The sequence below is a fragment of the Oncorhynchus masou genome, unplaced genomic scaffold (genome assembly GCF_036934945.1).
Source record: "Oncorhynchus masou masou isolate Uvic2021 unplaced genomic scaffold, UVic_Omas_1.1 unplaced_scaffold_1852, whole genome shotgun sequence".
NCBI lineage: Eukaryota > Metazoa > Chordata > Actinopteri > Salmoniformes > Salmonidae > Oncorhynchus > Oncorhynchus masou.
In genome coordinates this window covers 1-72089 of record NW_027008361.1, presented here as the reverse complement: position 1 = coordinate 72089, position 72089 = coordinate 1, and the positions used below count along the sequence as shown (strand labels likewise).

The 72089-nt window shown below is 44.7% G+C and overlaps 3 protein-coding genes across 5 annotated transcripts in view; all 3 read left to right on the top strand.

Moving 5' to 3' along the window:
• The window catches only part of LOC135532446 (protein transport protein Sec31A-like), a 31825-nt gene extending 7443 nt beyond the window's left edge, over positions 1-24382 (top strand). For 2 of the 3 annotated variants that reach the window (XM_064959953.1, XM_064959955.1), the window contains 19 exons: positions 391-533; positions 932-1031; positions 1542-1703; positions 2102-2254; positions 3322-3555; positions 4143-4310; positions 4528-4663; positions 4906-5084; positions 6370-6496; positions 6899-7044; positions 7224-7397; positions 9750-9926; positions 10244-10520; positions 10983-11402; positions 15445-15500; positions 16049-16207; positions 17938-18057; positions 18214-18285; positions 22486-24382. In XM_064959953.1, coding sequence (XP_064816025.1) covers positions 391-533; positions 932-1031; positions 1542-1703; positions 2102-2254; positions 3322-3555; positions 4143-4310; positions 4528-4663; positions 4906-5084; positions 6370-6496; positions 6899-7044; positions 7224-7397; positions 9750-9926; positions 10244-10520; positions 10983-11402; positions 15445-15500; positions 16049-16207; positions 17938-18057; positions 18214-18285; positions 22486-22665 — 3183 coding nt within the window. In that variant the 3' untranslated portion in view covers positions 22666-24382. The remainder of the gene's footprint in view (positions 1-390; positions 534-931; positions 1032-1541; positions 1704-2101; positions 2255-3321; positions 3556-4142; positions 4311-4527; positions 4664-4905; positions 5085-6369; positions 6497-6898; positions 7045-7223; positions 7398-9749; positions 9927-10243; positions 10521-10982; positions 11403-15444; positions 15501-16048; positions 16208-17937; positions 18058-18213; positions 18286-22485) is intronic. The other variant, XM_064959954.1, reaches the window with a different exon arrangement.
• A 9675-nt stretch (positions 24383-34057) lies between these two features.
• LOC135532445 (acyl-CoA desaturase-like) lies at positions 34058-55320 on the top strand. The gene is made up of 6 exons (XM_064959952.1): positions 34058-34216; positions 34494-34754; positions 35398-35528; positions 39420-39625; positions 51962-52194; positions 53668-55320. Exons 2-6 carry the CDS (start codon positions 34523-34525, stop codon positions 53871-53873), a joined length of 1008 nt encoding a protein of 335 aa, XP_064816024.1. The 5' UTR covers positions 34058-34216; positions 34494-34522; the 3' UTR covers positions 53874-55320.
• Positions 55321-60193: 4873 nt separating this feature from the next.
• Positions 60194-69117, top strand: LOC135532451 (dnaJ homolog subfamily B member 12-like; the record flags this gene model as incomplete). Its single annotated transcript, XM_064959960.1, has 6 exons — positions 60194-60229; positions 61310-61316; positions 65920-66091; positions 68378-68523; positions 68744-68917; positions 69045-69117. Coding segments are annotated over exons 1-6 (608 nt in total), but the record flags the coding sequence as incomplete, so codon positions are not given.
• Positions 69118-72089: the final 2972 nt, after the last annotated feature.

The following is a 72089-nucleotide window of genomic DNA, read 5'->3' as shown; positions in this document are numbered from 1 at the left end:
GTGGTGTTGTAGATGCTCTGGTGTGGTGTTGTAGATGCACTGTTCAGGGATGCCCTGGTCTGGTGTTGTGTTGTAGATGCACTGTTCAGGGATGCTCTGTTCTGATGTTGTGTTGTAGATGCACTGTTCAGGGATGCTCTGGTCTGATGTGGGGTTGTGTTATATATGCACTGTTCAGGGATGCCCTGGTCTGATGTTGTGTTGTAGATGCACTGTTCAGGGATGCCCTGGTCTGATGTAGTGTTGTGTTATATATGCACTGTTCAGGGATCCTCTGGTCTGATGTAGTGTTGTAGATGCACTGTTCAGGGATGCTCTGGTCTGATGTAGTGTTGTGTTATAGATGCACTGTTCAGGGATGCTCTGGTCTGATGTAGTGTTGTGTTGTAGATGCACTGTTCAGGGATGCTCTGGCACCCTGAGGTGGCCACCCAGTTGGTCCTGGCCTCAGAAGATGACCGCATGCCAGTCATTCAGATGTGGGACCTGCGCTTTGCCACGTCCCCTCTCAAAGTCCTGGAGAACCACACAAGGTGAGCCTCTGGGACGTTGTGCCACTCATCACTTTAACTGGAAATGTTATGTGTGATGACGGTGATGATATGGTCTCTGTACTGGCAGGTGGAGGTAAATCCTTCATGTTTCTCGCTCCAACAGTGCAGTAACATGTAACCATAGTAATTCGCATAATAAAACATGATTTTATTTTTTATACGTTGGTGTTGTGCTACTTTAATTGTCTGTATGTCGTTGGTTGTGTTTTTATTGGTGTTGTATGTGTTACGTGGTTCAATCACATTTTCCTTTTTGTTGTGGACTAATAAAGTCCAGCGAGTTCTTCCAGCTCGGCGGCTGTTGTTGTTTCACAGTTGAAGTTAAAAGAGAAAGCCTCGCCCGTCGGTGATGAAGGCTTGGTGTTTTTCCTCCTCAGGGGACTTCTGTCCATAGCGTGGAGCCAAGCAGACCCAGAGCTGTTGCTCAGTAGTGCGAAAGACAACAGGATCCTCTGCTGGAACCCAACCACTGGAGAGGTACCTGCTTTTCTGCTCTGTTCTAAAGGCCTCGTGGTGTCATGTGGTGTATGTGGCCTCCCATCACAAAGCCGCCGCCATCTTTCCCTGCGCAGGGCATCTTCAGATGCCTCTGTTGTCTAGGTGATCTGTTTCTACAATGTCGTAGCGATCCAATCTCTCTCTCTCTCCAATCACAAAGCCCCCGCCATCTTTCCCTGCCCAGGGCATCTTCAGATGCCTCTGTTGTCTAGGTGATCTGTTTCTACAATGTCATGGTGATCCAATCTCTCTCTCTCTCCCATCACAAAGCCCCCGCCATCTTTCCCTGCCCAGGGCTTCTTCAGATGCCTCTGTTGTCTAGGTGATCTGTTTCTACAATGTCGTGGCGATCCAATCTCTCTCTCTCCCATCACATAGCCCCCGCCATCTTTCCCTGCCCAGGGCTTCTTCAGATGCCTCTGTTGTCTAGGTGATCTGTTTCTACAATGTCGTGGCGATCCAATCTCTCTCTCTCTCCCGTCTCTCTAGGTGATCTATGAATTACCAACGACCAATCAGTGGTGCTTTGACATCCAGTGGTGTCCCAGGAACCCGGCGCTGCTGTCGGCGGCCTCGTTTGACGGCTGGATCAGTGTTTACAGCGTGATGGGAGGAAGCCTGGAGGCCCAGCAGCAGAGCAGGGCTGATCAGGTAGAGAGCCTCCATCTGTCTTACAGCTCTATCTGTGACCCATGTCTGTTTACTGTCTAAAGGAAACCACCCACAATCCAGTGTTGCCGCTGGGAGTCACTCTGGATAAGAATGTCTGCTAAATGCTAAAACGTCAAAGGCTCCCTGTTTCCTATGTAGTGTGCACTACTTTTTTTGTAGTGCACTACTTAATACACTTTATGGAATAGATATGATTTGATTGTTGTAACATTTTGCCGTAGTCAGGTGTCTAGCCTGGTGTTGAGTGTGGTTGCTACTGCTGCTATAATGGTAGGGTATGGTTGTAGACCTTCTCATTTAAAGACCTCCGCTCATTTATCTTACCTTTATATAATATTTAGATGGGAATGCAGTCTTTGTGTGGTGCTTTCCCACAGATCTCCTCGTCCTTTGACACCATGGATCCGTTTGGGACAGGCCAGGTGCTGCCCCCTCTGCAAGTTCCCCAACCCAGCCCTCAGACCACCCTCGTCGCTCCGCTGAAGAAGCCCCCCAAGTGGGTTCGTAGGCCCGTAGGAGCCTCATTCGCTGTAAGTGCAATGTACCTGACCTTTTATTTATATATGTATGTATGTATGTATGTACTGTATGTGTGTGTGTGTACTGTATGTATGTATGCACTGTATGTGTGTGTGTGTACTGTATGTATGTACTGTGTGTGTATGTATGTACTGTATGTGTGTGTGTGTGTACTGTATGTATGTATGTATGCACTGTATGTGTGTGTGTGTACTGTATGTATGTACTGTGTGTGTATGTATGTACTGTATGTGTGTGTGTGTGTACTGTATGTATGTATGTACTGTATGTGTGTGTGTACTGTATGTATGTATGTATGTATGTACTGTATGTATACATTTTTTTTGTATTTCAGAAGGTAAATAACATCAGTAAATGCGTATTGTGAGGAACCCCAATATGTTTAATATAATATAATATAATATATCCCATTTAGCAGACGCTTTTGTCCAAAGCGACTTACAAGTCGGCTGGGGCCACTACTTTTACATATGGGTGGCCCCAGCGGGAATCGAACCCACGACGCTTGGCGTTGCAAGCGCCATGCTCTACCGACTGAGCCACACAGGACCCAGTAAGGCATGACTACCCGCGGATTATGGTAGAAACACACGGTTAAAGTCTATTCTTAGGCATGACAACCTGCGGATTATAGTAGAAACACACGGTTAAAGTCTATTCTTAGGCATGACTACCCGCGGATTATGGTAGAAACACACGGTTAAAGTCTATTCTTAGGCATGACTACCCGCGGATTATAGTAGAAACACACGGTTAAAGTCTATTCTTAGGCATGACAACCTGCGGATTATGGTGGAAACACACGGTTAAAGTCTATTCTTAGGCATGACAACCTGCGGATTATGGTGGAAACACACGGTTAAAGTCTATTCTTAGGCATGACAACCTGCGGATTATGGTAGAAACACACGGTTAAAGTCTATTCTTAGGCATGACATAGTGCTACTCTTTGGTCACGCTCTACACTTAAAGGGACAATACGTGCTTATGACAAGTCTTACAATGTATTATAACTGCATCATAGTAATAGTACCCTCCCATCCTCTTCTCCTTGTAGTTTGGTGGGAAGCTGATCACCTTCGAGAGTCCTAAGGCTCCAGTCCAGAGCCCACAGCCCGTCCCTGTCCCCAGGCAGGTGTTTGTGAGCCAGGTCACCACGGAAACAGAGCTCCTCCAACGTTCCAGAGAGCTGCAGGCTGCTCTGCAATCTGGATCTTTGTCAGACTACTGCCAGGCCAAGATCCACAAGGCCCCCACAGACTCTGAACAGGACATATGGAGGTTTCTCCTGGTAGGTGTGATGACACTGCACAGTGGCACCAAAGGTTCATTTTAAAGGAATAATGGACGATTTTGGCAATTAAGCAACTCTTCTACATACCCCAGGGTCATACAATGTAACATTATAAAGACCGTGTGACATTTTGGGCATTTAATCCCTTTTTCTCCTCACCCAGGGTCATATGATCTCATGGATACCATTTTTTTGCCTCTGCATGCAGTTTTGAAGGTAGTTTTGGGAGCCATTGCTAACTAGCGTTAGCACAATGACTGGAAGTCTCCTGGAACTGTTAGCATGCTAAAATGGTATCCATGAAATCATCTGACCCTCGTTAAGTAGAAAAGTTGCTTAATTGCCAAAATGTTTTTGTTTTTTTAAAGTCCAGTTATCTGTGTCCCTGTCTGTCCTTCTGACTGGACAGTAGTAGGACTCACAGAACACCTATGGAGATGACGCATTTCCATGAACACTAGGCTTCTCTGTACAATGTATTTGGATAAAAAGGCACTCGGGGAGCCAAGACCAACATATGATGAACACCACTTCTGCAAGGGTTGTTTCGGTTTCTAATGTTGTCCGCCTCCTGATGTTTACAGGTCAACTTTGAAGATGAAGCCCGAGTCAAATTCCTGAGACTTTTGGGTTTCAGCAAAGAGGATTTAGAGAGAAAGATATCCACCTGCTTAGGGAAGAACCTGCAGCCTAACGGACATGGAGTGGATGCCAACGATCTGGCTGAGAAGATACAGCTTCTCTCTACTCAGGTCAGTCCAGGAACAAACCCTCTTCATTAGCCCATTCTCTTTCATAGTCGTCCTACTTCTCGTCTAGACTGCAGTTCTTCCTCCGTCCACTAGAGGGCAGTGACGAGTTTCAGAAGTGATATGTGGTCTCTGTTCATAACAACATGAATCCTGTCACCTTTTTATATTATCACCACCAACCTTCCATAAAAGTACATTGTCCTCGTTTCGTTTCCAGAGGTCAGAAGAATCCGGGGATGAGGTTGACTCCACCAAGACTCCGGGTTCATCCTCGCCCTCTGACTTTTTCAGTCAGATCCCACCACAACCACAAGACAAGGAGAAGATCAGCTTCCCGATCCCTGTCTCAGCAGGTACTGCTCGTCTTCCGTTCAGTATCCCAGCAGTTGGACGTGACTTCAGCTCTCTCTTCCTGTGAAATCTAAACAGTACGGACTGGTTTCCCGGACACATAACAAATAGAATGTTCAACGTAAAACCTTTTTTTTTATTTTTTTTGTCTTTAATATGAATCTGTTGTCCTGGTAACTGGCCCTGTGTATGACTGTAACTCTCCCGCATCTCATTCAGTTGCTTTATGCTCCTGTTGTATTAGATGCAGATGGTCTGATCAGCATGGCTCTGCTGGTGGGAAACTTTGAGGGAGCGGTGGACCTGTGTCTGAATGAGGGGCGCTACGCTGAGGCCATCCTGCTGGCGATCAGTGGAGGACAGGAGCTACTGCAGAGGACCCAGCAGACATACCTGGACGAGCAGAGGAACAGCATCTCTGTGGTAAGACAGGGGACATACCTGGACGAGCAGAGGAACAGCATCTCTATGGTAAGACAGGGGACATACCTGGACGAGCAGAGGAACAGCATCTCTGTGGTAAGACGGGGGGGACATACCTGGACGAGCAGAGGAACAGCATCTCTATGGTAAGACAGGGGACATACCTGGACGAGCAGAGGAACAGCATCTCTGTGGTAAGACAGGGGACATACCTGGACGAGCAGAGGAACAGCATCTCTATGGTAAGACAGGGGACATACCTGGACGAGCAGAGGAACAGCATCTCTGTGGTAAGACAGGGGGGGACATACCTGGACGAGCAGAGGAACAGCATCTCTATGGTAAGACGGGGGGACATACCTGGACGAGCAGAGGAACAGCATCTCTGTGGTAAGACAGGGGGGACATACCTGGACGAGCAGAGGAACAGCATCTCTATGGTAAGACGGGGGACATACCTGGACGAGCAGAGGAACAGCATCTCTGTGGTAAGACAGGGGGGACATACCTGGACGAGCAGAGGAACAGCATCTCTGTGGTAAGACAGGGGGGACATACCTGGACGAGCAGAGGAACAGCATCTCTGTGGTAAGACAGGGGGGACATACCTGGACGAGCAGAGGAACAGCATCTCTGTGGTAAGACGGGGGGGACATACCTGGACGAGCAGAGGAACAGCATCTCTGTGGTAAGACAGGGGGACATACCTGGACGAGCAGAGGAACAGCATCTCTGTGGTAAGACGGGGGGACATACCTGGACGAGCAGAGGAACAGCATCTCTGTGGTAAGACAGGGGGACATACCTGGACGAGCAGAGGAACAGCATCTCTGTGGTAAGACGGGGGGGGGACATACCTGGACGAGCAGAGGAACAGCATCTCTATGGTAAGACAGGGGGGGGGACATACCTGGACGAGCAGAGGAACAGCATCTCTATGGTAAGACAGGGGGGACATACCTGGACGAGCAGAGGAACAGCATCTCTGTGGTAAGACAGGGGGGGACATACCTGGACGAGCAGAGGAACAGCATCTCTGTGGTAAGACAGGGGGGGACATACCTGGACGAGCAGAGGAACAGCATCTCTGTGGTAAGACGGGGGACATTTGGGACTTACCTTCAAGGCTATTTGATTTATATCATATTTGTATGACTTGATTACTAGCTAGCAAAGTTTAGTTCAGAATATAGTTATTTTGTATCAACAGTGCAAAATAATCTGATTTTACTGAGTCAACATGAATACATACAACATGGTTAAGTTTACTATCGACCGTCCTCAGCTGATCTCATCCGTGGTGACCCAGAACTGGGGAGACATCGTGCAGAGCTGTGCCTTGGATAACTGGAAGGAGGCTCTCGCTGCTCTCCTAACCTACGCTCACCCCAAAGAGTTTGCTCATCTGTGTGGTAAGAACGAGCTGTTGAGGATCGTAACAAAGGCATCAGTCAACCCCGGCTTGCTTTTACCTTGAGTTCAGCGCTTATTTCTGCAAGTCACTAGAAATCTATTTCAGAAGAGAGACCTGATTGTACCTGATTGTCTCTTCTGCTTCCTGTTCCTAACCCCTCCCTCCCTTTCTCCTGGTAGGACTATAACTGATCTCTGTGCTGTGTAGCTCTTCTGCTTCCTGTTCCTAACCCCTCCCTCCCTTTCTCCTGGTAGGACTATAACTGATCTCTGTGCTGTGTAGCTCTTCTGCTTCCTGTTCCTAACCCCTCCCTCCCTTTCTCCTGGTAGGACTATAACTGATCTCTGTTACATCTTCTATCTAACCTCTCCTCCTCTCCCACCCTCTCCTGGTACTGTAGAGACCCTGGGGTCGCGTCTGGAGGGGGAGAGGACAGAGAAACGCTGTCTGCAGGCATGTCTCTGTTACATTTGCTCTGGGAACATTGAGAAACTAGTGGAATGCTGGGCCCTGCAGAGGGACTGCTCATCTCCCCTGGTTTTAGAGGTAAGAAATCATTTTTTTTTTATATATATATCTATCTATATATTTATCCTTAATTTAACCATGGAAGTCACTTTTCCAAGTGAACCCAAGCGTTATGATGATGGCCACAGATACCATCTCTATTGACGTGGTAGTAACCAGGTGGTAACATTATGTGGTCTGTGTGATTTGACCGCCAGGACTTGGTAGAGAAGATGATGGTTCTGCGTAAGTCTGTGGAGCGTCTGAGGAACAGCGAGGTGGCTGTACAGAGTCCTGTCCTGGCTGACAAGCTGACTCACTACGCTGGTCTCCTCGCTTCACAAGGCAGCCTGGCTACAGCCCTGTCCTACCTGCCAGACACCTCAGACCAGGTAAACGCAACCTCCACTCCTCTTCAGATACCTCATCAACCGGGAAATGTTTTAAACGTGTCATCGTGCTTCGAAGACGCCGTGTTTTCTCTCTCCTGGATCGTGTTCAGACTTGCATTTTAATATGAAAGTTGTGCTTTGTTGATCTTGCCTGGTGAAAGAGGACTAAATCAAATCAAATTTATTTATATAGCCCTTCGTACATCAGCTGATATCTCAAAGTGCTGTACAGAAACCCAGCCTAAAACCCTAAACAGCAAGCAATGCAGGTGTAGAAGCACGGTGGCTAGGAAAAACTCCCTAGAAAGGCCAAAACCTAGGTAGAAACCTAGAGAGGAACCAGGCTATGAGGGTTGGCCAGTCCTCTTCTGGTTGTGCCGGGTGGAGATTATAACAGAACATGGCCAAGATGTTCAAATGTTCATAAATGACCAGCATGGTCCAATAATAATAAGGCAGAACGGTTGAAACTGGAGCAGCAGCACGGCCAGGTGGACTGGGGACATCAAGGAGTCGTCATGTCACGCAGTCCTGAGGCATGGTCCTAGGGCTCAGGTCCTCCGAGAGAGAGAAGGAGAGAATTAGAGAACGCACACTTAGATTCACACAGGACACCGAATTGGACAGGAGAAGTACTCCAGATATAACAAACTGACCCTAGCCCCCCGACACAAACTACTGCAGCATAAATACTGGAGGCTGAGACAGGAGGGGTCAGGAGACACTGTGCGCCATCCGAGGACACCCCCGGACAGGGCCAAACAGGAAGGATATAACCCCACCCACTTTGCCCAAGCACAACCCCCACACCACTCGAGGGATATCTTCAACCACCAACTTACCATCCTGAGACAAGGCTGAGTATAGCCCACAAAGATCCTCGCCACGGCACAACCCAAGGGGGGACGCCAACCCAGACAGGATGATCACATCAGTGACTCCACCCACTCAGGTGACGCACCCCTCCCAGGGACGGTATGAGAGAGCCCCAGTAAGCCAGTGACTCAGCCCCTGTAATAGGGTTAGAGGCAGAGAATCCCAGTGGAAAGAGGGGAACCGGCCAGGCAGAGACGGCAAGGGTGGTTCGTTGCTCCAGAGCCTTTCCGTTCACCTTCCCACTCCTGGGCCAGACTACACTCAATCATATGACCCACTGAAGAGATGAGTCTTCAGTAAAGACTTAAAGGTTCAGACCATTCCATAAAAATGGAGCTCTATAGGAGAAAGCCCTGCCTCCAGCTGTTTGCTTAGAAATTCTAGGGACAATTAGGAGGCCTGCATCTTGTGACCGTAGCGTACGTGTAGGTATGTACGGCAGGACCAAATCAGAGAGATAGGTAGGAGCAAGCCCATGTAATGCTTTGTAGGTTAGCAGTAAAACCTTGAAATCAGCCCTTGCTTTGACAGGAAGCCAGTGTAGGGAGGCTAGCACTGGAGTAATATGATCACATTTTTTTGGTTCAGTCAGGATTCTAGCAGCTGTATTTAGCACTAACTGAAGTTTATTTTGTGCTTTATCCAGGTAGCCGGAAAGTAGAGCGTTGCAGTAGTCTAACCTAGATGTGACAAAAACATGGATTAATTTTTCTGCATCATTTTTGGACAGAAAGTTTCTGATTTTTGCAATGTTACGTAGATGGAAAAAAGCTGTCCTTGAAATGGTCTTGATATGTTCTTCAAAAGAGAGATCAGGGTCCAGAGTAACGCCGAGGTCCTTCACAGTTTCATTTGAGACGACTGTACAACCATTAAGATTAATTGTCAGATTCAACAGAAGATCTCTTTGTTTCTTGGGACTAATGTTGTTGTCGTCCAGAAAGAGGCCTAGTGGTTAGAGCGTTGGACTAGTAACCGGAAGGTTGCAAGTTTGAATCCCCGAGCTGACAAGGTACAAATCTGTTGTTCTGCCCCTGAACAGGCAGTTAACCCACTGTTCCTAGGCCGTCATTGAAAATAAGAATTTGTTCTTAACTGACTTGCCTAGTTAAATAAAGGTAAAAATAAATTAAAAAGGGTTTGTCCTACCATCTGTTACTCCAGAGGGCTGTACTGCAGAGCAGGATCAATGAGTGAGCCAGCTAAATTTGATTAACAACCAGAAATTACTACACATTTTCTGGTTCATTAACAAAGCTAAACATCCATGTGTTCTTGGCTGTTGAGTCAATAAAACCATGCCTAAATATTATGATTTATTGTTATTATTGTGTTTTTTTGATAAGCTTGAAATGGGCAAGTTAGCCTGCTAACTCCTTGGTTTATAGTTTACCCCTCAGGCAGGCTGACGCATCAAACTGTTTGAAATGTTTCAAGTACTATTATAACTGTGTTGTGGTGTTTGTCTTCCTGCAGGCTTGCATCATGATGATGAGAGACCGGCTGTTCCACGCCCAGGGAGAGGGAGGATCTGCAGGGGGGCAACAGCCCCCACCGTTCCCTTACAACAGAGTCAGGGTGACTGGGGGCCAACCTGCCCCCGCTCTGGCCCCTGCTGTCCCCGTCCAAGCACAACCACCAGCACAGACACCGGTATTTAGGAATGAATGCTTTTTATTTGACACTTTTGCCTCAGCCTTGAGAATGCAACAATAAACACACACAAAAATGACTGAGGAAAAACCCCAAAGTAAACAGATGTATTTACATGGATGAGTCTAATCTCCACTTGAAGATATCATAGCAGTTGCTAGAGTTCATGTTGTGAAACATCAGCTTGGTATGTTGTTATTCTCTCATGTGTGTTTCTCTGTGGCTGCGTTCCAGTCTACTTTTTGAAGTAGTTCACTATAAAGGGAATAAGGTGCCGTTTGGGACGCTGGCTGTGTGTAAATGATGTTCCTCTCCAGGGGCCCTACCAGCCTCCTCTTCCTGTGATGTCAGTGGGTGGCCAGCCTCCTCTTCCTGTGATGTCAGTGGTTGGCCAGCCTCCTCTTCCTGTGATGTCAGTGGTTGGCCAGCCTCCTATGACGACAGTCTTCACTCCTCAAGCTGCTGCTCTCTCCAGAGGGCCGCCTCCTCCTTCGTATGGCGGTCTGCCTCCCTCCTCCCCTGCTCCTCCACCGAGTGGGCTGCCACGTACAGGACTACGGCCAGCCTACCCTCAACATCCTGCCACTGCCCCAGGTAGGCACTCGTCCTCCGTCCAGGGCCGTGTTCAGCAGGTGTTACATCTGGAACTGACCCTGTGTGTAGTATGCCTACTGACTTCATCTTGTTGTTTTTTTTGTTCTACAGTGTTATTTTTAGTGCTACATTTATTGATTGCTGCATTGTTGGGTTTGGAGCTTGTAAGAAAGGCATTTCACTGTATCAAATCAAATGTATTTATATAGCCCTTCGTACATCAGCTGATATCTCAAAGTGCTGTACAGAAACCCAGCCTCAAACCCCAAACGGCAAGCAATGCAGGAGTAGAAGCACTGTACTTGTGTATGTGACATTGAAACGTGTTTGTTCTACATAATATATTTCTATCTGAACGTAATATACAAGCTGTGCCCTGCTGAACCAGGTACTACTCTGTCACCTGCCAGACACTACTCCAGACTGGTCTTGATGTAACATGTCTGTCTCCTGTCTGCTCAGGGTTCTCTCCACTCCAGCCATTCCAGCCACAACAGCAGCCCATGTCTGCAGGACTAGGTGGCCCCGGCCTCTCTGCCTTCCCTCCAGGACCTGCTATGCCAGGCTCCAACCTATCTGGACCCCCCCTGCCTCCGTTCTCTGCCCCTGGCGGCCTCCCCACCATGCCCAGCCCAGGGCCACCTCCGTCAGGCTTCACCCCCACCTCGCTACCTGCAGGCCCCATGCCACCCAGCTACCAGCAGCCTGGGGCCCCCGTCGGCATGTACCCACCAGGGGGGTCTCACCTTCACAGCCAGGGCCCACCTGCAGGTCCCCCCTCTGGTCCGTACCCACCCCTGGGACCTGGGTACCCACAAGGAGGTCCTGGAGCCCCGGCCGTCAAGTCCTTCTCTGCTCCGTCGGTTGCTGCTCCTCCTACAGGTACTGACTAAGATGCAATTCATGTGTTGCTTCCCAAATGCCATCCTATGCCTGGTAGAGTGCACTACTGTTGACCGGGGATCGTACGGTCGGTAGGACCCTACCGTTGACCGGGGATCGTACGGTCGTCGGTGGGACCCTACCGTTGACCGGGGATCGTACGGTCGTCGGTGGGACCCTGCCGTTGACCGGGGATCGTATGGTCGTCGGGTGGGACCCTACCGTTGACCGGGGATCGTACGGTCGTCGGGTGGGACCCTACCGTTGACCGGGGATCGTACGGTCGTCGGGTGGGACCCTACCGTTGACCGGGGATCGTACGGTCGTCGGGTGGGACCCTACCGGGGATCGTACGGTCGGTAGGACCCTACCGTTGACCGGGGACCGTACTATAAAGGGAGTGGGGTGTAATTTGGGACACAGGCCTGTAACACCACTGTGTATCTGTTATGATAGTCATCTTTAAAAATATCTTTATTCATTTATGCTTCAAGAAGAAATGGTGGATTCTTGTTTAACACTTGTCTCTTTTATAAATACTAAATCATGTGTAGTGAGATTTGAGACGTGAATAACGTAATGTTAATTCATAAATGCTTCTGATTGAGCTGTCCTCCTTGTTTAACTTTCAGGGTACTTCCCTTGGCTGAGTACTCCCCTTGTTGACGATGATGAAGGTGACAGTGAGAGTGACAGACAGGGATAGGTTTGGATGTGGTGGGATAGGACTGTTAATGCAGACAGGGATAGGTTTAGATGTGGTGGGATAGGACTGTTAATGCAGACAGGGCTAGGTTTAGATAAGACTGTTAATGCAGACAGGGCTAGGTTTGGATAGGACTGTTAATGCAGACAGGGATAGGTTTAGATGTGGTGGGATAGGACTGTTAATGCAGACAGGGCTAGGTTTAGATGTGGTGGGATAGGACTGTTAATGCAGACAGGGCTAGGTTTAGATGTGGTGGGATAAGACTGTTAATGCAGACAGGGATAGGTTTAGTTGTGGTGGGATAGGACTGTTAATGCAGACAGGGATAGGTTTGGATAAGACTGTTAATGCAGACAGGGATAGGTTTAGATGTGGTGGGATAGGACTGTTAATGCAGACAGGGATAGGTTTAGATGTGGTGGGATAGGACTGTTAATGCAGACAGGGATAGGTTTAGATGTGGTGGGATAGGACTGTTAATGCAGACAGGAATAGGTTTAGATGTGGTGGGATAGGACTGTTAATGCAGACAGGGATAGGTTTAGATGTGGTGGGATAGGACTGTTAATGCAGACAGGGATAGGTTTAGATGTGGTGGGATAGGACTGTTAATGCAGACAGGGCTAGGTTTAGATGTGGTGGGATAGGACTGTTAATGCAGACAGGGATAGGTTTAGATGTGGTGGGATAGGACTGTTAATGCAGACAGGGCTAGGTTTAGATGTGGTGGGATAGGACTGTTAATGCAGACAGGGATAGGTTTAGATGTGGTGGAATAGGACTGTTAATGCAGACAGGGCTAGGTTTAGATGTGGTGGGATAGGACTGTTAATGCAGACAGGGATAGGTTTAGATGTGGTGGGATAGGACTGTTAATGCAGACAGGGCTAGGTTTAGATGTGGTGGGATAGGACTGTTAATGCAGACAGGGTTAGGTTTGGATAGGACTGTTAATGCAGACAGGGATAGGTTTGGATGTGGTGGGATAGGACTGTTAATGCAGACAGGGATAGGTTTGGATAAGACTGTTAATGCAGACAGGGATAGGTTTAGATGTGGTGGGATAGGACTGTTAATGCAGACAGGGATAGGTTTAGATGTGGTGGGATAGGACTGTTAATGCAGACAGGGCTAGGTTTAGATGTGGTGGGATAGGACTGTTAATGCAGACAGGGATAGGTTTGGATGTGGTGGGATAGGACTGTTAATGCAGACAGGGATAGGTTTAGATGTGGTGGGATAGGACTGTTAATGCAGACAGGGATAGGTTTGGATGTGGTGGGATAGGACTGTTAATGCAGACAGGGATAGGTTTAGATGTGGTGGGATAGGACTGTTAATGCAGACAGGGCTAGGTTTAGATGTGGTGGGATAGGACTGTTAATGCAGACAGGGATAGGTTTAGATGTGGTGGGATAGGACTGTTAATGCAGACAGGGATAGGTTTAGATGTGGTGGGATAGGACTGTTAATGCAGACAGGGATAGGTTTAGATGTGGTGGGATAGGACTGTTAATGCAGACAGGGCTAGGTTTAGATGTGGTGGGATAGGACTGTTAATGCAGACAGGGCTAGGTTTAGATGTGGTGGGATAGGACTGTTAATGCAGACAGGGATAGGTTTAGATGTGGTGGGATAGGACTGTTAATGCAGACAGGGATAGGGTGGGATAAGACTGTTAATGCAGACAGGGATAGGGTGGGATAAGACTGTTAATGCAGACAGGGATAGGGTGGGATAAGACTGTTAATGCAGACAGGGATAGGTTTGGATAAGACTGTTAATGCAGACAGGGATAGGGTGGGATAAGACTGTTAATGCAGACAGGGATAGGTTTGGATGTGGTGGGATAGGACTGTTAATGCAGACAGGGATAGGGTGGGATAAGACTGTTAATGCAGACAGGGATAGGTTTGGATGTGGTGGGATAGGACTGTTAATGCAGACAGGGATAGGTTTAGATGTGGTGGGATAGGACTGTTAATGCAGACAGGGCTAGGTTTGGATAGGGTGGGATAAGACTACTAATGCAGACAGGGATAGGGTGGGATAAGACTGTTAATGCAGACAGGGATAGGGTGGGATAAGACTGTTAATGCAGACAGGGTTATGTTGGGATAAGATTGTTAATGCAGACAGGGATATGTTGGGATAAGACTGCTAATGCAGACAGGGTTATGTTGGGATAAGACTGTTAATGCAGACAGGGATAGGGTGGGATAAGACTGTTAATGCAGACAGGGTTATGTTGGGATAAGACTGTTAATGCAGACAGGGATATGGTGGGATAAGACTGTTAGGTTTAGATATGGTGGGATAAGACTGTTAGGTTTAGATGTGGTGGGATAAGACAGGGCTAGGTTTAGATGTGGTGGGATAAGACAGGGCTAGGTTTAGATGTGGTGGGATAAGACAGGGCTAGGTTTAGATGTGGTGGGATAAGACAGGGCAAGGTTTAGATGTGGTGGGATAAGACAGGGCTAGGTTTAGATGTGGTGGGATAAGACAGGGCTAGGTTTAGATGTGGTGGGATAAGACAGGGCTAGGTTTAGATGTGGTGGGATAAGACAGGGCTAGGTTTAGATGTGGTGGGATAAGACAGGGCTAGGTTTAGATGTGGTGGGATAAGACTGTTAATGCAAACATGTAGAAAGGTTTTTGCCGTCACATGATTTTACAGGAACGTGTTGAGCCGGTCTTTGATTTATAACAAACAATGTAACGATGTAGTGAAATAATCCATGCTAAATTACTGTTGTTGGTGATTTACATTTACTAATTTAATACCGAAATATCTGTTTTAAGTTTATGATAGTTGAGTACTAAAAAATGTAAATTTAGCACAGTATTAGGCTATACCAAGAAGTGAAGATAATGCAACAACAATAATGTGTTATTGTCAGTCAGTGTGTCCAATCTAAGTGCACTGTGATGCTGCCTGGCCGCTGCCTGGCCGTGGCCTGCTGCCTGTTGAAGTGGCCTGCTGCCTGTTGAAGTGGCCTGCTGCCTGGCCGTGGCCTGCTGCCTGGCCGTGGCCTGCTGCCTGGCCGTGGCCTGCTGCCTGGCCGTGGCCTGCTGCCTGGCCGTGGCCCGCTGCCTGTTGAAGTGACCTGTTTGTTGCTACTCAAGTGGAAATACCTTTTTTTATTTTTCAGAGTTGAAAGTGATTTTTAAGACTAATTTATCCTCCTTAGAGATTGAGAAATAACCCTGCTCAACTTAATGTCCCAGAACATTCCATGGATCTCTAGGCTCTTGGCTTTGGCTGCTGTCTGGATTCTTAAAAAGCCTCAGGTGTCTTGTGGCTGACTATTCATCTTTCACTATCTATAGGACAAGATGGATGGAATGACCCACCAGCAGTACGGGGGGGTTCTAGGAAGAAAAAGGTATCTCCTCTGGATAAATGACTTTCATACCGGATTCCACATCCTCTCTGATAACACGGACTAGCTCCGACTGGACAAATGTGGACCAGTTCCAATTTGTCCAACCCAGTCCAGGACCAGTTGACCATCTTGGAAATGTTAATAGCTACAATCTTAGTTGTATGTAAACCAGTATTCAGTGAATCCATGTTCTCCAGATGTTGTAGACGGTCTTTTGGTATTTCAGTATCACGTGTTTAAACATGCAGTAAGATCTTAGCTGAATGTTAACCAGTATAAGATGAAGCTGGGGCGGCAGTGTAGCCTAGTGGTTAGAGCGTTGGACTAGTAACCGGAAGTTTTCAAGTTCAAATCCCCGAGCTGACAAGGTACAAATCTGTCGTTCTGCCCCTTAACAGGCAGTCAACCCACTGTTCCTAGGCCGTCATTGAAAATAATAATTTGTTCTTAACTAACTTGCCTAGTTAAAAGCTTTTTTATTTTATCTTTATTTATGTCTGTGTAATAAACCTGGTAGTGTGTGAATCTGTGTTCTGTCCGTGTCTCAGGTTGTCCCAGACAACTACACCCCTCCGGCTCCCATCACCGCCCCTGTTATGGGGGGTTTCCCCATGGAGGGCCATCATCAGCCCCAAGGACAGCAGGGCCACGACCCCAGCCGCACGCAGCAGTTCCCCCCAGGGGCCCCTCAGGAGCCCAGCGTACAGGTCAGTGACAACCTCGTCTCTTCTGTGTTTCTCCATGCCCAGTTCTGGAGCCAGAATACAGTGGGATTTCTGGTAGCATGAGACTAGTGCCGACCTAACCCAGTACCATTTACTTTCTTATTCAAGGCCTGGCAGCCTGACCTCTAACCCCTAAAGTCAGGCTGCCATTTACTTTCTTATTAAAGGCCTGGCAGGCCGACCTCCTAACCCCTAAAGTCAGGCTGCCATTTACTTTCTTATTCAAGGCCTGGCAGCCTGACCTCTAACCCCTAAAGTCAGGCTGCCATTTACTTTCTTATTAAAGGCCTGGCAGCCTGACCTCTAACCCCTAAAGTCAGGCTGCCATTTACTTTCTTATTAAAGGCCTGGCAGCCTGACCTCTAACCCCTAAAATCAGGCTGCCAGTTACTTTATATTAAAGGCCTGGCAGCCTGACCTCTAACCCCTAAAGTCAGGCTACCAGTCACTTATAGGCAGGCCGGCCTCTAACCCCTAAAGTCAGGCTACCAGTCACTTACAGGCAGGTCGGCCTCTAACCCCTAAAGTCAGGCTACCAGTCACTTATAGGCAGGCCGGCCTCTAACCCCTAAAGTCAGGCTACCAGTCACTTATAGGCAGGCCGGCCTCTAACCCCTAAAGTCAGGCTACCAGTCACTTACAGGCAGGCCGGCCTCTAACCCCTAAAGTCAGGCTACCAGTCACTTATAGGCAGGCCGGCCTCTAACCCCTAAAGTCAGGCTACCAGTCACTTACAGGCAGGCCGGCCTCTAACCCCTAAAGTCAGGCTACCAGTCACTTACAGGCAGGCCGGCCTCTAACCCCTAAAGTCAGGCTACCAGTCACTTATAGGCAGGCCGGCCTCTAACCCCTAAAGTCAGGCTACCAGTCACTTATAGGCAGGCCGGCCTCTAACCCCTAAAGTCAGGCTACCAGTCACTTACAGGCAGGTCGGCCTCTAACCCCTAAAGTCAGGCTACCAGTCACTTATAGGCAGGCCGGCCTCTAACCCCTAAAGTCAGGCTACCAGTCACTTATAGGCAGGCCGGCCTCTAACCCCTAAAGTCAGGCTACCAGTCACTTACAGGCAGGCCGGCCTCTAACCCCTAAAGTCAGGCTACCAGTCACTTATAGGCAGGCCGGCCTCTAACCCCTAAAGTCAGGCTACCAGTCACTTACAGGCAGGCCGGCCTCTAACCCCTAAAGTCAGGCTACCAGTCACTTACAGGCAGGCCGGCCTCTAACCCCTAAAGTCAGGCTACCAGTCACTTATAGGCAGGCCGGCCTCTAACCCCTAAAGTCAGGCTACCAGTCACTTATAGGCAGGCCGGCCTCTAACCCCTAAAGTCAGGCTACCAGTCACTTACAGGCAGGCCGACCTCTAACCCCTAAAGTCAGGCTACCAGTCACTTATAGGCAGGCCGGCCTCTAACCCCTAAAGTCAGGCTACCAGTCACTTATAGGCAGGCCGGCCTCTAACCCCTAAAGTCAGGCTACCAGTCACTTATAGGCATGCAGGCCTCTAACCCCTAAAGTCAGGCTACCAGTCACTTACAGGCAGGCCGACCTCTAACCCCTAAAGTCAGGCTACCAGTCACTTACAGGCAGGCCGGCCTCTAACCCCTAAAGTCAGGCTACCAGTCACTTACAGGCAGGCCGGCCTCTAACCCCTAAAGTCAGGCTACCAGTCACTTACAGGCAGGCCGACCTCTAACCCCTGTGTGTCCCTTCAGCTCCTCCAGGCGCTGCCGGCTGAGAGGGTGGAGCAGAGAGAGATCCCTGCAGAGCACATGGTCCTCAAGCAGACCTTCGACAGCCTGGTACAGCGCTGCCAGCTCGCCGCACAAGACCCAGTAAGTCTTTACAGAAGACTGTGGTATCGGCTCTTGTGATTGAAAAGACATCATTTCTACCCGTCTATCTGCCTAAGACACACAGAGCCATTCTGAAGGTGCTGCTGTTGGAGTCTGACATCCTGGTATTCAATATATTTATTTATTTTCCCTCAGCAAACAAAAAGGAAACTTGACGATGCATCGAAACGCCTTGGGTACCTGTATGACAAGCTGAGAGAGCAAACGGTGAGAACACGGAGCAGATACTCTACCACAGGGCCCTAGCCTCAGAGTTCACAAATCTGCTGTTTCAAAACACACACCTTCAAAAAAATAATCTGTGTTTTTAAACCATTTCACCTGCGTTTTTATATTGAAATTCGTCTGTTTTTAGATTTTTTTTTCTTCAATAGAGTGATCAGGGACATGAAACTAGAGTTTGCCTTCACAGAAAATACATTAGTGCAACACATTCTGGCAGAAAATAGCTTCGTTTTCATCAGACGACAACAGAAGTGGAACGCCATTTGGCTGGCAGCCACACAAGTAAATGCATGAGTTTACAATTAAAAAGTACTGTCTTTTTTTTTGTTGCAAAAAAACAATGCACGGCCATCATATTTCTGTTTTAGCATAGAGACAATGGAGCCAGCTATATTTCCCAATGTTTTGCTTGAAGTTAATCTGTTGGCTACACGGAAAAGTAGCTTCACATCAGTCAGAGCGCTATCCGCTGATAGAACGCCGTTCCTGAAGTCTCATCCGAGTGGAGAAATGCAACTGAAGCACAAAATGAGTCTGATGCACAGCGGAAATTACAATGAGAAGCATTTTAGATTTGCTGTACAAAATCACACAATTCTGTATTAACGTGACTCCTGTACCATGATGTCACTTAGTTCTCATTTTAATCCAGTCAAGTTACTCCACTCCATAACAGGCCCAGTCATGGTGCTCCACTCCATAACAGACCCAGTCATGGTGCTCCACTCTATAACAGACCCAGTCATGGTGCTCCACTCTATAACAGACCCAGTCATGGTGCTCCACTACATAACAGACCCAGTCAAGTTAGTCCACTCCATAACAGGCCCAGTCATGGTGCTCCACTCCATAACAGACCCAGTCATGGTGCTCCACTCCATAACAGGCCCAGTCATGGTGCTCCACTCCATAACAGGCCCAGTCATGGTGCTCCACTCCATAACAGGCCCAGTCATGGTGCTCCACTCCATAACAGACCCAGTCATGGTGCTCCACTACATAACAGGCCCAGTCATGGTGCTCCACCCCATAACAGACCCAGTCATGGTGCTCCACTCCATAACAGGCCCAGTCATGGTGCTCCGTTACATAACAGGCCCAGTCATGGTGCTCCATTACATAACAGGCCCAGTCATGGTGCTCCACTCCATAACAGACCCAGTCATGGTGCTCCACTCTATAACAGACCCAGTCATGGTGCTCCATTCCATAACAGACCCAGTCATGGTGCTCCACTCTATAACAGACCCAGTCATGGTGCTCCACTCCATAACAGACCCAGTCAAGTTACTCCACTCCATAACAGACCCAGTCATGGTGCTCCACTCCATAACAGACCCAGTCAAGTTAGTCCACTACATAACAGACCCAGTCAAGTTAGTCCACTCCATAACAGGCCCAGTCAAGTTACTCCACTCCATAACAGACCCAGTCATGGTGCTCCACTCCATAAGACCCAGTCAAGTTAGTCCACTACATAACAGACCCAGTCAAATTAGTCCACTACATAACAGACCCAGTCATGGTGCTCCACTCCATAACAGACCCAGTCAAGTTAGTCCACTCCATAACAGACCCAGTCAAGTTAGTCCACTCCATAACAGACCCAGTCAAGTTAGTCCACTACATAACAGACCCAGTCATCTTGCTCCACTCCATAACAGACCCAGTCATGGTGCTCCACTACATAACAGGCCCAGTCATGGTGCTCCACTACATAACAGATCCAGTCATGGTGCTCCACTACATAACAGACCCAGTCAAGTTAGTCCACTCCATAACAGGCCCAGTCATGGTGCTCCACTCCATAACAGACCCAGTCATGGTGCTCCACTCCATAACAGACCCAGTCATGGTGCTCCACTCCATAACAAACCCAGTCATGGTGCTCCACTCCATAACAGACCCAGTCAAGTTAGTCCACTACATAACAGACCCAGTCAAGTTAGTCCACTCCATAACAGACCCAGTCATGGTGCTCCACTCCATAACAGGCCCAGTCATGGTGCTCCACTACATAACAGGCCCAGTCATGGTGCTCCACTACATAACAGACCCAGTCATGGTGCTCCACTCCATAACAGACCCAGTCATGGTGCTCCACTACATAACAGGCCCAGTCATGGTGCTCCACTACATAACAGGCCCAGTCATGGTGCTCCACTACATAACAGGCCCAGTCATGGTGCTCCACTACATAACAGACCCAGTCATGGTGCTCCACTCCATAACAGACCCAGTCAAGTTAGTCCACTACATAACAGACCCAGTCATGGTGCTCCACTCCATAACAGACCCAGTCATGGTGCTCCACTACATAACAGGCCCAGTCATGGTGCTCCGTTACATAACAGGCCCAGTCATGGTGCTCCACTCCATAACAGACACAGTCAAGTTAGTCCACTCCATAACAGACCCAGTCAAGTTAGTCCACTACATAACAGACCCAGTCAAGTTAGTCCACTCCATAACAGACCCAGTCAAGTTAGTCCACTCCATAACAGACCCAGTCAAGTTAGTCCACTCCATAACAGACCCAGTCAAGTTAGTCCACTCCATAACAGACCCAGTCAAGTTAGTCCACTCCATAACAGACCCAGTCAAGTTAGTCCAATACATAACAGGCCCAGTCATGGTGCTCCACTACATAACAGACCCAGTCATGGTGCTCCACTCCATAACAGACCCAGTCAAGTTAGTCCACTACATAACAGACCCAGTCAAGTTAGTCCACTCCATAACAGACCCAGTCAAGTTAGTCCACTCCATAACAGACCCAGTCATGGTGCTCCACTCCATAACAGGCCCAGTCATGGTGCTCCACTCCATAACAGACCCAGTCATGGTGCTCCACTCCATAACAGACCCAGTCATGGTGCTCCACTCCATAACAGACCCAGTCATGGTGCTCCACTCCATAACAGACCCAGTCATGGTGCTCCACTCCATAACAGACCCAGTCAAGTTACTCCACTCCATAACAGACCCAGTCATGGTGCTCCACCCCATAACAGACCCAGTCATGGTGCTCCACTCCATAACAGACCCAGTCATGGTGCTCCACTCCATAACAGACCCAGTCAAGTTACTCCACTCCATAACAGACCCAGTCATGGTGCTCCACTCCATAACAGACCCAGTCATGGTGCTCCACTCCATAACAGACCCAGTCAAGTTAGTCCACTACATAACAGACCCAGTCATGGTGTTCCACTACATAACAGGCCCAGTCAAGTTAGTCCACTACATAACAGGCCCAGTCATGGTGCTCCACTACATAACAGACCCAGTCAAGTTAGTCCACTACATAACAGACCCAGTCATGGTGCTCCACTACATAACAGACCCAGTCAAGTTAGTCCACTACATAACAGACCCAGTCATGGTGCTCCACTCCATAACAGACCCAGTCATGGTGCTCCACTCCATAACAGACCCAGTCAAGTTAGTCCACTACATAACAGACCCAGTCATGGTGTTCCACTACATAACAGGCCCAGTCAAGTTAGTCCACTACATAACAGGCCCAGTCATGGTGCTCCACTACATAACAGACCCAGTCATGGTGCTCCGTTACATAACAGGCCCAGTCATGGTGCTCCACTACATAACAGACCCAGTCATGGTGCTCCGTTACATAACAGGCCCAGTCATGGTGCTCCACTCCATAACAGACCCAGTCAAGTTAGTCCACTCCATAACAGACCCAGTCAAGTTAGTCCACTATATAACAGACCCAGTCAAGTTAGTCCACTCCATAACAGACCCAGTCATGGTGCTCCACTCCATAACAGACCCAGTCATGGTGCTCCACTCCATAACAGACCCAGTCAAGTTAGTCCACTACATAACAGGCCCAGTCATGGTGCTCCACTCCATAACAGGCCCAGTCATGGTGCTCCACTCCATAACAGGCCCAGTCATGGTGCTCCACTCCATAACAGACCCAGTCAAGTTAGCCAACTACATAACAGACCCAGTCATGGTGCTCCACTACATAACAGGCCCAGTCAAGTTAGTCCACTCCATAACAGGCCCAGTCATGGTGCTCCACTACATAACAGGCCCAGTCATGGTGCTCCACTCCATAACAGACCCAGTCAAGTTAGTCCACTACATAACAGACCCGAAGGAAATCTGTACATGCCTATAGTAACTTTAAATTCTCCCCTCATCCTGTAGCTGTCTAACAACATCCTGGGGGGTTTACATGAGATCAGCCGCTGTGTGGCGGGCCAGAACTACCAGCGAGGCCTAGAGGTCCACACTGCTGTGGTCACCAGCAGCAACTTCAGCGAGATCCAAGCCTTCATGCCCATCCTCAAAGTGGTCATGACCATCGCCAACAAGCTGGGCGTCTGACCACTGATCCCACACCAAGGCAGGCTTCTAGAATAAACCTCATTTCCTATAATGCTCTACTTCTGACCAGACCCTATGGGCTCTTTACGGGCCCCGTGGGCCCTATGATTTATGAGGGCCCCGAGGGGTCTATGAGGGCCCCCGAGGGCTCTTGTCAAAAGTAGTGCCCTATATAGGGAGTAGAGTGCCATTTGGAACACTCAAAAACACACCAAGATAAAAAAAGCCTTCAGTGTTATCATATGGATGGATCACAATGTTTATAGATTAGATATTTATTTCTTTTTCAGCTGTTGAAATGTGCTTTGATAAAACAAAAAACATGATTGCAGATGTGTGGTTTTCGCTTGACTAAAGCCGACTCATTGAAAGGTTTCTGACTTGGCTGATGACGAGAGGTGTTCTTCTCTCTGAGAAGACGAGTCACTGTGGTGGTTATCAACAGCAAAACACCCAATAGTATTAAAGAAGTTGAGTCCTTTTAGCTTTTCGATGGGAAGATACCTGATGTTAAAGAGGTGGGGGTTACTGATGTGGGAGGATTGTAGATAGCTGAGGATTTTAATGTCGTAATGTTTGAGAGTGGAGAAAGATACGCAAATGTCTCTGAACAATGTGGGTTTGGATTCTCTGGCTGTCAGTAGTTCTTAACATGGTAACACATCCAACGAAGGGAAGACTTTGTTTTGTCCACCTTCCTACCTCATCTCTCCTTAACAAACCACACAACGTCCAGCTGATTTTTACAATAGTTAGGAAGAGTGAATGAGATATATACACTTTTGTAATGCATACTGTACCATGGCGCTGAAATTGTTACATTTTTCACTGACAGACCAGTGTGCTCTACAGACCAGTGTGCTCTACAGACCAGTGTGCTCTACAGACCAGTGTGCTCTACAGACCAGTGTGCTCTACAGACCAGTGTGCTCTACAGACCAGTGTGCTCTACAGACCAGTGTGCTCTACAGACCAGTGTGCTCTACAGACCAGTGTGCTCTACAGACCAGTGTGCTCTACAGACCAGTGTGCTCTACAGACCAGTGTGCTCGACAGACCAGTGTGCTCGACAGACCAGTGTGCTCTACAGACCAGTGTGCTCTACAGACCAGTGTGCTCTACAGACCAGTGTGCTCTACAGACCAGTGTGCTCGACAGACCAGTGTGCTCTACAGACCAGTGTGCTCTACAGACCAGTGTGCTCTACAGACCAGTGTGCTCTACAGACCAGTGTGCTCTACAGACCAGTGTGCCATCTCTTACTTTGTTCCGTTTTCAGGCCAAAGCACTGCAACAACTAGCTCTGATCCAGGGTGTTACATGCAGCTTGTTGACTCAGAGCTGTGTCAGAGCCTGCACATTACGCCCTGGTCCAGAGCTATGCAACAACAGAATGTCATTTGATGATTCTTGTGGAGTGGCTGGATTTTTTGAATAGTCAGTCTGCGTTACAGTCACTATAGAGCGGCCCGCTGCTGTCAGCTAGCTTGTGTGATTGAGATACTGTATGAGAACTGTGTGTGTCCTGGTTGTTGGCTTCGCCCCCTGTTTATAGTGTGCTGGCTTCTGTTGTGTATAAACTGTAATGAGCAACACCACTGTAAACAGCTTTGGCGTGGTTACACTTGACATTTCATGCTGATTGAAGAACGTGGCAGTTATCGACTGAAATATGAATTATGGCAAAGAAACCCATGAATAAATATCTTGAAATATTTTTGTGAATTGTAAGTGGTGCGTAAGCTGCATTCCCCCTATTTTTTTGTTGTTGACGAATTCCCTGTTTTAATAATTAATTAGTATTTCCCCATTTTTTTTTTAAATCATGAATTAGCAATTACCCCTGTTTTAATAAGGAATTAGAGATTTCTTATTTGACCTGTTGCATCCTATATTTAGTTTCTAATTGTGCGTAACCATAGGAACGACCTTGCCACGCCACCTTGTTCTTTTTCAGGAGGGGGTTTGTGCACAAAAAATGATGACACCAAAGCTGACCCATTCTAGTGTTTTGTTCTCAGTGGGAGTGGCCTATGATTACGTATGTACTTCATATTAGTCGAGATCTAATGTGCTAATTCAAATCAAATGTTTGAGAGGGAGCTGGAGCAGTGGAAACGTGTTCTCTGGAGTGATGAGTCACGCTTCACCATCTGGCAGTCCGACGGACGCATCTGGGTTTGGCGGATGCCAGGAGAACGCTACCTGTCCTACTGCATAGTGCCAACTGTAAAGTTTTGGTGGAGGAGGTATAATGGTCTGGGGCTGTTTTTCATGGTTCAGGCCCAATAGTTCCAGTGAAGGGAAATCTTAATGCTACAGCATACAATGACATTCTAGACTATTCTGTGCTTCCAACTTTGTGGCAACAGTTTGGGGAAGGCCCTTTTCTGTTTCAGCATGACAATGCCCCTGTGCACGAAGCGATGTCCATACAGAAATGGTTTGTCGAGATCAGTGTGGAGGAACTTGATTGGCCTGCACAGAGCCCTGACCTCAACTCCATCAAACACCTTTGAGAAAAATTGGAACGCCGACTGGGAGCCAGGGCTCATCGCCCAACATCAGTGCCCGACCTCACTAATGCTCTTGTGGCTGAATGGAAGCAAATCCCCGCAACAATGTTCCAACATCTAGTGGAAAGCCTTCCCAGAAGAGTGGAGGCTGTTATAGCAGCAAAGGAGGGACTAACTCTATACAAATGCCCATTATTTTGGAATGAGATGTTCAACAAGTGGGTGTCCACATACTTTTGGTCATGTAATTTACTATGTTACACCCTGTTGTGTATTAGTTCTGTACGATAGGTTGGTTGAAGAGATGTTAAACAGGTTGGCCAGAGAGAGTGAACAGAGAACCTCATGTGGCAACAGAAGGCATTGAAGTACCTCACCCAGTGCTCATTATTTGTTGCACAAAAATATTTATCCAAATCCATTGATGCTTACATTGCCATCCTTTTGCTGTATATATTTTTGTTTTGAAATAAATAAATAATTCAGACTTGTATAAATAAGGAAGTGACAATGTTTAATGCAGAAAGTGTATAAAGGGATTTATGATTGTGTAAGGTGGATTCCTCAGCAGAGTAGGCTAATGTACATGTGGGTCAACAGGAGAGAAGGTGAATGAATGAATGGCACGAGAGACTTAATAACAGCAGGTCAGGCTGAACTGAACTGAGTGGTATGGAGCGGACCAACAGCATGGAACCAACTAGTATGGAACCGCTTGTAGTGTCAACTTAACATAATAATAATAATAATATTATATATATTATATGTTTTTAAATAAAATCCCCAAAATTGACCTGATAACATGGAAATGCCCGTAGTTGCAGAATCACCCAATTACGAGACCGTGATACTACGAATGTTCTGACTTGTCATGTTGTGTCTTGCCAGGTAGGTGGCGCCAAAACTCAGCTATAGCCATACAACAAAGCTGGAGGTTTTTAAGGTGGGAACACGTCACCCCACTATCAAAGATTTCTATAACTAACCCAAGATATACCAGAGCCTGTCCTTTCCAATGAGAGCAAATTAATCATAGTGGGCAGAACAAGGAAGGAGGTGGGCAGAGCCAAGCACGAGCTAGTGAGATCCTATTGGCGTGTTCTAGAGTTTATTTGCATATTTCTGTTAAAGGAACGCCTACTCTGAAGTGTACGTGTACAATATCAAAATTCGCCCTTGCACTCCTTTTAAACAACGCAATTTTTAAAACATTTGCTAATGCGTAAAATCAACAACACATTTACTATGTTTGTTACAGACTCTAGATTTGGAAACAGAAAACCGTATGGAGATCAAATGTTTCATCGATGAGAAAATTTGCAGATTGTAGGCCAAAATCCATCTGGCTCCATCTTCTCCCACAGCCGGCTATTGGGGTTCCTCTTATCACCATATTTGGTAGTGAGTGGAAACGCCAACCGGTTTCTTCACATTTATACAGCCAATGAAAGATCTGGCTCATTGTACCATCTGTGCCACTATCATCCAAGGGGAATGTAAATTATGGGTAAAGTTCGGGTTTAGGGTAGGGACGTCCCAATGAGCTCATATAGGAATGACCGTAATTTATAGGTTGGATTCTTTTTTTCCCTTTTCAGACGTGATGCCTTGCTAAGGTTTTCACTCACTTTGCAGGCATGTCGTAGGATTGGTCAGAGGGGAACACATGTTGAAGAACTGCTGCTGATTGGTTGTGTTGAATCAGACGACGTAGACTGTTGTGCGGGTGATTTTACCAGGTGAACCGCCCTAGTGCCATTATGACCTAAAGTAACCTCTTCTTGACAAGGTGATGTAACCATAACCTCCATCAAACACAATGCATATGTAATTATCCTACATTCACCAATGGGAAATGAACACAGTCTTATTGTGTTGGTGGGGTGTGTCAGTGTCATATGGGATATATCCCAAATGGCTCCATATTCCCTATATAGTGCACTACTTTTGAAAAGAGGGCCCTGGTCATGTTAAGCACTATATTGGCAATAGAGTGCCATTTGGGGAGCAGAAAATATCTACATTCATAGTCCTACCCAGACATGATTCCTAGAGCTCTAGCCAGCTTTGAATTTTAGGGAACCCCTCACAATTTACTGAGAGCTTTGGCCTCAAAGACAAAGATAGCACAGCCATGGATCTGTTAAGTAATCAAATAAAAATGTATTTGCGCCGAATACAACAGGTGTAGGTAGACCTTACCGTGAAATGCTTACTTACAAGCCTTTAGCAGCTAGCTTAGTGGTTAGAGCATCGTGTCAGTAACCAAAAGGTTGCTGTATCGAATCCCTGAGCTGATGTCACGGTGTTTGATCAAGGCACTTAACCTCAAAGTAGACCTGCACTCTTAGTCACATGTTGTCAACATGTGGTCAACCCTCCATCTGGAGAGCTTCTGGGTGACCAGGCTTGACTTTTAATCTATCCCTGAAACACCCAAGTCTGCTTATCAAGGTCCTGTTGAGCAACTGATGTTTAGGCTACAATGTGGTTAGAGCAGGGCTTGAACTAAAGTCTGCACACCCAGTAGCTATCCTGCAGTGGTGAAAAGTACTTAAGTAAAAAATACTTTAAAGTACTACTTAAGTTGTTTATTGGGGTACTTTATTATTTATATTTTGAACAACTTTTACTTTTACTTCACAAAATTCCTAATGAAAATGATGTACTTTTTACTCCATACATATTCCCTGACACCCAAAAGTCCTCGTTACATTTTAAATGCTTAGCAGGATAGAAAATGGTCCAATTCGCACACTAAACAGAGAACATCCCTGGTCATCCCTACAGCCTCTGATCTGGAGGACTCACTAAACAGAGAACATCCCTGGTCATCCCTACTGCCTCTGATCTGGAGGACTCACTAAACAGAGAACATCCCTGGTCATCCATACTGCCTCTGATCTGGTGGACTCACTAAACAGAGAACATCCCTAGTCATCATTACTGCCTCTGATCTGGTGGACCTTGGCTGTATATAAGGAATTTATATTAGGAATTTTGTATTATTGGTACTTTTACTTTTGATACTTAAGTATATTTTAGCAATTACATTCACTTTTGATACTTAAGTATATTTAAAAATACTTTTAGACTTTTACTCAAGTAGTATTTTACTGGGTGACTTTCACTTTTACTTGAGTCATTTTCTTTTAAGGTATCTTTACTTTTACTCCAGTATGAGAATTTAGTACTTTTTTTCACCACTGTTTTCCTGGAGGATGGTTGCCCCCCTTTTTGCAGATGGATATATTGATCAGATGGATAAGGTAGGATACTTCAAAGCAAGGTATCTAAAGCCTTGTTCCTGCAGGCCCTAATGCGCAAATCAGTTATGTTTTTCAAATCCGTTTTGGACTACTGACTTGTCCAAACAGCGTGGCCAAATCGGATGTGTCTGTTCAAACAGCAGTCATTTGCAGACAAGGCTACCCTAGTCGTCATAGTAACAACAGGTGTATGCCATAGTGGTGTAGGCTGATTAGTGGTGGTGCTTGTGCTTCCTATCACTCAGACGTTATGTAGCAAGCTAAGATTATGCAAATAAATAGGATTTGAGTCACTTCAAACTGCCAATGTGAACACGGCTGAACTGTTTATATATAAAGGCTCAAATATTCCTATTTCAGGAGATATCTATGCACAGCACAGGAGGCTGCTGAGGGGAGAACAGCCCATAATAATGACAGGAACGGAGCATAATGGAATGGCATCAAACACCTGGAAACCATGGAAACCAGGTGTTTGATACCATTCCATTGATTCCACTCCTGTCATTACCATGAGCCTGTCCTCCCCAGTTCGGGTACCACCAAACTCCTGTGATGCGCAGCAAGTCATTTGTCAATTCTTACCATTTTTGTTGTCGCAATTACACGGCTACGGTTTAATAGAGGGTAATCCCAGTTTTCCAACGGTGCAGATTTATTTAGGCTAGTGCGGGTGGAGAGGCGACAACGACATTAATGCTTAGTTATAATTAACTAGCGAGATAACTGCGACACGTTGTTTTGAATTGGCTATCTACACTGAACAAAAATATGAATGCAATATGTAAAAGTTTGGTCCCATGTTTCATGAGCTGAACTAAAAGATCCCAGAAATGTTCCATACGCACAAACATATTATTTCTCTCAAATTTTGTGCACAAATTTGTTTACATCCCCGTTAGTGAGCATTTAACCATTGCCAAGATAATCTATCCACATGACAGGTCTGGCATATCAAGAAGCTGATTAAGCAGTATGATCATTGCACAGGTGAACCTTGTGCTAGGGACAATAAAAGGCCACTCTAAAATGTGCAGTTTTGTCACACAACACAATGTCACAGATGTCTCAGGTTTTGAGGGAGTGTCCAATTGGCATGCTGACTGCAGGAATGTTCACCAGAGCTGTTGCCAGAGAATCTAATGTTCTCTACGATAAGCTGCCTCCAGAATTTGGCAGTATGTCCAACCGGCTTCACAACCGCAGACCACGTGTAACAACGCCAGCCCAGGACCTCCACATTCGGCTTCTTCACCTGCGGGATCGTCTGAGACCAGCCACCTGGACAGTTGACTGTCAGAAACCCTCTCAGGGAAGCTCATATGTGTGCTAGTCATCTTTACCAGGATCTTGACCTTGAATCCCGGTTTCAACTGTACCAGGCAGATGTCAGACAACGTGTATGGCGTGGTGTGGGCGAGCCGTTTGCTGATGTCAACATTGTGAACACAGTGCCCAATAGTTGCGGTGGGGTTATGGAATGGGCAGGCATAAACTGTGGACAATGAACACAATTGCATTTTATTGATTGCAATTTGAATGGACAGATACCGTGACGCAATCCTGGGGTCCATTGTCGTGCCATTCATCTGCCGCCATTACCTCATGTTTCAGCATGATAATGCACAGCCCCATGTCACACGGATCTGTACACAATTCCTAGAAGCTGAAACTGTGTTTCTTCTTCCATAGCCTGCATTCTCACCAGACGTGTCACCCATTGAGCATGTTTGGGATGCTGTGGATCTATGTGTACGACAGCGTGTTCCAGGTCCCGCCAATATCCAGCAACTTTGCACAGCCATTGAAGAGGAGTGGGACAGCATTCCACAGTCCTCAATCAACAGCCTGATCAACTCCATGAGAATGAGATGTGTCTTGCTGCATTAGGTAAATGGTGGTCACACCAGATACAAGGGGCACAACTTTGGTTTTAGAAGTGGGGGGGACATACAGTTTAAGTCTGAAGTTTACATACACCTCAGCCAAATACATTTCAACTCAGTTTTTCACAATTCCTGGCATTTAATCCTAGTAAAAATTCCCTGTCTTAGGTCAGTTAGGATCACCACTTTTTTTAAGAACGTGAAATGTCAGAATCATAGAGAGAATGATTAATTTCAGCTTTTATTTCTTTCGTCACATTCCCAGTGGGTCAGAAGTTTTCATACACTCAATTAGTATTTGGTAGCATTGCCTTTAAATTGTTTAACTTGGGTCAAATGTTTCAGGTAGCCTTCCACAAGCTTCCCACAATGAGTTTGGTGAATTTTGGGCCCTTCCTCCTGACAGAGCTGGTGTAATGGAGTCAGGTTTGTAGGCCTCCTTGCTCGCACACCCTTTTTCAGGTCTGCCCACAAATGTTCTATAGGCTTTGGAAGTATGCTTGGGGGTCATTGTCCATTTGGAAGATCCATTTGCGACCAAGCTTTAACTTCCTGACTATTGTGTTGAGATGTTACTTCAATATATCCCCATAATTTTCCTCCCTCATGATGCCATCTATTTTGTGAAGTGCACCAGTCCCTCCTGCAGCAAAGCACCCCCACAACATGATGCTGCCACCCCTGTGCCTCACGATTGGGATGGTGTTCTTCGGCTTGCAAGCCTCCCCCTTTTTCTTCCAAACATAACGATGGTCATTATGGCCAAACAGTTCTATTTTTATTTCATCAGACCAGAGGACATTTCTCCAAAAAGTATGATCTTTGTCCTTATGTGCAGTTGCAAACCGTAGTCTGTCTTTTTTATGGCGGTTTTGGAGCAGTGGCTTCTTCCTTGCTGAACAGCCTTTCAGGTTATGTCGATATAGGACTCATTTTTACTGTGGATATAGATACTTTTGTACCTGTTTCCTGCAGCATCTTCACAAGGTCCTTTGCTGTTGTTCTGGGATTGATTTGCACTTTTCCTATGAAGATATAGGTCGATATAGGACTCGATTTACTGTGGATATAGATACTTTTGTACCGTCCTATTCGCAACAAAGTTTTATGTTCATCTCTAGGAGACAGAACGCGTCTCCTTCCTGAGCGGTATGGCGGCTGCGTGGTCCCATGGTGTTTATACTTGCGTACTATTGTTTGTACAGATGAACGTGGTACCTTCAGGTATTTGGAAAATGCTCCCAAGGATGAACCCGACTTGTGGAGGTCTACCATTTTTTTTCTGAGGTCTTGGCTGATTTCTTTTGATTTTCCCATGATGTCAAGCAAAGAGGCACTGGGTTTGAAGGTAGGCCTTGAAATACATCCACAGGTACACCTCCAATTGACTCAAATTATGTCAATTAGCCTATCGGAAGCTTCTAAAGCCATGACGTCATTTCCTGGAATTTTCCAAGCTGTTTAAAGGCACAGTCAACTTAGTGTATGTAAACGTCTGACCCACTGGAATTGTGATACAGTGAATTATAAGTGAAATAATTTGTCTGTAAACAATTGTAGGAAAAATTACTTGTGTCATGCACAAAGTAGATGTCCTAACCGACTTGCCAAAACTATAGTTTGTTAACAAGAAATTTGTGGAGTGGTTGAAAATCTAGTTTTAATGACTCCAACCTAAGTGTATGTAAACTTCCGAACACAAATATATATATATATATATATATATATATATATATATATATATATATATATATATATATATATATATTTTATTTTATTTTGTAAAATCCAGACAGATAAACACTCCAAAGGTCTGCATGGTCCTAAAAGCACATATTTTCCTTGGTTTGTATCACATTACAATACTAAAATAGGGGAATGTGGTGGGGGCTTGTTGCGCCCCTGCCAGATACTGGTTTTCTGATCCACACGGTACCTGTGACCAACAGTTGCATATTTGTATTCCCAGTCATGTGAAATCCATAGATTTGGGCCTAATTAATGTATTTCAATTGACTAATTTCCTTATAAGAACTGTAACTCAGTAAAATCTTTTAAATTGTTGCATGTTGCGTTTATATTTTAGTTCAGGGTAGTTAGTCTGTTGTCTGTCATTCTGTTATACCTGCTGCTGAATTGCCGCGCTCTCTCTCCTCGGGCAACAGACCACTCATACTCTCACACGTGCAGCGTACAACAGTCACGCAATGAATGGTCCTTCCGGTAATGGCTGATATGTCGATTTTTAAGTGATTGGTCATATTTAAAAGTGTGCCTTCATTAATTAATTATATTAACAAAAAATATTAAACTCATTTTAATTACCTTTCATGACCTTAAAAACCCTAATTTGACACCATGCCATTCAGGCTGGCGCATTTTCAATCTGCACAATCTGGAACAGCCTACAGTCATGCATAGTTTCACAGACTAACGGCAAATCAATTTTAACAAAGCGGAATCAGGAAATGAATGCCCAATTTTCATTGCTATTCAATGCAGATCCCGCCTTCCATTCCGTTTTGATCGCCGTGTTCTGCCTCGGTGTGTGAATCTGCGCCGGCGACATGCTACTTTGTTTTATAGAGGAGCTGGTTTGCAATTACCAAAAAATGTGAAGTCCGGGTACGGAGCTCGTCGGGACAGCTCCGGCCCAAGTCAAGCAATCTTAGACATTATCTCTCACTGCATTCCCATCATTGCAGGGCAACCGTGTGGGTGTGGGTGTGGCTGTATCAATGGACAAAGTATTCTTCTTCTCTTTCTTCAGTGTTTGAATGAAAGTGGTGATATTTAAAAAAATATATATGATGAATGAATCAAGCACATTAAAGACATGCCTATTTTCACAAAGCGCATGAACCACCGAAGCCACTGAAATGTGGTGTGACATTCAGAGGCTTCCTGTGGAATTCATCATATAGGTGTGGGAAGCACAGCACTCGACGTGGTAACATCACATGGCAAAGCTGAAGCAGAGAGCGGAGGAACGACTGTAGCCTATCTACTATCTAATGGCTGAATATAGTCCCATCATGCTGACAGTGTCGCTATCACTGATGATCACTGATGATCCAAACCAACCGTTTGAGGTTTTTAGCATGGGCTACTGGTATTGTCAGTATTGCATTCAATTTCTAGAGTGCCAATCCAATAAAACATCTAAACTATTTGTGTAAACCTGTACAATAGATTATTATTGATCAATATCGTATGAATGATATGTGACTAAAGTCGGCCTACACTTTCTCCACCCAATATTCATCTTCGGGGGGGCGACGACGACTGTACAGAATTGTACTGTAGTCATAAATCAAATACAACTTTATTTGTCACATGCGTCGAATACAACATGTTTAGACCTTACCGTGAAATGCGTATTTTAACCAACAGTGCAGTTCAAGAAATAGTTAAGAAAATATTTACAAAAACAAAAGTAACACAATAAAATAACAATAACGAGGCTATATACAGGGGGTACCGGTACCGAGTAAATGTGCGGGGGTACAGGTTAGTCGAGGTAATTTGTACATGTGACTATGCATAGACATGAAAACCAGACTGTAGTATATTATTATGTAAATGATGAGAATATTCTATTAACAAGTTCTTATAACAACGTGAACGTCAGATAACAGGGCAACCAATGAAACGAGGCGAGAAAGGTGGTATCAAACCCAGCTTGTCCAATTACAGTCTCGCAAATATCTTCTCCAAACCCCGGAGCACCTAGCAAGGTAAACGGATTCAGCAACACTGGAACTTAGGTCTTCACAGTGTTCTTATATTATTTTCAATTCAGTGCCGTTTTTACCACCATTTGAAACTGGATTCTGTCATATTTGTTCGCATCAATTAACAGAAAAGTTGTCTTCATAAGGTACGTTTGATATTTAATTTAATATAATACGGGGATGTTTCATCCAACAGTAGTTAACTAATGTACGCGGTGTCTTGATGCCAGTGTTCAGCATCACCCAGCAAGACAGGTTTGGTCACCATCGTGCAACGTTTAACCACAATTTAGAGTGACATTAGTTACAAATGTCAATTTCTGCAGAAACATTACATTTAATTCACATTCACGCCACTATTTTTATGACTGTTGTGTTGTCTCGTTATTTTGAAGGTAACAAAATGTCTGCTTTCGTTGCCAGTTTCATTCATCAACAAAATCACGGCGAGGATGACAGACACGGAGATAGAGGGTCCGGGGAGACACAGGAACGGTGATGTGCTCGCAGAATCGGCGGCAAAAAGAGATGATGTGTTTGATGAAACGTACAAAGAGAAAGAAGGTCCTAAACCTTCAATGATAATCGTGTGGAGAAATATCATATTGATGACTTTATTGCACATTGGAGCCGTGTACGGCATCACCCTCGTCCCATCTGCTCATGTTTTGACCTGGGCTTGGTGTAAGTATGATAAAGCTAACCCACTTGTTATTTCAAATGAGTTTTCGTATTCATATTGTTTTTATGGCGTAGTTAATTTTCACCTCGGATTGGGCACACGGCACAGCTGGATTCGCCAGTCTTCAGTGCTGCGTAGCGCAAGCTGCCTGCCTCTTTCTCTCTCCCCTGCTGGTGAACACGGATGGTTGTCATCTCTCTGCAAATGTAATACTATAATAACCAGACATGTAGAAAGTTCTAGAAACAATTGTGTTTATGCATTCATAAAAAAAACTCTTACTCCACATATGATTATTGTATCCCGGAGATGAACTCCAAATGAATGATTCTATGTAAAAGAGACATTCTAATCTGTTGACCCTTCCACTCTGACGGTGTATATTATTATTCACTATCGCTCGTTTATACTCTGTTACGGAATAGCAGACCCTTTTTCTGGATTAGATGGCAAACAAATGAATGAATGTTTTTAGGAAAAACAGAGAGTACAGGACCCATTCTCTGTCACCTGATGCTATTCATGTTTATGGTCGCGTTTCCTCTGTTTATCATGCAAATGATTCTGCGCGAGGAGCTGTTGTCATCTGACCATTGAAATATATTTAGTTCCTCTATCTTCCTTGTTCTCTCTCTTTCCACACAGTTGTGTTTTGCTTTTTAACAAGTGCTTTAGGAGTGACTGCGGGGGCTCATCGGCTATGGAGCCACAGGTCCTACAAGGCCTCGTTACCTCTCAGAATCTTCCTTGCCACTGCCAACTCCATGGCCTTTCAGGTACAGCATGGCTCTTCCCCACTTCACCTTTATTGAACCGGGTTGAACATCAGAAGACAGACAGTAGCGGAACACACACACACACACAAACACCTCTTCCATTGTTATGATGAACAAGCTTTCCCGAAGTATCATTCTGTTAGCCTGGGCAAGCAGACGACCTCATGCACTCGGAATGTGAGCTGCTCATGAGATCAGGCTGTAATGTAGAATGTTCATTCAAATGATGCTAATTTTACAGTGCCTTTGGAAAGGATTCAGAGCCCTTGACTTTATCCACATTTTGTTACGTTACAGCCTCAATCTAAATTAGGATGAAATATATTTGTATACACACAATTACCCAGAATGACAAAGCGAAAACAGGTTTTGAGATATTTTTGCTAATGTATAAAAAATAATTATATATATATATATATATATATATATATATACTTATATATATACTTATATATATACTTATACTTATATATATACTTATACTTATATATATACTTATTTACATAAGTATTCAGACCTTTTGCTATGAGACTCAAAGTTGAGCTCAGGTGCATCCTGTTTCCATTGATCATCCTTGAGACATTTCTACAACTTGATTGAAATCAACCTGTGGTAAATTCAAATTGATTGGACATGATTTGGAAAGACACACACCTGTCTATATAAGGTCCCACAGTTGACAGTGCATGTCAGAGCACAAACCAAGCCATGAGGTCGAAGGAATTGTTCCTTAGAGCTCCGAGACAGGATTGTGTCGAGGCTCCGATCTGGGGAAGGGTACCAAAACATCCCTGCAGCATTGAAGGTCCCCTTAAACACAGTGGCCACCATCACTCTTAAATGGAAGAAGTTTGGAACCAACAAGACTAGTTGTAGCTGGCCTCACGGCCAAACTGAGCAATCGGGGGAGAAGGGCCTTTGGACAGGGCTGTGACGACGAACCTGATGGTTACACTGACAAGAGTTCCAGAGTTCCTCTGTGAAGATGGGACAACCTCAAATCAAATTTTATTTGTCACATACACATGGTTAGCAGATGTTAATGCGAGTGTAGCGAAATGTTTGTGCTTCTAGTTCCGAAAATGCAGTAATAACCAACAAGTAATCTAACTAACAATTCCAAAACTACTGTCTTATACACACACGTGTAAGGGGATACAGAATATGTACATAAAGATATATGAATGAGTGATGGTACAGAGTAGCATAGGCACATAGGTCCTTCCAGAAGGACAACCATCTCTGCAGCACTCCACCAATCAGGCCTTTATGGTAGAGTGGCCAGACGGAAGCCACTCCTCAGTAAAAGCACATGACAGCCTTTGTGCTGTTGTCTGTGCCCAATAATGTTTGTACCATGTTTTGTGCTGCTACCATGTTGTTTGGTCATGTGTTGCTGCCTTGCTATGTTGTTGTCTTAGGTCTCTCTTTATGTAGTGTTGTGTCCTTTTGGTAGGCCGTCATTTTAAATAAGAATTTGTTCTTAACTGACTTGCCTAGTTAAATAAAGGTTAAATACTAAACAAATACATAAAAACAGCCTGCTTGGAGTTTGCCAAAAGGAACCTAAAGACTCAGACCATGAGAAACAAGAATCTATGATGAAACCAAGATTAAACACTTTGGCCTGAATAACGTCTGGAGGAAACCTGGAACCATCCCGACAGTGAAGCATGGTGGTGGCAGCATCATGTCTGGAGGAAACCTGGAACCATCCCTACGGTGAAGCATGGTGGTGGCAGCATCATGTCTGGAGGAAACCTGGAACCATCCCTACGGTGAAGCATGGTGGTGGCAGCATCATGTCTGGAGGAAACCTGGAACCCTCCCTACGGTGAAGCATAGTGGTGGCAGCATCATGTCTGGAGGATACCTGGAACCCTCCCTACGGTGAAGCATGGTGGTGGCAGCATCATGTCTGGAGGAAACCTGGAACCATCCCTACGGTGAAGCATGGTGGTGGCAGCATCATGTCTGGAGGAAACCTGGAACCCTCCCTACGGTGAAGCATAGTGGTGGCAGCATCATGTCTGGAGGATACCTGGAACCCTCCCTACGGTGAAGCATGGTGGTGGCAGCATCATGTCTGGAGGAAACCTGGAACCATCCCTACGGTGAAGCATAATGGTGGCAGCATCATGTCTGGAGGATACCTGGAACCATCCCTACGGTGAAGCATGGTGGTGGCAGCATCATGTCTGGAGGAAACCTGGAACCATCCCTACGGTGAAGCATGGTGGTGGCAGCATCATGTCTGGAGGAAACCTGGAACCATCCCTACGGTGAAGCATAGTGGTGGCAGCATCATGTCTGGAGGATACCTGGAACCATCCCTACGGTGAAGCATAGTGGTGGCAGCATCATGTTGTTGGAATGTTTTTCAGCGGCAGGGACTGGGAGAATCTTCAGGATCGAGGCAGAGATGAACGGAGCAAAGTACAGAGAGGTCCTTGATGAAAATCTGCTCCAGAGCGCTCAGGACCTCAGACTGCGGTGAATGTTCACCTTCCAGCAGGACAATGACCCTAAGAACAGCCAAGACAATGCAGGAATGGCTTCGAGACAAGTCTCTGAATGTCCTTGAGTGGCCCAGCCAGAGCCTAGACTTGAACCCGGATTGAACATCTCTGGAGAGACCTGAAAATAGCTGTGCAGCGACACTCCCTATCCAACCTGACAGAGCTTGAGAGGATCTGCAGAGAAGAATGGGAGAAACTCCCCAAATACAGGTGTGCCAAGCTTGTAGCGTCACACCCAAGACGATTTGAGGCTGTAATCGCTGCCAAAGGTGCTTCAATAAAGTCCAGAGTAAAGGGTCTGAATACTAATGTAAATGTGATATTTCCGTTGTTGTTGTTTTTTCATACATTAGCAAAAATGTTTTGTTTTTTTAATCTATACACTGTATATATATTTTAGCTTTGTCATTATGGGGTATTGTGTGTAGATTGATTAGAATTATTTTTCAAATCAATTTTAAAATAAGATTGTAACCTAACAAACGTTTGGAAGAAGTGAATGAGTCTGAACATTCCCACTGTATATGTCACATGGAATGGATATTTGTCATGTAATTTGAGTTGACAACACAGCAAAGATTGAAAGGTACACTTCCTGTTTGTATTTCCTGGATTGGTATAGTTTGAAGCTAACAACGTTTAGGCCAATGTAATAATTCCATGCAGAAGCGTTTGAAAATAAACAAATTCATTGGACCAGCGCCGCGTTGCTGATTCTACAGGGTTAGCGATTAAAAATGACTGCAAGTGAATTTTAGCCGTACTGAAAGTTCGCCATGAAAGTGGAGAATAAACACAATCGTAGTTAATTTCAGCTAACTACTCAGTAAACACAGAATAACTGTCGTTCTGGTCATTTAAATGTTTTTCAAATGATCCACATCCACTTCATTACTTGATGTCCCGACCGCTGGTCACGTGATCAATGCTCATCCTGTCGAATCAGCACCGGTCCAATGAATTTGTTTCCTTTCGAACGCTCCACATGGGATTATTCCACTGTCTTAACCAGTATATTAACGACCTAGACATGGGTACACTCAAAATGGCTGCCCTAGACATGGGTACACTCAAAATGGCTGCCCTAGACATGGGTACACTCAAAATGGCTGCCCTAGACATGGGTACACTCAAAATGGCTGCCCTAGACATGGGTACACTCAAAATGGCTGCCCTAGACATGGGTACACTCAAAATGGCTGCCCTAGACATGGGTACACTCAAAATGGCTGCCCTAGACATGGGTACACTCAAAATGGCTGCCCTAGACATGGGTACACTCAAAATGGCTGCCAAGTCCACCCATTATGCCATCAGTCCCGTTCTATGGATTCTATGTTTAAATATTTTGTCTTTGTGCCCCCCACTACAGAATGATATCTTTGAATGGGCTCGGGACCACAGAGTTCACCACAAGTTTTCAGAGACCGATGCCGACCCGCACAACGCCGTCCGAGGGTTCTTCTTCGCCCACATCGGTTGGCTCCTGGTGCGTAAACACCCGGACGTCATTGAGAAGGGGAAGAAGCTGGAGCTCAGTGACCTGAAGGCTGACAAGGTCGTCATGTTCCAGAGGAAGTAGGTGTTCCTTCCTGACGATCCATTTCAACCGTATTCCTTGAATTATCTTTTTCATAACTGATCTGTTCACTCCATAATCTGGGAAGACACTCCCCACTAAACCTGTCCTGTTCATCGTTAGATCACCAGCATGACTCCCCACTACACCTGTCCTGTTCATCGTTAGATCACCAGCATGACTCCCCACTACACCTGTCCTGTTCATCGTTAGATCACCAGTATGACTCAGGTTGGAGAAGCCTCTTAACAAAGGTCTATCTGCTGGGTTGGGTCCCGTAGAGAGAGGTCTATCTGCTGGGTTGGGTCCCGTAGAGAGAGGTCTATCTGCTGGGTTCTGTCCCGTAGAGAGAGGTCTATCTGCTGGGTTGGGTCCCGTAGAGAGAGGTATATCTGCTGTGTTTGATCCTGTAGAGAGAGGTCTGTCTGCTGTGTTTGGTCCTGTAGAGAGAGGTCTGTCTGCTGTGTTTGGTCCTGTAGAGAGAGGTCTGTCTGCTGTGTTTGGTCCCGTAGAGAGAGGTCTATCTGCTGGGTTGGGTCCCGTAGAGAGAGGTCTATCTGCTGGGTTGGGTCCCGTAGAGAGAGGTCTATCTGCTGGGTTGGGTCCCGTAGAGAGAGGTCTATCTGCTGGGTTGGGTCCCGTAGAGAGAGGTCTGTCTGCTGTGTTGGGTTCTGTCCCGTAGAGAGAGGTCTGTCTGCTGTGTTGGGTTCTGTCCCGTAGAGAGAGGTCTATCTGCTGTGTTGGGTTCTGTCCCGTAGAGAGAGGTCTATCTGCTGTGTTGGGTTCTGTCCCGTAGAGAGAGGTCTATCTGCTGGGTTGGGTCCTGTAGAGAGAGGTCTGTCTGCTGTGTTTGGTCCTGTAGAGAGAGGTCTGTCTGCTGTGTTTGGTCCTGTAGAGAGAGGTCTGTCTGCTGGGTTGGGTCCTGTAGAGAGAGGTCTATCTGCTGGGTTGGGTCCCGTAGAGAGAGGTCTATCTGCTGGGTTGGGTCCCGTAGAGAGGTCTATCTGCTGGGTTGGGTCCCGTAGAGAGAGGTCTATCTGCTGGGTTGGGTCCCGTAGAGAGGTCTATCTGCTGGGTTGGGTCCCGTAGAGAGAGGTCTGTCTGCTGTGTTGGGTTCTGTCCCGTAGAGAGAGGTCTATCTGCTGGGTTGGGTCCTGTAGAGAGAGGTCTATCTGCTGTGTTGGGTTCTGTCCCGTAGAGAGAGGTCTATCTGCTGTGTTGGGTTCTGTCCCGTAGAGAGAGGTCTATCTGCTGGGTTGGGTCCTGTAGAGAGAGGTCTGTCTGCTGTGTTTGGTCCTGTAGAGAGAGGTCTGTCTGCTGTGTTTGGTCCTGTAGAGAGAGGTCTGTCTGCTGTGTTTGGTCCTGTAGAGAGAGGTCTGTCTGCTGGGTTGGGTCCTGTAGAGAGAGGTCTATCTGCTGGGTTGGGTCCTGTAGAGAGAGGTCTATCTGCTGGGTTGGGTCCTGTAGAGAGAGGTCTATCTGCTGGGTTGGGTCCTGTAGAGAGAGGTCTATCTGCTGGGTTGGGTTCTGTCCCGTAGAGAGAGGTCTGTCTGCTGGGTTGGGTCCCGTCCCGTAGAGAGAGGTCTGTCTGCTGGGTTGGGTCCCGTAGAGAGAGGTCTATCTGCTGGGTTGGGTCCCGTAGAGAGAGGTCTATCTGCTGGGTTGGGTCCCGTAGAGAGAGGTCTATCTGCTGGGTTGGGTCCCGTAGAGAGAGGTCTGTCTGCTGGGTTGGGTCCCGTAGAGAGAGGTCTATCTGCTGGGTTGGCTCCTGTAGAGAGAGGTCTGTCTGCTGGGTTGGCTCCTGTAGAGAGAGGTCTGTCTGCTGGGTTGGCTCCTGTAGAGAGAGGTCTATCTGCTGGGTTGGGTCCTGTAGAGAGAGGTCTATCTGCTGGGTTGGCTCCTGTAGAGAGAGGTCTATCTGCTGGGTTGGCTCCTGTAGAGAGAGGTCTATCTGCTGGGTTGGGTCCTGTACAGAGAGGTCTATCTGCTGGGTTGGGTCCTGTACAGAGAGGTCTATCTGCTGGGTTGGGTCCTGTACAGAGAGGTCTATCTGCTGGGTTGGGTCCTGTACAGAGGTCTATCTGCTGGGTTGGGTCCTGTACAGAGAGGTCTATCTGCTGGGTTGGGTCCTGTACAGAGAGGTCTATCTGCTGGGTTGGGTCCTGTACAGAGAGGTCTATCTGCTGGGTTGGGTCCTGTACAGAGAGGTCTATCTGCTGGGTTGGGTCCTGTACAGAGAGGTCTATCTGCTGGGTTGGGTCCTGTACAGAGAGGTCTATCTGCTGGGTTGGGTCCTGTACAGAGAGTTTTGCTAGACTGACAGACTGATCTGCTGTTTATTTATTTTTTTATTTTACCTTTATTGAACCAGGCAAGTCAGTTAAGAACAAATTCTTATTTTCAATGACGGCCTAGGAACAGTGGGTTAACTGCCTGTTCAGGGGCAGAACGACAGATTTGTACCTTGAGGATATGTTCTCCACAGGTATTACTAGATGTCATAGAGGATATGTCTCTGGTCTTCTCTACAGGTATTACTAGATGTCATAGAGGATATGTCTCTGGTCTTCTCTACAGGTATTACTAGATGTCATAGAGGATATGTCTCTGGTCTTCTCCACAGGTATTACTAGATGTCATAGAGGATATGTCTCTGGTCTTCTCCACAGGTATTACTAGATGTCATAGAGGATATGTCTCTGGTCTTCTCCACTGGTATTACTAGATGTCATAGAGGATATGTCTCTGGTCTTCTCTACAGGTATTACAAGATGTCATAGAGGATATGTCTCTGGTCTTCTCTACAGGTATTACAAGATGTCATAGAGGATATGTCTCTGGTCTTCTCCACTGGTATTACTAGATGTCATAGAGGATATGTCTCTGGTCTTCTCCACGGGTATTACTAGATGTCATAGAGGATATGTCTCTGGTCTCTGGTCTTCTCCACAGGTATTACTAGATGTCATAGAGGATATGTCTCTGGTCTTCTCCACTGGTATTACTAGATGTCATAGAGGATATGTCTCTGGTCTCTGGTCTTCTCCACAGGTATTACTAGATGTCATAGAGGATATGTCTCTGGTCTTCTCCACGGGTATTACTAGATGTCATAGAGGATATGTCTCTGGTCTCTGGTCTTCTCCATAGGTATTACTAGATGTCATAGAGGATATGTCTCTGGTCTTATCCACGGGTATTACTAGATGTCATAGAGGATATGTCTCTGGTCTTCTCCACGGGTATTACTAGATGTCATAGAGGATATGTCTCTGGTCTTCTCCTCAGGTATTACTAGATGTCATAGAGGATATGTCTCTGGTCTTCTCCATAGGTATCACTAGATGTCATAGAGGATATGTCTCTGGTCTTCTCCACAGGTATTACTAGATGTCATAGAGGATATGTCTCTGGTCTTCTCCACGGGTATTACTAGATGTCATAGAGGATATGTCTCTGGTCTTCTCCACAGGTATTACTAGATGTCATAGAGGATATGTCTCTGGTCTCTGGTCTTCTCCATAGGTATTACTAGATGTCATAGAGGATATGTCTCTGGTCTCTGGTCTTCTCCACAGGTATTACTAGATGTCATAGAGGATATGTCTCTGGTCTCTGGTCTTCTCTACAGGTATTACTAGATGTCATAGAGGATATGTCTCTGGTCTCTGGTCTTCTCCACAGGTATTACTAGATGTCATAGAGGATATGTCTCTGGTCTTCTCCACAGGTATTACTAGATGTCATAGAGGATATGTCTCTGGTCTTATCCACGGGTATTACTAGATGTCATAGAGGATATGTCTCTGGTCTTCTCCACAGGTATTACTAGATGTCATAGAGGATATGTCTCTGGTCTCTGGTCTTCTCCATAGGTATTACTAGATGTCATAGAGGATATGTCTCTGGTCTCTGGTCTTCTCCATAGGTATTACTAGATGTCATAGAGGATATGTCTCTGGTCTTCTCCACGGGTATTACTAGATGTCATAGAGGATATGTCTCTGGTCTTCTCCACAGGTATTACTAGATGTCATAGAGGATATGTCTCTGGTCTTCTCCACAGGTATTACTAGATGTCATAGAGGATATGTCTCTGGTCTTATCCACAGGTATTACTAGATGTCATAGAGGATATGTCTCTGGTCTCTGGTCTTCTCCACAGGTATTACTAGATGTCATAGAGGATATGTCTCTGGTCTTCTCCACAGGTATTACTAGATGTCATAGAGGATATGTCTCTGGTCTTCTCCATAGGTATTACTAGATGTCATAGAGGATATGTCTCTGGTCTTCTCCACGGGTATTACTAGATGTCATAGAGGATATGTCTCTGGTCTTCTCCACAGGTATTACTAGATGTCATAGAGGATATGTCTCTGGTCTTCTCCACAGGTATTACTAGATGTCATAGAGGATATGTCTCTGGTCTTATCCACAGGTATTACTAGATGTCATAGAGGATATGTCTCTGGTCTCTGGTCTTCTCCACAGGTATTACTAGATGTCATAGAGGATATGTCTCTGGTCTTCTCCACAGGTATTACTAGATGTCATAGAGGATATGTCTCTGGTCTTCTCCATAGGTATTACTAGATGTCATAGAGGATATGTCTCTGGTCTTCTCCACAGGTATTACTAGATGTCATAGAGGATATGTCTCTGGTCTTCTCCACAGGTATTACTAGATGTCATAGAGGATATGTCTCTGGTCTCTGGTCTTCTCCACAGGTATTACTAGATGTCATAGAGGATATGTCTCTGGTCTTCTCCACAGGTATTACTAGATGTTATAGAGGATATGTCTCTGGTCTTCTCCACAGGTATTACGAGATGTCATAGAGGATATGTCTCTGGTCTTCTCCACAGGTATTACTAGATGTCATAGAGGATATGTCTCTGGTCTTATCCACAGGTATTACTAGATGTCATAGAGGATATGTCTCTGGTCTCTGGTCTTCTCCACAGGTATTACTAGATGTCATAGAGGATATGTCTCTGTTCTTCTCCACAGGTATTACTAGATGTCATAGAGGATATGTCTCTGGTCTTCTCCACAGGTATTACAAGATGTCATAGAGGATATGTCTCTGTTCTTCTCCACAGGTATTACTAGATGTCATAGAGGATATGTCTCTGGTCTCTGGTCTTCTCCACAGGTATTACTAGATGTCATAGAGGATATGTCTCTGGTCTCTGGTCTTCTCCACAGGTGTTACAAGATGTCATAGAGGATATGTCTCTGGTCTTCTCCACAGGTATTACTAGATGTTATAGAGGATATGTCTCTGGTCTCTGGTCTTCTCCACAGGTATTACTAGATGTCATAGAGGATATGTCTCTGGTCTCTGGTCTTCTCCACAGGTATTACTAGATGTCATAGAGGATATGTCTCTGGTCTCTGGTCTTCTCCACAGGTATTACTAGATGTCATAGAGGATATGTCTCTGGTCTTATCCATAGGTATTACTAGATGTCATAGAGGATATGTCTCTGGTCTTCTCCATGGGTATTACTAGATGTCATAGAGGATATGTCTCTGGTCTCTGGTCTTATCCACTGGTATTACTAGATGTCATAGAGGATATGTCTCTCGTCTCTGGTCTTCTCCACAGGTATTACAAGATGTCATAGAGGATATGTCTCTGTTCTTCTCCACAGGTATTACTAGATGTCATAGAGGATATGTCTCTGGTCTTCTCTACAGGTATTACTAGATGTCATAGAGGATATGTCTCTGGTCTCTGGTCTTCTCCACAGGTATTACTAGATGTTATAGAGGATATGTCTCTGGTCTCTGGTCTTCTCCACAGGTATTACTTGATGTCATAGAGGATATGTCTCTGGTCTTCTCCACAGGTATTACTAGATGTCATAGAGGATATGTCTCTGGTCTTATCCACTGGTATTACTAGATGTCATAGAGGATATGTCTCTGGTCTTCTCTACAGGTATTACTAGATGTCATAGAGGATATGTCTCTGGTCTTCTCCACAGGTATTACTAGATGTCATAGAGGATATGTCTCTGGTCTTCTCTACAGGTATTACTAGATGTCATAGAGGATATGTCTCTGGTCTCTGGTCTTCTCTACAGGTATTACTAGATGCCATCGAGGATATGTCTCTGGTCTTATCCATAGGTATTACTAGATGTCATAGAGGATATGTCTCTGGTCTCTGGTCTTCTCTACAGGTATTACTAGATGTCATAGAGGATATGTCTCTGGTCTTCTCCACAGGTATTACTAGATGTCATAGAGGATATGTCTCTGGTCTTCTCTACAGGTATTACTAGATGTCATAGAGGATATGTCTCTGGTCTTCTCCACAGGTATTACTAGATGTCATAGAGGATATGTCTCTGGTCTTCTCCACAGGTATTACTAGATGTCATAGAGGATATGTCTCTGGTCTCTGGTCTTCTCCACAGGTATTACTAGATGTCATAGAGGATATGTCTCTGGTCTTCTCCACAGGTATTACTAGATGTTATAGAGGATATGTCTCTGGTCTTCTCCACAGGTATTACGAGATGTCATAGAGGATATGTCTCTGGTCTTCTCCACAGGTATTACTAGATGTCATAGAGGATATGTCTCTGGTCTTATCCACAGGTATTACTAGATGTCATAGAGGATATGTCTCTGGTCTCTGGTCTTCTCCACAGGTATTACTAGATGTCATAGAGGATATGTCTCTGTTCTTCTCCACAGGTATTACTAGATGTCATAGAGGATATGTTTCTGGTCTTCTCCACAGGTATTACTAGATGTCATAGAGGATATGTCTCTGGTCTTCTCCACAGGTATTACTAGATGTCATAGAGGATATGTCTCTGGTCTCTGGTCTTCTCCACTGGTATTACTAGATGTCATAGAGGATATGTCTCTGTTCTTCTCCACTGGTATTACTAGATGTCATAGAGGATATGTCTCTGGTCTCTGGTCTTCTCCACAGGTATTACAAGATGTCATAGAGGATATGTCTCTGGTCTCTGGTCTTCTCCACTGGTATTACTAGATGTCATAGAGGATATGTCTCTGGTCTTCTCCATAGGTATTACTAGATGTCATAGAGGATATGTCTCTGGTCTTATCCACAGGTATTACTAGATGTCATAGAGGATATGTCTCTGGTCTCTGGTCTTCTCCACAGGTATTACTAGATGTCATAGAGGATATGTCTCTGGTCTTATCCACAGGTATTACTAGATGTCATAGAGGATATGTCTCTGGTCTCTGGTCTTCTCCACAGGTATTACTAGATGTCATAGAGGATATGTCTCTGTTCTTCTCCACAGGTATTACTAGATGTCATAGAGGATATGTCTCTGGTCTTCTCCTCAGGTATTACTAGATGTCATAGAGGATATGTCTCTGGTCTTCTCCACAGGTATTACAAGATGTCATAGAGGATATGTCTCTGGTCTTATCCACAGGTATTACTAGATGTCATAGAGGATATGTCTCTGGTCTCTGGTCTTCTCCACAGGTATTACTAGATGTCATAGAGGATATGTCTCTGGTCTTCTCCACATGTATTACTAGATGTCATAGAGGATATGTCTCTGGTCTCTGGTCTTCTCCACAGGTATTACTAGATGTCATAGAGGATATGTCTCTGGTCTCTGGTCTTCTCCACAGGTGTTACAAGATGTCATAGAGGATATGTCTCTGGTCTTCTCCACAGGTATTACTAGATGTTATAGAGGATATGTCTCTGGTCTCTGGTCTTCTCCACAGGTATTACTAGATGTCATAGAGGATATGTCTCTGGTCTTCTCTACAGGTATTACTAGATGTCATAGAGGATATGTCTCTGGTCTTCTCCACAGGTATTACTAGATGTCATAGAGGATATGTCTCTGGTCTCTGGTCTTATCCACAGGTATTACTAGATGTCATAGAGGATATGTCTCTGGTCTTCTCCACAGGTATTACTAGATGTTATAGAGGATATGTCTCTGGTCTCTGGTCTTCTCCACAGGTATTACTAGATGTCATAGAGGATATGTCTCTGGTCTTATCCATAGGTATTACTAGATGTCATAGAGGATATGTCTCTGGTCTTCTCCATGGGTATTACTAGATGTCATAGAGGATATGTCTCTGGTCTCTGGTCTTATCCACTGGTATTACTAGATGTCATAGAGGATATGTCTCTGGTCGTCTCCACAGGTATTACTAGATGTCATGGAGGATATGTCTCTGGTCTTCTCCACTGTTATTACTAGATGTCATAGAGGATATGTCTCTGGTCTTCTCCACAGGTATTACAAGATGTCATAGAGGATATGTCTCTGTTCTTCTCCACAGGTATTACTAGGTTTCATAGAGGATATGTCTCTGGTCTTCTCCATAGGTATTACTAGATGTCATAGAGGATATGTCTCTGTTCTTCTCCACAGGTATTACTAGATGTCATAGAGGATATGTCTCTGGTCTTCTCTACAGGTATTACTAGATGTCATAGAGGATATGTCTCTGGTCTCTGGTCTTCTCCACAGGTATTACTAGATGTCATAGAGGATATGTCTCTGGTCTTCTCTACAGGTATTACTAGATGTCATAGAGGATATGTCTCTGGTCTCTGGTCTTCTCCACAGGTATTACTAGATGTTATAGAGGATATGTCTCTGGTCTCTGGTCTTCTCCACAGGTATTACTAGATGTCATAGAGGATATGTCTCTGGTCTTCTCCACAGGTATTACAAGATGTCATAGAGGATATGTCTCTGGTGTCTGGTCTTCTCCACTGGTATTACTAGATGTTATAGAGGATATGTCTCTGGTCTCTGGTCTTATCCATAGGTATTACTAGATGTCATAGAGGATATGTCTCTGGTCTTCTCCACAGGTATTACTAGATGTCATAGAGGATATGTCTCTGGTCTTATCCACTGGTATTACTAGATGTCATAGAGGATATGTCTCTGGTCTTCTCTACAGGTATTACTAGATGTCATAGAGGATATGTCTCTGGTCTTCTCCACAGGTATTACTAGATGTCATAGAGGATATGTCTCTGGTCTTCTCCTCAGGTATTACTAGATGTCATAGAGGATATGTCTCTGGTCTCTGGTCTTCTCTACAGGTATTACTAGATGCCATCGAGGATATGTCTCTGGTCTTATCCATAGGTATTACTAGATGTCATAGAGGATATGTCTCTGGTCTCTGGTCTTCTCTACAGGTATTACTAGATGTCATAGAGGATATGTCTCTGGTCTTCTCCACAGGTATTACTAGATGTCATAGAGGATATGTCTCTGGTCTTCTCTACAGGTATTACTAGATGTCATAGAGGATATGTCTCTGGTCTCTGGTCTTCTCTACAGGTATTACTAGATGTCATAGAGGATATGTCTCTGGTCTTCTCTACAGGTATTACTAGATGTCATAGAGGATATGTCTCTGGTCTTCTCTACAGGTATTACTAGATGTCATAGAGGATATGTCTCTGGTCTTCTCTACAGGTATTACTAGATGTTATAGAGGATATGTCTCTGGTCTTCTCTACAGGTATTACTAGATGTCATAGAGGATATGTCTCTGGTCTTCTCCACTGGTATTACTAGATGTTATAGAGGATATGTCTCTGGTCTTCTCCACAGGTATTACTAGATGTTATAGAGGATATGTCTCTGGTCTTCTCCACAGGTATTACTAGATGTTATAGAGGATATGTCTCTGGTCTTCTCCACAGGTATTACTAGATGTTATAGAGGATATGTCTCTGGTCTTCTCTACAGGTATTACTAGATGTCATAGAGGATATGTCTCTGGTCTTCTCCACTGGTATTACTAGATGTCATAGAGGATTGGTCTCTGGTCTTCTCCATAGGTATTACTAGATGTCATAGAGGATATGTCTCTGGTCTTCTCCACAGGTATTACTAGATGTCATAGAGGATATGTCTCTGGTCTTATCCATAGGTATTACTAGATGTCATAGAGGATATGTCTCTGGTCTTCTCCACAGGTATTACTAGATGTCATAGAGGATATGTCTCTGGTCTCTGGTCTTCTCCACATGTATTACTAGATGTTATAGAGGATATGTCTCTGGTCTTCTCCATAGGTATTACTAGATGTTATAGAGGATATGTCTCTGGTCTTCTCCACAGGTATTACTAGATGTCATAGAGGATATGTCTCTGGTCTCTGGTCTTCTCCACAGGTATTACTAGATGTCATAGAGGATATGTCTCTGGTCTCTGGTCTTCTCCACAGGTATTACTAGATGTCATAGAGGATATGTCTCTGGTCTCTGGTCTTATCCACTGGTATTACTAGATGTCATAGAGTATATGTCTCTGTTCTCTGGTCTTATCCACTGGTATTACTAGATGTCATAGAGGATATGTCTCTGGTCTTCTCCACAGGTATTACTAGATGTCATAGAGGATATGTCTCTGGTCTTCTCCACGGGTATTACTAGATGTCATAGAGGATATGTCTCTGGTCTTCTCCACAGGTATTACTAGATGTCATAGAGGATATGTCTCTGGTCTCTGGTCTTCTCCACAGGTATTACTAGATGTCATAGAGGATATGTCTCTGGTCTTCTCCACGGGTATTACTAGATGTCATGGAGGATATGTCTCTGGTCTTCTCCACAGGTATTACTAGATGTCATAGAGGATATGTCTCTGGTCTTCTCCACGGGTATTACTAGATGTCATAGAGGATATGTCTCTGGTCTTCTCTACAGGTATTACTAGATGTCATAGAGGATATGTCTCTGGTCTTCTCCACAGGTATTACTAGATGTCATAGAGGATATGTCTCTGGTCTTCTCCACGGGTATTACTAGATGTCATAGAGGATATGTCTCTGGTCTCTGGTCTTATCCACTGGTATTACTAGATGTCATAGAGGATATGTCTCTGGTCTCTGGTCTTCTCCACAGGTATTACTAGATGTCATAGAGGATATGTCTCTGGTCTCTGGTCTTCTCCACAGGTATTACTAGATGTCATAGAGGATATGTCTCTGGTCTTCTCCATAGGTATTACTAGATGTCATAGAGGATATGTCTCTGGTCTTATCCACTGGTATTACTAGATGTCATAGAGGATATGTCTCTGTTCTTCTCCACAGGTATTACTAGATGTCATAGAGGATATGTCTCTGGTCTCTGGTCTTCTCCACAGGTATTACTAGATGTTATAGAGGATATGTCTCTGGTCTTCTCCATAGGTATTACTAGATGTCATAGAGGATATGTCTCTGGTCTCTGGTCTTCTCCACAGGTATTACTAGATGTCATAGAGGATATGTCTCTGGTCTTATCCATAGGTATTACTAGATGTCATAGAGGATATGTCTCTGGTCTTCTCCACAGGTATTACTAGATGTCATAGAGGATATGTCTCTGGTCTTCTCCTCAGGTATTACTAGATGTCATAGAGGATATGTCTCTGGTCTTCTCCTCAGGTATTACTAGATGTCATAGAGGATATGTCTCTGGTCTTCTCCACAGGTATTACTAGATGTCATAGAGGATATGTCTCTGGTCTTATCCACTGGTATTACTAGATGTCATAGAGGATATGTCTCTGTTCTTCTCCACAGGTATTACTAGATGTCATAGAGGATATGTCTCTGGTCTCTGGTCTTCTCCACAGGTATTACTAGATGTTATAGAGGATATGTCTCTGGTCTTCTCCATAGGTATTACTAGATGTCATAGAGGATATGTCTCTGGTCTCTGGTCTTCTCCACAGGTATTACTAGATGTCATAGAGGATATGTCTCTGGTCTTATCCATAGGTATTACTAGATGTCATAGAGGATATGTCTCTGGTCTTCTCCACAGGTATTACTAGATGTCATAGAGGATATGTCTCTGGTCTTCTCCTCAGGTATTACTAGATGTCATAGAGGATATGTCTCTGGTCTTCTCTACAGGTATTACTAGATGTCATAGAGGATATGTCTCTGGTCTCTGGTCTTCTCCACAGGTATTACTAGATGTCATAGAGGATATGTCTCTGGTCTTCTCCTCAGGTATTACTAGATGTCATAGAGGATATGTCTCTGGTCTTCTCCTCAGGTATTACTAGATGTCATAGAGGATATGTCTCTGGTCTTCTCCACAGGTATTACTAGATGTCATAGAGGATATGTCTCTGGTCTTCTCCACTGGTATTACTAGATGTCATAGAGGATATGTCTCTGGTCTTCTCCACAGGTATTACTAGATGTCATAGAGGATATGTCTCTGGTCTTCTCCACTGGTATTACTAGATGTCATAGAGGATATGTCTCTGGTCTTATCCACAGGTATTACTAGATGTCATAGAGGATATGTCTCTGGTCTTATCCACAGGTATTACAAGATGTCAGTGGTGCTGATGTGCTTCGCCATCCCCATGTTTGTTCCTTGGTGCCTGTGGGGAGAGAGCCTGTGGCTGGGCTACTTCGTGCCGGGTCTGCTGAGGTACACCCTGGTACTGAACGCTACCTGGCTGGTCAACAGTGCTGCCCACATGTGGGGAAACCGGCCCTACGACACCAACATCAACCCCCGAGAGAACAAGTTTGTCACCCTTAGTGCCATAGGTATGTTAGCTTACCTCTTTCAATTTCAAAATATCTTAAGCTCTTTCATTAAGTCGCTCCTTTATAACACGTAGTTATATCGTAGATGACTCTATACTGGGGTCTCCTGAGTGACGTAGTGGTCTAAGGCACTGCATCGCATTGCTAGCTGTGCCGCTAGAGATTCTGGGTTCGAGTCCCAGGCTCTGTCGCGACCGGGAGACCCGTGGGGCAGCGCACAATTGGCCCAGCGTCTTCTGGGTTAGGGGAAGGTTTGGTCGGCAGGGATGTCCTTGTCCCGTCACGCACTAGCGACTCCTGTGGCGGGCCGGACCGGGGCACGCTGACACGGTCACCAGGTGTACGGCGTTTCCTCCGACACATTAGTGCGACTGGCTTCCGGGTTAAGTGGCCGTTGTGTCAAGAAGCAGTGTGGCTTGGTTGGGTTGTGTTTCGGAAGACGCGCGGCTCTCGACCTTCGCCTCTCCTGAGTCCGTACGGGAGTTGCAGCGATGAGACAAGACTGTAACTACCAATTGGATACCATGAAATTGGGGAGAAAACGGGGTAAAAAAAATAAATAATAAATGACTCTATATTACACAATTATCGCAGAACAGAACGAGCATTGACTTCTGTGCTTGTCTGGGTGATATTGAACGTAATATGTTTATTTTTAACATTTATTTTACCCCTTTTTCGCCCCAATTTCGTGGTATCCAATTGTTTTTAGTAGCTACTATCTAGTCTCATCGCTACAACTCCCGTACTACGGGCTCGGGAGAGACGAAGGTTGGAAAGTCATGCGTCCTCAGAAACACAACACCAACCAAGCCTCACTGCTTCTTAACACAGCGCGCATCCAACCCGGAAGCCAGCCTCACTGCTTCTTAACACAGCGCGCATCCAACCCGGAAGCCAGCCGCACCAATGTGTCGGAGGAAACACCGTGCACCCGGCAACCTTGGTTAGCGTGCACTGTGCCCGGCCCGCCACAGGAGTCGCTGGTGCGCGATGAGACGAGGATATCCTGAATGGACAAGTCCTCCCTAACCCGGACGGCGATATGCCAATTGTGCGTCGCCCCACGGACCTCCCGGTCGCGGCCGGTTGCAACAGAGCCTGGGCGCGAACCCAGGGTCTCTGGTGGCACAGCCGGCGCTGCAGTACAGCGCCCTTCACCACTGCGCCACCCGGGAGGCCATGTAATGTGTTTTTAACCTGCTGTCAGTTTACATTGATTCCACCTGTTTGTCAAAGAGATCAAAAGGGGATTGGTTATTCATTGTCGATGAAGAGCAAGTTTATGCAGACCATGAATTTTAGGTTTTTGAGTTGACCGAATATAATTTACATTTACATTTAATATATATTTCTAGTAGCTCTATATCAAACCGTGTGTGGGGTGTTCACATCTTACAAGATATCTTGAATATATGATGGTGTGTAAATAACGGCCAAGGGTTCCTGACTGTGGTTTCCCGTCACTTTCAGGTGAAGGGTTCCATAACTATCACCACACCTTCCCATATGATTATGCATCAAGTGAGTTTGGCTGCAAACTGAACCTGACCACCTGTTTCATCGACTTGATGTGTTTCCTCGGCCTGGCAAAGGACCGCAAGAGAGTGTCCCCCGAAATAGTGCTGGCCCGGGCTCAGCGCACTGGGGACAGAAGCACCCGGAACCGGAGTGGCTAGGAGGTTTTCCCCAATCTCAAAAAGCTCCAAAACAAAACCAATGTAAAAAATATTAAAAAAATACATATATATAAAACCGACAAAAGTTTAGTTTGCAGTGTAATTTTGAGAGATGCTTCTCGATCTTGTAGCTACAGTCACAGCTTCACTCTTCTCCTTTGTGAGCTTTTTACGGATTTCCTAAAGAGTTCTTAAAGATTCATGTTAGCTTTTAAAATAGGGACTTTAAATCACCTTACGTTTTACTGTTTAATTTCTTCTTCGCTGCAGCAAATAGTCTGTTGTGTGAAATGGTACAAATCTGTCTGTTGCCAAAGCTGGTGTGCTGCCATTGGTCGAGCCTCCCTCAGTAGGCTGGAGAGGTGTTCATGAGCTGTGAATGCTTCTTCTACTGCAATGTTACATTGATGTTGCAAAGGCAATCAATCCAGAGTTTCTCTTGAATACTGCTGTCAAGTATTAAAGGAGAGATTGGAAAAATAAGAAAGCTTTAAAAAAAAAAAAAAAAAAAACATTTTAAACTTGTTTGTTGTGACACCTTTTTAAATCTCCCGTCTTGAAGTGAAACTGTCAGTTGTGTCCATAGCTTTCATGTAATGTGGGTCATGCAACCAAAACAGATACTTTTCTATTCTTAAAGTAACTGTCCAGTGAAAGTCTCACTTTTAAAAGGTCATATTCTGTTTACTCAAACCCAAATAATGTTGCGGACTCGTCCTATACTTGTATTTTTGGCCAAAACATAAATTGGGAGGAAGAAGAAAAAAAAACACTTCAAAAACTCCAATTCAAACTTATATCTCAAACAGACGGTTTAAAAAAGGCTTGCTATTTCCTCATAGAGTATGAAGTGCTGGCCAATCAGCGGTTTACTCACATGAATATTTGTAATGACCGGTAGACACGCCCACACCATTCCAACACAGAAAAGCTGCTTTTGAACAGACTTCCTTTTTAAATTGGAAAGAAAACTATTTCATATTTCATAAACATTTGGAAGTTACTTTAATACTCAGTGATTTACTGGATATTAATGAAGAATAGAGTACTGAAACGTGGAAAACCATGTTCCATTTCATAGAGTATATGAGATTTATTAGGTTTCAACTGACTTGGTTGTTATTCAACATTTGTTACAGTTTACAGCACAGTGTTTAAATGATACGGAAGGAGTCTTACTCTATTGAGAGGGGTCACAGTGGAGCTGGATAAATGACAGGGGTCACAGTGGAGCTGGATAAATGAGAGGGGTCGCAGTAGAACTGGATAAATGAGAGGGGTCACAGTGGAGCTGGATAAATGAGAGGGGTCGCAGTGGAACTGGATAAATGAGAGGGGTCACAGTGGAGCTGGATAAATGAGAGGGGTCGCAGTGGAGCTGGATAAATGAGAGGGGTCACAGTGGAGCTGGATAAATGAGAGGGGTCACAGTGGAACTGGATAAATGAGAGGGTCACAGTGGAGCTGGATAAATGAGAGGGGTCACAGTGGAGCTGGATAAATGAGAGGGGTCACAGTGGAGCTGGATAAATGAGAGGGGTCACAGTGGAGCTGGATAAATGAGAGGGTCACAGTGGAGCTGGATAAATGAGAGGGGTCACAGTGGAGCTGGATAAATGAGAGGGTCAGAGTAGAACTGGATAAATGAGAGGGGTCACAGTGGAGCTGGATAAATGAGAGGGGTCACAGTGGAGCTGGATAAATGAGAGGGGTCACAGTGGAGCTGGATAAATGAGAGGGGTCACAGTGGAGCTGGATAAATGAGAGGGGTCACAGTGGAGCTGGATAAATGAGAGGGTCACAGTGGAGCTGGATAAATGAGAGGGGTCACAGTGGAGCTGGATAAATGAGAGGGGTCACAGTGGAGCTGGATAAATGAGAGGGGTCACAAGCTGGATAAATGAGAGGGGTCACAGTGGAGCTGGATAAATGAGAGGGGTCACAGTGGAACTGGATAAATGAGAGGGTCACAGTGGAGCTGGATAAATGAGAGGGGTCACAGTGGAACTGGATAAATGAGAGGGGTCACAGTGGAGCTGGATAAATGAGAGGGGTCACAGTGGAGCTGGATAAATGAGAGGGTCACAGTGGAGCTGGATAAATGAGAGGGGTCACAGTGGAGCTGGATAAATGAGAGGGGTCACAGTGGAGCTGGATAAATGAGAGGGGTCACAGTGGAGCTGGATAAATGAGAGTGGGTCACAGTGGAACTGGATAAATGAGAGGGGTCACAGTGGAGCTGGATAAATGAGAGGGGTCACAGTGGAGCTGGATAAATGAGAGGGGTCACAGTGGAGCTGGATAAAAGAGGGGTCACAGTGGAGCTGGATAAATGAAGGGTCACAGTGGAGCTGGATAAATGAGAGGGGTCACAGTGGAGCTGGATAAATGAAGGGGTCACAGTGGAGCTGGATAAATGAGAGGGGTCACAGTGGAACTGGATAAAGCACAGGCATCGGTAATGTCACAAAAAGAGATTTTATACATCTTAGAAAACAAATGAAGAATACATGCTCCCCCTCCCTAGATTGTCAAGCAGGTTAGAGCTATACAAAAAAAAACATATATAGTACAAAATATATTTTTATGTGCTGTTGCTTATAGAAGCAGAGCTGATTAACCACATCTGGGGACCAAGGCAAGAGTATTTTTGAAGCCCCCCCCCCCCCCTCATGGCAGTGGAGCAAGACATTTTTTTTAAAGCTAACTTCCTGCCATTGTACACATTTAGCCATGGGGCAGAGATAAAAAATGTTCCGTTTTAAAGCTAATTTCCCAGTTGGTAATCCGGCCATGAATAGGAAACAGTCCTCTGTCTATGCCATGACCACTCTACTGTAGGCTGTATGTTCTTTTTACCACCTATTTGTAGTATACAGCACTTTTTAATTGCATTGACAAAAAGACAACTCAATAAAAAAAATGATTTGTTGATAAAAGTAAACTAGTAAAAGGTGAATGTAAAATGTAGTTGTTAGGATTATGGCCATAAAATGTACTTCTGAATCCCTGAAGAGGGACCTGCAGTATTTATTTTTCCCTTTATTTAACTAGGCAAGTCAGTTAAGAATACATTCTTATTTTCAATGGCCTGGGAACAGTGGGGTTAACTGGTCTAGGAACAGTGGGTTAACTGGTCTAGGAACAGTGGGGTTAACTGGTCTCGGAACAGTGGGTTAACTGGTCTCGGAACAGTGGGTTAACTGGTCTAGGAACAGTGGGTTAACTGGTCTAGGAACAGTGGGTTAACTGGTCTAGGAACAGTGGGGTTAACTGGTCTAGGAACAGTGGGGTTAACTGGTCTAGGAACAGTGGGTTAACTGGTCTAGGAACAGTGGGGTTAACTGGTCTAGGAACAGTGGGGTTAACTGGTCTAGGAACAGTGGGTTAACTGGTCTCGGAACAGTGGGGTTAACTGGTCTAGGAACAGTGGGTTAACTGGTCTAGGAACAGTGGGTTAACTGGTCTAGGAACAGTGGGTTAACTGGTCTAGGAACAGTGGGTTAACTGGTCTAGGAACAGTGGGGTTAACTGGTCTAGGAACAGTGGGTTAACTGGTCTAGGAACAGTGGGTTAACTGGTCTAGGAACAGTGGGGTTAACTGGTCTAGGAACAGTGGGGTTAACTGGTCTGGGAACAGTGGGGTTAACTGGTCTGGGAACAGTGGGGTTAACTGGTCTAGGAACAGTGGGGTTAACTGGTCTAGGAACAGTGGGGTTGACTGGTCTAGGAACAGTGGGGTTAACTGGTCTAGGAACAGTGGGGTTGACTGGTCTAGGAACAGTGGGGTTGACTGGTCTAGGAACAGTGGGGTTAACTGGTCTAGGAACAGTGGGTTAACTGGTCTAGGAACAGTGGGGTTAACTGGTCGAGGAACAGTGGGGTTAACTGGTCTAGGAACAGTGGGGTTGACTGGTCTCGGAACAGTGGGGTTGACTGGTCGAGGAACAGTGGGGTTGACTGGTCGAGGAACAGTGGGGTTGACTGGTCGAGGAACAGTGGGGTTAACTGGTCTAGGAACAGTGGGGTTAACTGGTCTAGGAACAGTGGGGTTGACTGGTCGAGGAACAGTGGGGTTGACTGGTCGAGGAACAGTGGGGTTGACTGGTCGAGGAACAGTGGGGTTGACTGGTCGAGGAACAGTGGGGTTAAATGCCTTGTTCAGGGGCAGAACGATAGATTTGTACCTTGTCAGCTCGGGGGTTTGATCTAACAACCTTTCAGTTACTGGCCCAACGTTCTAACCACTAGGCTACCTGCCCCAGTATCCCCAGCATCATAATATTTAACTTACTGATAACACGCTTATATAAGGAGTTAATCCACATTTAGTTTAAAACATTCACCAACTATTTTACGGTACATTTCTTCCATACCTTCCTCTCTGCCATAACATGAAAATGTTAGTTGATTTTTTCTCGTAATATTTGATAATAAATCTAACTGCCCAAATAATAACACTTGAGTAAATGAGGGGATACAAAGTGTATTGAAGCAGGTGCTTCCACACAGGTGTGGTTTCCCGAGTTAATTAAACAATTAACATCCCATAATGCTTAGGGTCATGCATACAAATGCTGGGCAGGCCATTATTATGGTTACCATGGCTACGTCCCCATAAGATGACAATGCCCCCATCCACAGGGCACGAGTGGTTTGATGAGCATGAATACGATGTAAACCATGTGCCGTCTCAGTCACCAGATCTCAACCCAATTGAAGACTTACGGGAGATTCTGAAGCGGCGCCTGAGACAGCGTTTTACAGCGCCGCCGACAAAACACCAACTGGTGGAATTTCTCCTGGAAAAGTGGTGTCGGAACCCTCCCAACAGAGTTCCAGACACGTGTAGAATCTATGCCAAGGTGAAGCTGTTCTGGCTCGTGGCGGGCCAGCGTTCTATTGAGACGATGTTGGTGTTGTTTTGATTTTTGCCAGTTACCTCCATGTGCCCATAATGTGCCATTGGTTGGACATTGTCTAGTGCAGCCTTACCATAGAGACGTTATTAGCCGCTTGTAGCTGGATAATGCTGTTTAGCAAGCTACTTAGGTCATAAGATTGTACATGATTTTTAAAACGTTTTCAGACATTTAACAGACGGCTCTTATCCAGAGCAACTTACAGGAGCAATTAGAGTTAAGTGCCTTGCTCAAGGGCACATCGGCATATTTTTCCCACCTAGTCAGCTCTGGGATTTGAACCAGTGGCCTTTTGGTTACTGGGCCAACGCTTAAAAGTGTGGTCTTTGTCATAACCTAAACAACTGCCCTGATTTCCCTGACACTAGCTAAATAAAGTCAATTAGTTGTTACCTGAGACAGTCATAGCATGCAAAAGATAACATTGACACGGAAGCATTCTTGGTGATGTGTTTTTCTCAGTAAGGTAGTAACATGCAGTAGGCCCAGGCGTCATTTGGTCGATAGAAGATCTAGGGGCCTTTGGATGTTCTACAGAGGCTCAGATTGACTTAGGAGCTTGTTCAATAGGGGAGTTACTTTTCATTCAACTTGAAAGATTCTGTTTGTATGTTAACTTGACAAAATGTTCTGTATGCATTTATTGTGTGTTTTTTTGCCATTTGTGGTTTTCATTTACTGAAAGAAAATGGCATGAAAATGTATTGCTTTTAGTACTTTTTTCCTTTGGCAGTAGCACAGAACTTTAAAATTAGTTATTTGAGCACCTTTTTAAACAATTTTAAAGGTTCGAAAGCAGCTATTTTTATCGCAATATCTAGCATTTCTGGGTAACAATTAACTACCTTACTGTGATTGTTTCCAATTAAAATGGTCAAAAAGAAAAATAGCTTTGTAGCAAAGAGCAATTTCTCAAGCAAATGTTTAGCTTGAACTGTCTGGAAGTGGTTCTGAGTGGGGAGGGGGAAACTGAAAACCAGCTGTTATTGGCAGAGAGGTCTGGAACTCTCTTTCTTATTGGTCGATTAACTCATTTACCACATGGTGATGTCACCATGTGAGGCCAAAACTCCCTCTCACCAAAACAGGCTGATATTTCAGGCAGTCTTTTCAAACAGCTCTTACCACTAACATGATATATATATATATATATAACACAGGAAATGACATTGTTGACTGTACTTAAAAAAGACTGAGTCGAGATACTCTACTACAGCCCAATGCCTTATGATTACTTTAATCCATTCCTGATCCTTTCTGTGTTCACATCCCGTTTCGTTTGGTTAAAAACAGCCAAAGGCAGAAATGACAGTTACCACAATGCAGATCTAAGTGTTTTAGCTCCATCAGCGATGAATGAATCGGTGGTTTACTGTATTTAATGTACTTTAGTGGACAATGGCTGAGTCCGATAGACGTGCCGACCTGAAGGAGGTACAGAGACAGGACATGACATCTGCATGGACATAAAGGGGCTTTAATGTTAGCCTGGTCCCAGTTCCGGATCGGTTTGTGCTGTACATCCAAACAGCTGTAGGAGTTGGCTATACAGCACACGTTGATCTGGGAACAGGATACTTTAATGTGAAATGCTAGTGAGAACTAATCGTAGAGTTTTACTGAACTGCAAATTATTACAACAAGTCATTCAAATACTTCTCTTGCAGTATGAGTCAACAATCCCAAAATAAATATGGTTAATTCTGTCATGTTGAGGGAAGCTAAACTGTTACCATTCTTATGTTCTGGTATATGTAAAATGTGAAATATATTCTGAAGTAAAATTCAGAGATATTTTCAATAAATGTATAATTAAATGAATTGTTGTTGCTTTACTGTTTTGCTGTGCAGTTATTTTTCCAGTGTTCTTGAAATGCCTTAGCAACAGTCTTGACACATTTTGCAAGGAATGTTGTAATGCACCGTAAATAGAAGATTTTCTACAGGTGGGAAATATACTGTGTTGAAAATACTGTGTGTTCCTGTATTTAAATGCCACATTGATATGAATTAATATATTGTTCAAATGCCCAGTCAAATAAAAAATACATTGTACCTTTTGCCTAATCTGTAAGTAAAGTTGTAAATATTATATAATAATCTCAATAATAACAGACCTGATAAAAAGCCAAAGCACAATCAACACAATCAGCACAATCAACACAATCAACACAATCAACACAATCAGCACAATCAACCCAATCAACACAATCAGCACAATCAAACACAATCAACACAATCAGCACAATCAACACAATCAACACAATCAGCACAATCAACACAATCAACACAATCAGCACAATCAGCACAATCAACACAATCAACACTCCAAAGATGAGGGGAAATTAACTGAGTCGTGTATTCACCAGTGCACACTGTTTCAAAACTTTTTGCAACAGAAAAGGAAAACCAATGTTTCTTATTGGACAAGTTACGGTAGATCAGTGGTCCCTAAACTTTTTATAGTCCCGTACCCCTTCACATATTCAACCTCCAGCTGTGTACCCCCTCTAGCACCAAGGTCAGCCCACTCTCAAATGTTTTTTTTTCTTCCCATTGTAAGCCTGCCGCACACACACACACTATACGATACATTTATTTAACATAAGAATGAGTGAGTTTTTGTCACAACCCGGCTCGTGGGAAGTGACACAGAGCTCTGATAGGACCAGGGCACAAATAATATAATAATAATCAATAATTTTGCTCTTTATTTTACCATCTTACATATAAAACCGTATTTGTTCATCAAAAATGGTGAATAACTCAGCTTGAAAGGATGCACATAACTCTGCAATGTTGGGTTGTATTGGAGAGAGTCTCCGTCTTAAATCTTTTCCACACAGTCTGGGCCTGTATTTAGTTTTCATGCTCGTGAGGGCAGAGAATCCTCTCTCACATAGGTACATGGTTGCAAAGGGCATCAGTGTCTTAACAGCACAATTTACCAAGGCAGGATACTCTTGAGCACAGCCCAATCCAGAAATCTGGCAGTGGCTTCTGATTAAATTCAATTTTCACCGAACTGATTGTTGCAATTTCAATGAGGCTCTCTTGTTCAGATATCGACAACTGGACTGGAGGCAGGACATAAAATTATATAATGAATCCAGTTGTTTGTGTCATCCATTTTGGGAAAGTACCTGCGTATTTGCGCACCCAACTCACTCAGGTGCTTTGCTATATATCACATTTGACATTGTCCATTTGCTTTGTATCCCATTTGACATTGTCCATAAGCTTGAGTTCATTTGCACACAAAAAATCATACAATGATGGAAAGACCTGTGTGTTGTCCTTGTTAATGCAGACAGAGAAGAACTCCAACTTCTTAAAACTTCTTTGGGATCGGTGTCCCTTCCATGGGACGGTTGAGCTAATGTAGGCTAATGCGATTAGCATGAGGTTGTTGATATTGGCAGAAAGCTTAAATTCTTGTTAATCTAACTGCACTGTCCAATTTACAGTAGCTATTACAGTGAAAGAATAGCATTCTATTGTTTGAGGAGAGTGCACATTTGGGCAGATTTGAACATGAAAAGTTATTAATAAACAAATTAGGCACATTTGGGCAGTCTTCATAAAACATTTTGAACAGAAATGAAATGGTTCATTGGATCAGTCTAAAACGTTGCACATGCAGTGCTGCCATCTCATGGAGAACATCTAAATTGCACCTGGGCTGGAATAATACATTATAGCCTTTATCTTGCATTTCAAAGATGATGGTACAAAAAAAGAACAGTTTTTTTACCAGATATATTGTGTTATATTCTACTACATTCCTTTTACATTTACATAAACTTCAAAGTGTTTCCTTTCAAATGGTACCAGGAATATTCATATCCTTGCTTCAGGTTCTGAGCTACAGGCAGTTAGATTTCGGGTATGTCATTTCAGACTAAAATGTTTTAAAAAAAAGTGCGGATCTCAATTCATCATAGCCTCAATTTTGTCCTGCACATTGAATATAGTTGCTGAGAGTCCCTGTAATAATAGATTCACATCATTCAGGCGAGAAAAAAATATCACACAGATCGGCCAGTCGTGTGAGAAACTCGTCATCATGCAACTGGTCAGACAAGTGAACATTATGGTCAGTAAAGAAAACTTCTCTCAATTAAAAAAAAATGAGAAAAACCTGTCAATAATTTGTCCCTTGATAACCAGCCCACTTCTGTCTGTTGTAAAAGCGTTACATGGTTGCTGCCTACATCATGCAGAAAATACACAAGAGTTCAGGGGCCTTGCTTTAGCAAAGTTATCCATTTTCACTGTAGTGTCCAAAACGTCTTTCAAGCTGTCAAGCATTCCCTTGGCAGCAAGAACCTCTCAGTGGATGCTGCAGTGGACCCAAGTGGCGTCGGGGGCAACTGCTGGCACGCGCGTTACGACTCCACTATGTCTGCCTGTCATTGCTTTCGCTCCACCATCATCGAGGGGGTGTGACGGATGTGAAACGCTATTTAGCGCGCACCAACTAGCGGTGGTGCGCGCTAAATAACGTTTCAATCATTGACGCCACTTGCTCTGAGACCTTGAAGTAGTGGTTCCCCTCTGTTACAGGGGCAGTGAAACGAGGCTACTCAGGGGAGAAAAAAATGCACCCAAATGTATAGCCCCGTTGGAAAATATTACAATTATTGTTTTAAATGTGAATCACATTTTTATTTTGCGTACCCCCGACGGCATTGCGCGTGTACCCCAGTTTGGGAATACCCGCCTGTTTCAGCCCAACATCAAGCCATGGTATCTCGGATTTCATAACACGCCTCTGTTAGCTATCCCACCAGACTTTTCTCATCGGACCCGGGATTCAAACCTGCAACACGTATGATTTTATTAGGGTAATAATAAGGGATTCCGGTTGAAATCCATAGACAAATATACAGGTCAGTTTGCTTATCTCTCCCTCAACGTCAACAAAAGGAAGGAGATGATCGTGGACTACAGGAGACAGCAGAGAGACCAAGTCATGAGATCAGGAAAAACTCCAGGCCAGAGAAAAGACACTTACTAATTTTTCCACACCACTTTTGAACACGTGGTGCCAACTCTTGCTCATTCTGACGTCTTAATATCTTGTTCTTTATTATTATTATTATTTTAACCTTTGGAATATGTGCGTAATTGTTATTTTTCTTTCCACTGCGAATCTACCATTCCAGTGTTTTACTTGCTATATTGTATTTACTTCGCCACCATGGCCTTTTTTTGCCTTTACCTCCCTTATCTCACCTCATTTGCTCACATCGTATATAGACTTGTTTATACTGTATTATTGACTGTATGTTTGTTTTACTCCATGTGTAACTCTGTGTCGTTGTATGTGTCGAACTGCTTTGCTTTATCTTGGCCAGGTCGCAAATGTAAATGAGAACTTGTTCTCAACTTGCCTACCTGGTTAAATAAAGGTGGAAAAAAATGTATTGCTAGATATTACTGCACTGTTTGAACTAGATACATAAGCATTTTGCTGGAACTGCGATAAAACGGTACGTAGCCGTACTTCAATGAGATTTGATTCCACTTAAAACACCATCTGGCTCAATCATGGGGCCCCATAAGGGCAATTCAATTCAAAGGGCTTTATTGTCAAAGCAAGTGAAATAGATCATAAACAAAAGTGAAATAAATAATATAAAATGAACAGTAAACATTACATTCGCAAAAGTTCCAAAGGAAATAGAGACATTTCAAATGTCATATTATGTCTATATACAGTGTTGCAACGAATACAAAAGGGAAAATGAATAAAAAATAAATATGGGTTGTATTTACAATGGTGTTTGTTCTTCACTGGTTGCCCTTTTCTTGCTGCTGTGATGGCACACTGGTATTTCACCCAATAGATATGGGAGTTTTCAAATTCTTTGTGGGTCTGTGTAATCTGAGGGAAATATATGACTGACTTGCCTAGTTAAATAAAGGTAAAGAAAAAAAAAATATGGTCATACATTTGGCAGTTGGTTTGGAAGTGCAGCTCAGTTTCCAACTCATTTTGTGGGCAGTGAGCACATAGCCTGTCTTATCATGTCTGCCCACGGTGGCCTTTCTCAATAGCAAGGCCATGCTCACTGAGTCTGTACATAGTCAAAGCTTTCCTTAAGTTTGGGTCAGTCACAGTGGACAGGTATTCAGCCACTGTGTACTCTCTGTTTAGGGCCAAATAGCATTCTAGTTTGCTCTGTTTTTATGTTAATTCTTTCCAATGTGTCAACTAATTATATTTTGTTATTTTATGATTTGGTTGGGTCTAATTGTGTTGCTGTCCTGGGGCTCTGTTTGTGTTTGTCAACAGAGCCCCAGGATAGCCTGCTTCTCCAGGTTCATCTCTCTGTAGGTGATGGCTCTGTTATGGAAAGTTTGGCTCCATCTAGTAGGCAATACCAGCGTGACCCCACCACCTCGTCCCTACTTACTGCGTGGCGTCATTAGAAAGCGCCCTACAACAGCTATTATAGCGTTCTTTTTTTATTTACCTCAAGCTGCGTCCCGCAATGGAAGTAAACAGGGACGAAGCAGAGCGTTGCATTGACATTGCAACTGCTGCATTAACAAATAATCAAGCAGAGAAGGCTGTTAGATTTCTAGAAAAGGCACAGAAACTTTTCCGACGGATAAGGCGAGAGGTAAGAGACGGCCGCTTGAGAAGCGACATGAATGCCAGCTAGCATCCAGGCTATATTTTTTCTGGGGAAATTGAGGGCCCTCTATAGTTACGAAAATACGTTACCCATCTCGCTGCTATAGCTAGCTAATTATCGCCGAGTTTTCATATAAAACATCTAATCTGTCTGGATTTTGCATTGTCACTGTTGTAGTATACACAGTCCGTTTAATTCTGCTGGTTATATTAGCGAGCTATCTAACGTAAGTTATGTAGTCAGTACATTCAGTTGCACCCAATCTCATGTTGCTGGTTAAATACAAACTGTGTAGCTGCATAGCTAGCGGTCTTTGACGCTGTTACTTCGAAGCACTCACTCCGTGTGCTTTTGACTGTACAAGAGGAGATGTCATCTGAGATTTGCCCCAATGGGCCTGCTCAGTGGAGACGTTTCTGGGGGAAACTACGATACTCGAATGTTCCTCTAAATGTTACTCTCTATCTGTATTTCCAGCACTGCTGGACTTGATTACAAAAAATGGTTTCACCCCTGGACATGACAACCAGTCAGGAACCAGTGATGGCACTGGGCCAAGGCAGCGAAGACCTGGGGAGGAAGACCAAGGAGAGAAGGCCTCACAGACAGCCAAATCCTACACCTCAGATCAACTGGATGCTGTCAAGAAGTAGGATGCATGGAATTTAGTATCATTGCAATTATTATCATATAAAATGTAATTACAAGGAAAGTGAAGGAAAAGGAGACTTAGTCAGTTGCACAACTGAATACATTCAACCAAAATGTGTCTCCCTCATTTAACCCAATCCCTCTGAATCAGAGAGGTGCGAGGGGTTGCCTTAATCGAAATCCATGTCATCCCTGCCCGGAGAACAGTTGTTGGGGGTTAAATGCAAAGGTCGCTGGCTTGGATTCAAACAGATTTTTCACCCAACGCTCTTACCCGTTAGGCTACCTACCGCCAACGTTCCTGCTGAGCTGGGACCATATACACTGCTCAAAAAAATAAAGGGAACACTAAAATAACACATCCTATATCTGAATGAATTAAATATTCTTATTAAATACTTTTTTCTTTACATAGTTGAATATGCTGACAACAAAATCACACACAAATTATCAATGGAAATCAAATTTATCAACCCATGGGGGTCTGGATTTGAGTCACACTCAAAATTAAAGTGGAAAACCACACTACAGGCTGATCCAACTTTGATGTAATGTCCTTAAAACAAGTCAAAATGAGGCTCAGTAGTGTGTGTGGCCTCCACGTGCCTGTATAAACTCCCTACAACGCCTGGGCATGCTCCTGATGAGGTGGCGGATGGTCTCCTGAGGGATCTCCTCCCAGACCTGGACTAAAGCATCCGCCAACTCCTGGACAGTCTGTGGTGGATGGAGCGAGACATGATGTCCCAGATGTGCTCAATTGGATTCAGGTCTGGGGAACGGGCGGGCCAGTCCCATAGCATCAATGCCTTCCTCTTGCAGGAACTGCTGACACACTCCAGCCACATGAGGTCTAGCATTGTCTTGCATTAGGAGGAACCCAGGGCCAACCACACCAGCATATGGTCTCACAAGGGATCTGAGGATCTCATCTCCGTACCTAATGGCAGTCAGGCTACCACTGGCGAGGACATGGAGGGCTGTGCGGCCCCCCAAAGAAATGCCACCCCACACCATGACTGACCCACCACCAAACTGGTCATGCTGGAGGATGTTGCAGGCAGCAGAACGTTCTCCACGGCGTCTCCAGACTCTGTCACGTCTTTCACATGTGCTCAGTGTGAACCTGCTTTCATCTGTGAAGAGCACAGGGCACCAGTGGCGAATTTGCCAATCTTGGTGTTCTCTGGCAAATGCCAAACGTCCTGCACGGTGTTGGGCTGTAAGCACAACCCCCACCTGTGGACGTCGGGCCCTCATACCACCCTCATGGAGTCTGTTTCTGACCGTTTGAGCAGACACATGCACATTTGTGGCCTGCTGGAAGTCATTTTGCAGGGCTCTGGCAATGCTCCTCCTGCTCCTCCTTACACAAAGGTGGAGGTAGCGGTCCTGCTGCTGGGTTGTTGCCCTCCTACGGCCTCCTCCCGTCTCATGATGTACTGGCCTGTCTCCTGGTAGCGCCTCCATGCTCTGGACACTACACTGACAGACACAGCAAACCTTCTTGCCACAGCTCGCATTAATGTGCCATCCTGGATGAGCTGCACTACCTGAGCCACTTGTGTGGGTTGTAGACTCCGTCTCATGCTACCACTAGAATGAAAGCACCGCCAGCATTCAAAAGTGACCAAAACATTACATTACATTTAAGTCATTTAGCAGACGCTCCAAAACAAATTGGTGAATTCACCTTCTGACATCCAGTGGAACAGCCACTTTACAATAGTGCATCTAAATCATTTAAGTGGGGGGTGAGAAGTGGTATTCTGTGGGGTTTCAGGTGTCTCCGGAAGGTGGTGATTGACTCCGCTGTCCTGGCGTCGTGAGGGAGTTTGTTCCAAAACATCAGCCAGGAAGCATCTGAGAAGTGGTCTGTGGTCACCACCTGCAGAACCACTTGTGGGTGTCTTGCTAATTGCCTATAATTTCCACCTGTTGTCTATTCCATTTGCACAACAGCATGTGAAATCTATTGTCAATCAGTGTTGCTTCCTAAGTGGACAGTTTGATTTCACAGAAGTGTGATTGACTTGGAGTTACATGGTGTTGTTTAAGTGTTCCCTTTTATTTTTTTGAGCAGTGTGTATATATATATTTGTTGATAAAAGCATCTGCTAAATGGCATGTTATATTGAAACTGCGTCAAGGCTTCCAGAACATTATCATCAAACATCTGTTTAACATCCACTTTCCACAATGAATCTTCCTTATCGGAACATGAAAATGTCTTGAAACAATTGAGTGTTTTGTCTTTTATAGTGGTCTTCTTCTTTGTTTCCAGAATAAAACAGTGTAAAGACTTCTATGAGATTCTTGGAGTGAAGAAAGATGCATCTGAAGAAGATCTCAAGAAGTCGTATCGAAAATTAGCGTTGAAATTCCATCCCGACAAAAACCACGCACCGGGTGCCACTGAGGCGTTTAAAGGTGCGCCCCCAAACCATACTTATTCTCTTAATTGTTTGAATGTGATAACCAGTCAAAGGATCCGGGTTGACGGACACAGATTAAGCCTCGTCCTGGACTGAAACGTGTTAAACTGAGAATGTTTTCTAGTCTAATCTGTATCCAGGAAACCGGTCCAATGAATTGTATATCATTTAATGTAATTTGAAGGTACCTAACAAAGGTGTTTGTTTTCGCCCAGCTATTGGAAATGCCTATGCCTGCTTGAGTAATGCTGACAAGAGGAAACAGTATGACCAGTGTGGTGAGGAAAAGAGACATCCGTCAAGACAGGGCCAGACCAACGGCGACTTCCAGGCCGATATTTCACCTGAGGACCTCTTCAATATGTTCTTCGGAGGGGGTTTTCCAGCAAGTGAGTGACACGCACACACACACACACACACACACACACAGTCATTAGAAACCATTACATCTACAAATTTTACTGCCGCCTCCACTGCTAATGCTTCATCTATTGGTCGTCTGTTTTGCTTCTCAAGGCAACGTTCATGTATACAGAAATGGGCATCAGAGACCAGCGGGTCAACGGGGACAACAAAGAGAGGTATGCCAGTGTTTTTTTCGTGATTGCACATTTTCCAGTTCAGGTCATTAAGTAGATACATTTAGCCATTTTCTAATGGTTTTCTAATGTACTGCTGCTGTACAGTAGGGGAGTCCTTGTTGTTTTTGCACAGCAAACTGAGAATGATCTACTTGGGTAGAACTGTATTGTTACACTACGTGACCAAAAGTATGTGGACGCTTGCTTGTCCAACATCTCATTCCAAAATCATGGGCATTAATATGGAGTTGGTACCCCCCTTTGCTGCTATAACAGCCTCCACTCTTCTGGGAAGGCTTTCCACTAGATGTTGGAACATTGTTGTGGGGGCATGCTTCCATTCAGCCACGAGCATTAGTGAGGTCTGACACTGATGTTGGGTGATTAGGTCTGGCTCACAGTCGGCATTCCAATTCATCCCAATGGTTTTCGATGGAGTTGAGGTCAGGGCTCAGTGCAGGCCAGTCAAGTTCCACTTCCACACCAATCTCAACAAACAATTTCTGTATAGACCTCACTTTGTGCACAGGGGCATTGTCATGCTGAAACAGAAAAGGACCTTCCCCAAACTGCTGCCACAAAGTTGGAAGCACAGAATCGTATGGAATGTCATTGTATACTGTAGCATTAAGATTTCCCTTCACTTGAACTAAGGGGCCTGAACCATGAAAAACAGCCCCAGACCATTATTCCTCCTCCACCAAACTTTACAGTTGGCACTATGCATTGGGGCAGGTAGCGTTCTCCTGGCATCTGCCAACACCAGATTTGTCTGACGGACTGCCAGAAGGTGAAGTGTGAGAACGTGTTTCCACTGCTCCAGAGCCCAATGGCGGTGAGCTTTACACTATTCCAGCCGACACTTGGCATTGCGCGTGGTGATCTTAGGCTTGTGTGTGGCTGCTCGGCCATGGAAACCCATTTCATGTAATCTCCTGACAAACAGTTCTTGTGCTGACGTTGCTTCCAGAGGCAGTTTTGAACATGGTAGTGAGTGTTGCAACCAAGGACATACAATTTTTATGCTCTTATGGGCTACATCGCTCGGCGGTCCTGTTCTGTGAGCTTGTGTGGCCTACCGCTTCCCGGCTGAGCCGTTGTTGCTCCTAGACGTTTCCACTTCAATCTAACAACACTTAGTTGCCCGGGGCAACTCTAGCAGGGCAGACATTTGATGAACTGACTTGTTGGAGAGGTGGCATCTTATGACCGTGCCTTGTTGAAAGTCACTGAGCTCTTCAGTAAGGCCGTTCTACTACAAATGTTCTCCTATGGAGATTGCATGGCAGCGTGCTCAGTTTTGTATACCTGTCAGCAACGGGTGTGGCTGAAATAGCCGAATTCACTAATTTGAAAGTGTGTCCACATACTTTTGTACATATATTTGTGTGTGTGAAATCAGCCTGTGCAAAGTGGATTGCTAGGCTGAAGGTCAGTAGTTGGTTTTGCAGTGTTACCAGTTAACTCTAACTAACCTGTATAGTTTACCATGTCAGTTTGTTGTTGTTGTTGTCTAACTAACCTGTATAGTTTACCATGTCAGGTTGTTGTTGTCTAACTAACCTGTATAGTTTACCATGTCAGTTTGTTGTTGTCGTCTAACTAACCTGTGTAGTTCACCATGTCAGATTGTTGTTGTTGTCTAACCTGTGTAGTTTACCATGTCAGTTTGTTGTTGTCTAACTAACCTGTATAGTTTACCATGTCAGGTTGTTGTTGTTGTCTAACTAACCTGTGTAGTTTACCATGTCAGGTTGTTGTTGTTGTCTAACTAACCTGTGTAGTTTACCATGTCAGGTTGTTGTTGTTGTCTAACTAACCTGTGTAGTTTACCATGTCAGTTTGTTGTTGTTGTCTAACTAACCTGTGTAGTTTACCATGTCAGGTTGTTGTTGTTGTCTAACTAACCTGTGTAGTTTACCATGTCAGGTTGTTGTTGTTGTCTAACTAACCTGTGTAGTTTACCATGTCAGGTTGTTGTTGTTGTCTAACTAACCTGTATAGTTTACCATGTCAGGTTGTTGTTGTTGTCTAACTAACCTGTATAGTTTACCATGTCAGGTTGTTGTTGTTGTCTAACTAACCTGTATAGTTTACCATGTCAGGTTGTTGTTGTCTAACTAACCTGTGTAGTTTACCATGTCAGGTTGTTGTTGTTGTAACCTGTTAGTTTACCAAGGTTGTTGTTGTTGTCTAACCTGTGTAGTTCACCATGTCAGTTTGTTGTTGTTGTTGTCTAACTAACCTGTATAGTTTACCATGTCAGTTTGTTGTTGTTGTCTAACTAACCTGTGTAGTTCACCATGTCAGTTTGTTGTTGTTGTCGTCTAACTAACCTGTATAGTTTACCATGTCAGTTTGTTGTTGTTGTCGTCTAACTAACCTGTGAGTTTACCATGTCAGTTTGTTGTTGTTGTCGTCTAACTAACCTGTATAGTTTACCATGTCAGGTTGTTGTTGTTGTCTAACTAACCTGTGTAGTTTACCATGTCAGGTTGTTGTTGTTGTCTAACTAACCTGTGTAGTTCACCATGTCAGTTTGTTGTTGTTGTCGTCTAACTAACCTGTATAGTTTACCATGTCAGTTTGTTGTTGTCTAACTAACCTGTATAGTTTACCATGTCAGGTTGTTGTTGTCTAACTAACCTGTATAGTTTATCATGTCAGGTTGTTGTTGTTGTTGTTGTCTAACTAACCTGTGTAGTTTACCATGTCAGGTTGTTGTTGTTGTCTAACTAACCTGTATAGTTTACCGTGTCAGGTTGTTGTTGTTGTCTAACTAACCTGTGTAGTTTATCGTGTCAGGTTGTTGTTGTTGTTGTTGTCTAACTAACCTGTGTAGTTTACCATGTCAGGTTGTTGTTGTTGTCTAACTAACCTGTATAGTTTACCATGTCAGTAACCTGTGTAGTTTACCATGTCAGTCTAACTAACCTGTTGTTGTTGTTGTTGTCTAACTAACCTGTATAGTTTACCATGT

Coding starts and splice junctions, on each gene's coding strand:
- LOC135532445 (XM_064959952.1), top strand. CDS start 34,523: ATGACAGACACGGAGATAGAGGGTCCGGGGAGACACAGGAACGGTGAT. Junction 35,529..39,419: donor CCAACTCCATGGCCTTTCAG/GTACAGCATGGC, acceptor CCCCCACTACAG/AATGATATCTTTGAATGGGC. Junction 52,195..53,667: donor TGTCACCCTTAGTGCCATAG/GTATGTTAGCTT, acceptor CGTCACTTTCAG/GTGAAGGGTTCCATAACTAT.